The sequence below is a fragment of the Mercenaria mercenaria genome, chromosome 3 (assembly GCF_021730395.1).
Source record: "Mercenaria mercenaria strain notata chromosome 3, MADL_Memer_1, whole genome shotgun sequence".
NCBI lineage: Eukaryota > Metazoa > Mollusca > Bivalvia > Venerida > Veneridae > Mercenaria > Mercenaria mercenaria.
Window position 1 is genome coordinate 88,492,718 of NC_069363.1, and position 72,089 is coordinate 88,564,806.

The following is a 72,089-nucleotide window of genomic DNA, read 5'->3' on the forward strand; positions in this document are numbered from 1 at the left end:
ATATCTATCGCTACCAAAGAGCAGAACTTCAAATAAGCGGATGAAACATGCGGGTATCGCGAAATAAGTTCATTCTCTGAGTTTGAAAACAATTACAGTTGAAGAAGAATTGTTCTGCGTCCTCAGTTTGATGACCACATTCACACATAGGATTAAAACGAGGATGATTACGAAAGTGATCACAATTTAGGTTACTACAGTAATTACGCATGCGTGTAATATATACTGAAATTTGTCTGTCACCTACGCAGTAGTACTTAGGAATGGTATGCGCTTTAAATTTTGTCTTTAATTTAGTTTTGAAAATATTAATTGATTCCGAGTTTCTTATGTCTGGTTCAAGATTATTCCAAAGAGAAGTTGCTGATGGGATAAAAGATGAACTGTATATCTGAGTAAGACGTACTAATGTTTCATAGTCGTTGTTATTACGAAGATTGATTGATTGATTGATTGATTGATTGATTGATTGATTGATTTATTTATTTGGATTTTACAGCGCACCAACACAGTATAGGTTATATGGCGCCAGACAGGTCTACAAATTTTGTTACGAAGAGGATAGGGAGTAGTTTCAGAAACAGTTGCAGGAAATATATCTGCTAGATAATTTGGCAAGTTTCCTTGTTTTGCTTTATAAACAGTTACAAGTTTTTGAATAGTGCGCCTGCCTTTTAATGAAACCCAACCTATTTCCTTTATTAACCGTTCAACTGAGACTGATCTGGTTAAGCCGGTTACAATGCGTGCTGCTTCGTACTGAATCTTTTCTAAAGCTTGTTTCTCGTAGTTGGCACATCCATCCCATACAACAGATGCATATTCTAATAAGGGTCTTAAGTAAGATATGTATATCTGATTCAATGAATTACGATTAATTTTAAATTTCAGTGATCTCATTGATCCAAGGACTTTCGAAGCGGATGACATAATATTATTGATAATTATGATCGTGCCATTTTCCATCAGATCTAAATGTTTCACCTTAATGTTTATGACTTTTGCCAAAGTCAAGACTAACATTGTTGAATATTAATGCAGGTTTATTTTCTGACCCTAATATAAAATATACTACTTCTGTTTTACTCGGATTAAATTCAACGAGCCATTGCAGAGACCAGTCACTAATTATCTGAAGATCAGTATTTAAGATGCATTACATGAAATCTTTATCTGAAGATGAGACAGCTAAAGAACTATCATCAGCAAAGAGACGAACTACACTCAATAGGTTATCAGTAAGTAATGTCATTCATTTATATTAAAAAGAATAGAGGACCAAGGACCGAGCCTTGGGGGACACCGGCCGATACAGATTTTAGATCAGAGAAGGACGATCCGATAAACACTTTTGATTACGATTAGAAAGATAACTTTTGGTTCACTGCAAAAGATTTCCACAGATTCCATTTTGTTAATTTGAAAATTAAACCCTCATGCCAGACTCGATCGAACATCTTTGACGTGTCGCAGAAAACCATACATGTGGGTGTTTAATTATCGTAGGACGAACATATTTGGTGATAACTATCTAACAATTGATATACAGTAGAGTGATCCGGAAAGAAACCCGACAGCTTTGAATATATCAAATCGTTTGAATACAGATGGTTGTAAAAATGTTTGAACATGACTCTTTCCATAACTTTTCCTACACAACTAATCAGAGAAATAGGCCTGTAATTTGAAGGCGTATTTCTATTGCCTTTTTGTATAGAGGCATGACAGTGGCTAATTTCCACGTATCTGGATATTCACATTCAGTCAAATATCTATTAAAAAGTATACACAATGGTTTACAAATTGAATTTTTACATTCTTTTCGCATTCTGTGGCTAATTTCATCTGGGCCCGTGGCCTTATTAATCCGCAAAGACGATAGAATAATATCAGTAATTTCTAGTCCATTAATTAAGAATTCATTCAGGATGTTCATACTCTTCATTACCAGTGGTGGAAGGTTAGATCAGGAGGAGTCAATCGTTGAAATTGAAACAAAGTAATCATTAAGACAGTTTGCTTTTTCTATATCAGAAATAAATGAGAAACATTGCCGTTTTCATTTACTTCAAGTGGATGAATAACTTCGCTACCTTTGCACTGTTTCATTAATAATTTAACCATTTTTCAATAGAATCTCGAGTTGCTAAAACTTGTTTTCAAGAGAGTAAATTCTAATCAGGAAGGTCTACGTATCAGTTCTTCCAGGTTTTATCTAGAACAAAAAAACAGAAAATGGATCTTTTTAATGAGTCTATCAAAAATTCCGAAAACTACTGTCCGGTACTTACATGTAACGGCGGTGGAAATGTGCAAACTTGGTTTTACTTAGTCGCTAAATTAATACATACTCATTATTTTTAGACAAGATCACAACCTCAATTTTGCCAGTACAACAGTAAAGCTTCGATGTTGAAAATACAATTACGCAAGCATGTGCAGCACCTCCGTTAACAAAACAACTGATCTGTTTTTTTGGTATTATGAGCTACAGGAAAACCTCTCTAATGTTGTCATCCGCCACATCCCCCATTGCCTTCAAACACTTTAGATTAAAGAAGTGGCATTACATGGTTTGAGTGTTCCTGACGGATATTCAGTACCAGTAATTGCGATGAAAGGTTAATGCTGTACTCGGTTATTTTATTAGACTCGACTTATTTTGGCCGAACTTACGTATTGCTTGTGTAACAGGTTGCTGTTTTGAAAATTTAATATCTCTTAACCTTACTTGTTCTTACTCTTTGAGTTAGTGTTGTCTTACCATATTGAGACAGTTCTTTCGCTTTGATAAAATATTTCTGTTCTTACCCACTAGAGTTACCTGATTTGAAATAATTCCCGCCTTAGATGGCGGTTTTCAGTCATGTGTTCAGAGGACTTTTTGAAACCATGCAGAGAGGTCACGTAATTTTATGCTTTGTGTTTTCAGTTGAATTCTAAGGTTTTCTTGGAAAATTATCGTTAGTATCATTTGCATTTTTTGGCAATTACTTTTTCTGTGATTCCAGTAAGCTAGTATGCATTTGGCTTCGTAAAACATGCACTTTCTTTACTTTAGAATCTATTATTTTGAGTCACTAGCATTGCTTATTCTAGTGCAATTTATTAATGGCTGCTAGATCTATTTATTGCAATATTTAATGAATATGTTATTAGTTGCCGATAGAAACCAGACTGGAAAATATTGTAAATAAAAGAAAAACAAGGCAGTTAATGAAAGTCTTACATAAAGGAAAATTGCATAAGATTTCTATTATTTCAAAAGATAGCTTTTTAGGAAAATAGGGAAAATGTATAAGGAACTTATCCCTATATGAATATCATTAAGTTTCGTATTTTTTTTACTTTGTTGTCAAACTATGGGCCTTTCATTAGAGATATATAACTTGTCGAAATGTTTCGGTTACAAGAAATCTTTTGAGTTTATTATTTAAAAATGTGAAAATTATATGCCGTCGTAGATTTCCGTTCATTTCCGTTCTTATTCGTGATGATGCTGGCGCGTAGATTTCAGAACGAGGCTTTGCGTGTGTTTTGTAAACAAAGAAAAAGATCAAGATGGTAATTTTTGGGTAACTTTCATCAAGGATGTGACGTTTCTCAACCTTTCAACGACATGCAATGCACCGCAAGAGCAGTTATAGATTAGCCTTTTTCAATCCGGTCTTCAAAATATTAGCCGATGCAATGACAATGTAGAAGAATTTAGGCACGGTCGCGAATTCAGGAATCGGATGAGACTTAGGCAGATTGAGCGGGTGTTATTTGAAGGTACACAGCTGTATCAAAATACCATCGAGTCTACAAATCTTGCTGGATATTTTGGCCATAATCATTTCCCAAGCCTAATATCGTCACACTAGACTTGATGCTCTGCATCAAAATTATACTTGAATTCTGCGCATTATCATGACATTTATGGGGCTTTAGTGTATGTATTTCAGAACGTGATTCTTCTTCACCTTTTACATTTGGTTCTGGGATGTACGTAATGGCCTCGTGACGTCCTACACAAATCTATAGAAACATAGCCAGTATTAAAAACTGTGACACTAGTCCCGTTTTAGTCGTCTATATGTCGTAGGATAAAATAACGGTACATATAAATCTCTATATGGTTATTTTATTTCATTTTTCACTTTTTTCTCCAGTCTGGTGTTCCATACTTTTGCCAAAGTACTCCAATACTTATATATGGTTTAAGGGAAATAAATCATCGCCTCCTTTACTAGCCTTCCTAATATTTTGACATGTGACTTATTTAACCAGTCACGATCTGGTCACTTCAAAGGTCAATCTATTAAAACGTATACAATTTTTATACTCTGCAAAATAAGCCAAATATCATTGGATATATTATATAAAATATATTCAGATTACATCTTGGTAGTAATGCAACATTCTGTTATTATCACCATCAAACCAATTATTGAACTATCTAAATTTCTTTTGTCATCCGACCCCCCTTCAAAGAAATTACCACATCATGTAGCATGAGCTTGTTGAGGCGAACGGGTGACATAAAATTATACAGAACAATATGAACAGTTAATTTACGGTTGACAGAAATTACCAAATATTACGCCAAAATAACCCAAATTACATATGCCCGCATGGTGAAAGAACAAATATATATATATATATATATATATATATATTATATATATTTATTTATTATAGTCTCATCTATGTACGGAACATAAAATAATCATCTTCAATAGTCATGTACAGCCTCACACAGCCATTCTGTAAAAGAATTATAAGAGACTTATCACAGCATACTTGTTCTAGAAACACAGTCATAAAGACAAATAATAGTATTTACATGCTAAACCCGAGGAACAATCGCTAATTTCAAAATTAAAAGCTAATTAAAACTGAAAGTTTGAAAATACTGAATGTAGAAAATGGGCACTAACGCGTATTTAAGAAATGATTTAAAGGATCAGTTATCAACCTCGATCAGATCGAGAGTGAACTAATTAGCAATCTTTTCTCGTATAGAATAAAAAACAAGCACAATAGTTATCTAAAAACATGTGAGACACAAGTTAAAATACCGTCTTTGGAGAATATAAAAACAGGTTTTGGCACAAACTCGCACTAAAGATGGATGAATAAACAGAATTTTCATTTGGTCATCTTTACAAATATTTATAAAATTAATTTCACATGACAATACCTTCTCGAAATGTATTTCTCTGAGGTCACTATACATTACACAGTCTAATAAAACATGACTCTCAACTTCTAATAAACCGCAGAACGGGCATTTACGGTCTTCTAGTCCGAAGTTTTCAAACCTTCCGGTTTCTATTCTTAATGGAGCCACTCCACACCTAAATTTACTAAATGCAGACCTATGTCTTGCAGGCAAAATCATTTTACAATATAGTTCTGTTTCAAATTGTTGTTTAAATGTTCGATATGTTCTAAGTTTGTTATGACCTCGGCCAGAAGGGCCTGTTGTACTGTTCACAGATGCGGACCAGTCTACAATAAACTTATCCATAGTACATTTGGTTAAGCGATCAGTCAATAAACGTTTATATGTAGGGGTTTCTAAGTTACAAAGCTCAGATAAGCTATTATCTCGCAAATATTTCTTAACATAATAAAACCAGTTTTTACAGCTATATGATCTGACATTTGCCCAGAGTGCTATTCGTTTATTCAGCCTAGAGTTGTCTGTGTTAGCTAATCGGGCCCAAAAAGCACCAACAGAAGTACATTGGCGGACTATTGGTGGCTGCCAACCTATTTCACCTGCAATTGCAGCATAAGGCGTATATTTACCAACTCCGAGGTAATAACGCATGGCGCGATTTTGGACAGCATTTATACAACCAAATGTTCTATGGCCCCAAACTGATGCACCATACGAAATAACTGGCCATACTACAGAGTCATATAATTTTGTGTAGACATCAAATGGTAAGCCGCCAGCTATTTTGCACTTTGCAATTAGCAGACCTAATGCACGGCTTGCACTCTGAGAAACATGTTTAGCAGTAGCATTGAAATCAAGATTTTCATGTAAAACAATTCCAAGGTAAGTATATTTGTTAACAGTTTCTATAAATTATCACCACATTTGAGAACAGTACTAAGTCTTGTTCGTGGAAAAGATTTTGGAAGAAAATGTATTGCATTACTTTTACAATAATTTACAGTCAAATCATTTACTTTACATCAGTCATTCAAAGCATTTAGCAGCTTTTGCAAATCGTCTTGATTTTCTGCAATTCACGCTATGTCATCTAGATATAGTAAAATGCATACACAATCATCACCGACATCAACACCAATGTTTAGTGATTTAAAAAAAAGTGTTAAGTCATTGATGTACATATTACAAAGGAGAGGGGACAGGACCCAGCCTTGTCTTAAACCACAATGGACCTCAAACTAATCAGTTTTAAACGAATTAAGTCTTACACATGATGTCACAGACGAGTAAAGGGATTTAAGAGCCCGCATAATATTGCCAAACATACCCGTATCAATGAGTCTATTCCAAAGGTTTTCCCTATTAATCAGGTCATAAGCTTTTCGAAAATCGATGGAAGCACAAAATGTTGATTTTTTCAATGTTTTTCTTGTTTCAATTATGCTAGTTAAAGAAGATAGACGGTCTGTGGTACTGCGCTTTTTCCTAAAACCATTTGCTCATCTGCAATATTACCATTCCTTTCAACCCAAGAACTTAAGCTGCTATTTAAAACATTACAATAAATTTTATACATAGCAGAGGCTAGCTAAATCCTTCTGTAAGACAGTGGATCTGTCGAAGACGAATTCGGTATAGGATTAATTATACATTTACCCCAAATGGAAAGGACGGTTCCAGTGGAAAAACAAATATTGAACAGACAGTGCAAAAATGCAACAGATACATCATTTTGTAACACTTCACTAGGAATTCCGTCAACACCACAGGCCTTACCAATTTTTGCATCAGTAATAGCCTTTTTTACTTCATATATTGAAAAATATTCATTAAAATGGAATTATCATTTTCAGAATCATTCAATACATTAGATTCTTGTGATACGTTGACAGAATTTGTTTTGTTATACAAAGAACTAAAATTTTTCCATTTTAACAAAACATCCGACATACAAACAGGTATAGAACCATCACTTGATTTAACTTCTAACGGTATATTCTTTTTCTTACAATGACCTATACCAATTTTTCCAATAGACTTCCAAAATTTTGGCTGATTTACATTACACTCATTTATCAGCTCATTTTGTAAAGAATATCAATAAAAGCGTCCACCTGTTCTAAATTGGAAATAGTGTCGTTCACCTGATTAACAAGATCTGTATCACATAAGGTTTTAGATGCCTAATAGTAATGTTTACAAAATGAAATGGCTTGGTATATTCTTAAAGGTGACCGTGTGTCGCACTGTTCTGCAATTTTTAAACAACTTTTACCGTGCCGTTTTTTATAAATTTTGTATAAATTATAGTTTCTCCTCAAGCTCAAGTAGAGGCAAATTTCAAAGTGATGGCCACTATCCAAAATGTTTGCAGACAACTCATTTAACCATTAATTTTCATAAAAGAAACATCAAACTATTGGTAAACAATTAAAAAACACAAAATAAAAATGTCAATATCATTTTTTCTAGGGTGCCTCACGTAAACGGATTTAATGAGACAGAATTCTAACTTCAACATTGAAAAAAATAAGGTCGAATCCTGTGTTTCTGTTTTGAATTTTGCTAACTAGTACTGTATTCAAAAACCTTGGGGTAGACGTAAAACCTACCTAAATTTCTTCCACGATATGTAATCTAAAGAGTGAAAGCAAAATAGAGAACTTTTACCGCATGTAACTCAATATTTGTAAAGATGTGTAACTCTACCCTTTCTGTTTAAGTAGTAAATTCACTTTGAACAGCAAGAAATCGCTTATCAAATTATTTTTTTTTCCATTTTTTGTACAATAAATCAATTATAAGTCTTAAAAGAAGTAAAAACTTACTAGAAAAAAGGAAAATATGGAAAGAAAATTTGGTTCCAGTAGGGCTTGAACCTACGCCCCCTGAGAATTGCAGTAAAAATAGGTTTATGGTAGGAATTGAATACTCTTCAAAAAGGAGGTACTCTATTACGCTTCTAATACCTTAAGAAAGTAGGAGGTATACTTTTTACATCAAATATATCATATGTGTTATGAGAATCACAGTAATTCTGTGTAACGGTATTCAAATGCGAAACTGTATTAATATCAATCTTCCATTTGATCAAAGAATGGTCGGGTACACTTTTAGATGCTAGAACTCTAACATCTCCAGACTGGTTGATCAAATTAAATCAAGTGCGCGTGACAGGAAAATCAGAGAAAAATGACATATCTTCATGGCCTATGGTACAGTAGTCTACGACTGATACTCCTTTTACCGATGTATAATCGTTATTAATACAGTTACGCCCATTTAGCATATACATGTTGGTATTTATTGAACAAATCTCAATAAACAATTCGCAATAATGGTCAGTTTTAAAATCAAAGACATTGCGAATGGGTATATTATCGACGCCAGATAAAAGTCATCTAACTCTTCGCATCGACTATTAAAGTCTCCGCATACAAACATAGTGCCATCATTTTGATATTTGTATATATCTGCCAACAAATTATCAAAAAAAGAGTTCACATCAACATATCTAGATGAGATTTCGGGAGGAAGATAGCAAACACAAGGTAATAGGGTAAACTTCTCAACTTTGTGTACAATCTTCAACTACAAAATACCTTCCACTGACTCTAGCAAAATAGAAATGTCAAATTCATGAAAAAGCTCATTTCTTATCAAAAAACCCACTTCTCCTGACCCATTTTTTGCATTGACATGTAAATTTTTTTCTATTAAAACCAAACCACTGAAAAATCTTCAATATGTAAACCATTTTCATTTAATAGATGTGTTTAGGCTACGCCCAAAATGTCACAATTACTGCCTAAAATACAAGATGACCTTAAAATATAATTGTCAGATTCAGGGTTGGGGTTCCAACCGCGGACATTCCAAAACCCGGCATTCAATCAGTTTCTGCCTCGACCTCGACCTTGTTGGTACTGACTACCACGCCTTCCGCCATTGCCATTTCGTCCGCGCTCAACTCGGTTCAAGTTGTCGCCACCGCCTCTGGATGACCCATGAGAAGTACCGAGATCTCTCGACTGGTATCTACTATATCGATTGTTATAAGAGTTATCTACACGTTCTCTTGGACGATCTTTCGACTCTTCATCCCGACCCTTTCGGGCAATTCTGGATCCTCTCAACGTAAGGTCTTGCTGTTTTAATGCAGAGAGTATTGTCCGAAAATTACTACTCATTAACCTATCTGCTTGAGACATATCATGGTTGATGTAGATACTTGAGTTTTGTTTATCAGATTTAAGATCCTTCTTTTTCATCATAACTTTTCTTTTGTCTTCGTGAGATTTAAATCTCGCAATGACTACTACGGGTCTTGCATCGCTGTTTGACGACTTTCGTTCTGCACTTACACATTTGACATCGTTCAGCCTCAAACCATTTTTAATGAGAAAGTTCACCTTGTTTAAAATATTCTCATTACTTGTTTCGGGAAATTCTCTAATGACCACATTCACAGGAATATCCAGCGGATTTGAAGGGTTCGGCGCACTAACATTCTGGATTTTAGCTTTAACATCTTCAATTCTGAGTCTATTTCCGCTTTAAAGGATTCTTTGTAGGCGTCAAGTCGTGTATCCATATCTTTCCGGATACGCACTAACTCTGAATTAACCCTTTTATCTAATATTTGCGTGACCTTATTAGCAATACACTGCTCTAAACCTGACTCAAGTTTATTCATTCTCTCTGTAAAGGCGTAAAACATCATATGCATATCTGCGGAAAGTTTGCCAGGTAGTTGCTCCACTGAAGGGTTTGAACTTACGTGCACGTCTGCCTCCTTTACAACTAATTTCGTGGCTGATCTGGCGATTCATATAAAGACCTTCTAGCTTTAACACTAACACGCGCTTTCTTCACAGACTCGTCAGAATTACAAGGTACAAACAGATGTCTCTTTCTTCTGCTATCTCTAGAAGGCGAATGAACTCTAGTTAGCCGCTGTATCCCCATAACAAAAAGTCCTGAGCATCATCACGCGAGGCGTTATTTTTGTCATATGCAGCGCCGCTTTTACCCGATGCCAGTATCTACTGTTATACGCCGTGGTTAAAAGAGCGGTTTAGTCAAGCGTGACGAAGAAAAGTTGTAGTGGAGATGTAACACTGGTGATTACTGATCAGAAATATCCAATTGTCAATGTATCGATAGTGTTACTATAAACAGCTACACAGGTTTGGCCAGTTAGACAATAGTCAATCAAAATAAATTAATTCACCTTCAAATGCACAAGATATTCCTTATATAAAATCCTACTAAGACCTCCAAGTAGTCATATACAAATTTGTCACAAAAAAATCTTATTAAATCACTGACATCACTGAAATCAATCTCCGCAAAAAGTAAACAACTTTTCAATATCGATAACCGGAAGTTACAAATGAGAAAAATGCGTGGCTATGAAAAAAAAAAAACATTAAAAATGTGTGAAAAACATATTGGATTTGGTAACACAGTATAAGTATAGGATAGACAACGCTCTAGTTTGTTACAGATGTTTACATTTGTAAGGCTGACCCAGAATTCTACGACAGAGATCGCGTTATCTTCAAATTACAATCAATATTTTTACAAAAAGAACTTTAAAAAAATTACAACTGCATCCAAGACCAGGGATGTGCCTAATTATAATTGTAATTTAATTAATTATAATTAATTACAAACTTTGATCTGATTGAAAATAATGAATAATTAAGCACAAACTAAATTAAAGTAATTGAAATTAATTAATTAATGACTAAGATTTGGGTTGTAATTGTCAATTTAATCTTTTTTTTTTTTTAATTTCAGCCCACAAGGGGCCCATTTATTATCCCCGTCCATGATGTGATGGGGTCGAGGACCCATCCCGCATCACATCTTACAGACATAATATAAACATAGATATAAGTTAAAACAAATTTCAGAGCATAGTATATACTTAGTGTAGTAACAATGTTATCAAACTATTCAATACCTAGTTCACAATGTTTTATTAATCAGTTTAACTACAATACCTAGTTCACATAGGTTAATCAATATATTTAATGCCTTGTTCAAAAGGATTAATCTTACAAATTAGTTCTAAAAATTTTCAATCCTAGAAACAGGGGATTTTTTAATAGAGAGAGAGGTATTATCAAGCAGCTTATTTATCTTTCATAAAACAGACCAAAATGTATGTCAATATGTAATTTTAAGCCAGTCTTATTATTTCTCTTAGTCTATAAGCCTCTCATTAGAGAACAAGAGGTCCCAAACAGAGAAAGAAAAGGAAAAAAGGGCCTCTGCCAAGAAAAAAGAAAGAAAAAAGTACAAAAAGGCCTAAGTGTGAACCAAACTATCTTACTTCCTTATTCAGTGTCTACAGGGTTCCAAAAAAGAAAAAAGGTTTAAAAGTGGGTATCCCAAGCAACTATATAGTCATTACATGTAGATTCGAGGATTTTAGGAAATAGTTTAAAAATAAGAGACAAAGTGGAAGTCGGAACCCTGTTTATACTTATACATATATATATAGTATATTGTATTATATTGAGGATTTTCCAAGAAAAGACACTCTGCCTCTGACTCTGTAATTAAATCTAATTACATTCAATTACTTTGGCTTTTTTACTGATCAATGGGCGTGTGAAATTTTCACAGTGACAGTAAATAGCTGACAGGTATTGTTGTATCAACAGTCAGGTGTTAGAGGTGTTAATCCCTATTCAGTTCTGTTAAGTGTGATCACTGGGTGAACATTTTAGTCACTAAACCTAATAATTAGGAATGTACAGAAAAACTGATATTGAAACTTGTCATTCTGTCGTGGTATTACACATAGTGCACATCATGAATTCATCAGCTCTCAAACATTTTATCCTTCCAAAGGATACTAGTGAAAATTTTCAAGCAAAATGCAGACACTGCTCAAGGGAATACAAGGGCAGTCTTCAAGTCACTTCAAATTTTATCACTCATCTGAGGGTGTTTTTAACATTTTATTTGATTAATTTTGTTTTAAGATGTACAAAATAAAAACTTGAGTTTGAAAGTTCAGATTCTATTATGACAAAGATAGCTAGATTTTTGAATTTGTTCTACAAAATGTTGTGGTATAATTACCAATAAATATTGTTATTATAATAAGTAGAAAACATCTTTAAAAGAGGTTTTATGCTTAAAGATCTTAATTTGTTTGGTTAATGGCACTTGTTTATTTCTGGTTTATTTTATTTTCAGAAAAAGCACCGTGAGGTACTAGTTGAATGTACCACACCATTAAGTTCTGGGCAGGCCTCCATAGATGTTTACATGACTGCTAGTATTTTCAGTTTCATCCCTAATACACCAACACGAAAAAGGAACATGTCCGACAAGATCTCAGAAATCGACAGGTATCTGGCAGAGGAATGCGAGAAGTTCGACTCCAACCCCTTGATGTATTGGTCAGTGAACGAGAAGCGACTCCCAAATTTGTCAAAAATGGCTTTGAAATTAATTTAGTTTTAAAATTCAATAGTAATTTAAAGACACTTCTGCGAGAAGGTATTTCTAAACCCGTTGTTTATGGGGATGTGGTTTACAAACTTCGTAAGATCTTGGGTCACGGTAATTTTCCAAATGTATTTGGAAAGATTATCAAACGTTTTATTAAAAGAGGTTACGACCCAACTGTTTTGAGACATACCGCATGTTTAGTGTTCAACCCGTTTACAGTTGGACACTACGCTTCCCTCTTTGATTGCGTCTGACGGAAGAGGGGGAGGACTCTATGATAAGCAGTTTTTAAATCCTACCAGGACTGAACTGTTTTGATATTTGTCTTCTGGCCTGTTTCGTCGGGCCCTTAAGGGTGTTTCTCTTGTTGCTCTGTCTTCTGAAAAGGCATTGAGTACATACGTCTTTGGTTCTTAAGGTTTGTTTTTTATATATTTATACACGAGCATTTTTGTGTTTTACATGCCATGCCTTTTTGTTTCCATTACGTGTGTAAGAGATTCACCTGGAGGGGATTACTTTTATTTACACTGTCCCATGTCTTTGGAACATGGTGGGGGTAAGAGTGAGGTTAGGTGCACCATAAACCGGTTTAAGCTCCCCAGTGGTGTTTTTGCCACTGACCGTTCCAAGGCGGTGCCCCACTGTGTTCCTTTGTTTGTTCGTTTCGTCTTATGTGTTGGCTTTGTGTGCGTGTGTGTTGTTCGTTTTGTCCTTATGTGTTGGCTTTGTGTGTGTGTGTGTGTGTGTGTGTGTGTGTGTGTGTGTGTGTGTGTGCACGCGTCTGCGTGCTGGGGGTTTCGTTTTGAGGAGGCTACGTTTTTGGTGCGTGGCATTCCCTGTTTGATATTTTTCTTTGTTTTTTTTTAAATATTTGACACTCCCAGCTTCATCTGCCCCAGTTGAAAGACTCTTTTCCTATTGCAGGCAAGGTATTCCGCCCAGACAGGTCCAGACAAATATTTTGAGGCACTCATGTTCTTAAAGTGCAATAAACCTTTGTGAGTTGCAGGATACTGTCTCATATGAATGTCAATGTGTACATTTGCTGATACGAACTGAATGACTGAATTTCAATATGTTTTCTTGCTGACATTTGCTGATATTAACATGCATGTATTAAGTAAATGATTTGATTTGCTGCTTTTATGCACATTTTGTCAAAAAAGCTTTGAATTGTAAATAATTATGTTGAATAATAAAAATTGTTTTGCAAATGACTGAATTGTTAGAGATAAAATAATTAATTATAATTAATTACTTTTGGCAAAATAATTGTAATTAATTAATTATTTTTTGAAAATGGCTTGTAATTTAATTTAATTTAATTAGCAATTTTCTCAATGTAATTGGAATTATTTAATTATTTTTGAAAATAATTAGGCACATCCCTGTCCAAGACCAAGTAGGAAACGTTTCATTGAATGTGTACCCCGTTTAGTTGGGTCTATACTTCCTATAAATATATTATTTAATAGATCGATGGATTTTTTAAACCTTCTGTTTAATGTAAATACATGTAGTTATGGGATGGAGTTTCTTGTTATTTATGTTGTTTGGTCTATTTAATTTGTACATGTATAAGTTATTCTAGTTTCATATTTTTATCATGCATGTGACATCCAATAAATTGAGAATAACTTTAGGGCGTTTTTGCAAAATTACTTTAGACGTAGTGATCCCCTTCCCCGATCATTTGTTTGCACTAATCTTAGTCTTAAACCCATTGAAAATAAATAGAAAACGATATACACTGTCTATATTTATACAATCGGAATGGTAGAAACACTGGCACCAGACCAGAAAGAAAAAGCCTCTGTACATATTACATACCCTACCCCTAGGTATTCTATAAGAGCCATGGTCATGAACGGGAAAGTGCACTAACCCAATTCAATCGTACATTTCTCACCTAAAACGCACAGTTTGTTGAATGTGTACCTAGCATATTGTACAAGCGATAACTTATCTTCCATCGTGCACCAGTCACATTGTCTCAATATTCCAAATTGCAGAGATGCTCAACATAGTTTATGCTTTCGTCAACGTTACAGAAATAACTTGCGTGAGCTTCCCTAATGAACATCCGGTCTAGAGGTCACGGCATTGTGCACATGTTAGGCAAAATGAAAAACAAACAGAAACAAAATGCAAAGTATTCACAGTTTTACAATAAATCTCGAAATGATGAATGGAATTCATCTTGAATATGATTTTGAATTTGAAATCATACATTGGTATACATCTGTTCTGTTGTAATTTAATTCATTTTGCACATTTATGCTATATACACATATATTATCATACATGTGTAGTAAAATGACGACTGACATACATTTTCACATCAGCCAATCAGAATGGTTTTGCAATCCAGACCGGAACTTCACCAGGGAAGTTCAAGCAAGTTTTTTGTGTAACGTTGAAAAACTATGAACTACGCGTTGTTTTTCTATGATAAGAAGTATTGAAGAAATGTGACCGGTACACAATGGAAGATAAATCACCAATTGTTTAATATCCATAGTACACATTTACCGAACTGCGTGTTTTACGTATGAAATGCGCGATTGAAATGGGTTAGTACATTTTTCCGTTCATGACCATGGCTCTTATAGAATACCTAGGGGTATGGTATAACATGTACAGAGGTTTTTTTCTGGTCTGGTGCCAGTGGGTAGAAAGCGGTAGTGCGTGGTTTAAATAAAAGAAGACCACGCAATGCCATGTGATTGTTTAAGCATATATCGTTTGCATGACTTAACAAGACAGTGTCAGTTACATCCTTTCCGGTAGAAATTTGAGAGATATTGCTTTCCTATCTATCCGTCCGTCTGATGTTCATCCAAAAACTGTAGATACTGCGTTTGATTGAAAAGTTTGTAGGTATATTAATGAAACTTGATATGTTGAAAAGCACCATAAAGAGGTTATGCATATTATTTCATTGCTATATCAAACCAATATGGTTGCCAGATTTTCTTTTATAAAACGTTTTACATAGATAGAACATGATAGAAGGTATGATTGAAATCATGAATATAAATTTATTTTCTCTGTGCTTCTGGCCGTTCGTCCGTTTAACATTTTCACGTTACGGTATTCATCGATCGAGTTTTTGAGAATATTTACGTTATTTCAATTTTTCTAGGGGGCTATGTCTCTTCGTCCGTCTGTCAGTGTATCTATCAGTCAGTCACAACAGATGGGCTTGGTAATAAAGTTTCCAGGTACAAAATAATTTTCACATATCTAGAGGATTCTTCAGTATGAACCTTATTCCATTGTTTCAGTTGTCCGCCTGTTTGTCCGTATATCTGCATCTATCCTTCCGCCACCAGTTCTGTAACACTTTTAGAAGTGCAAAATATTCATTGATTAACCCCGGCTTATAGTTAGCGAACAAATTGTACCTGAATCACTTTGCAACTTCTAAAGATATAAAGTACGTTTTTAAAGTATGCAGCCCAATATTACAAATTTTGATATCTAACATCTCCTGGCAGTGCACTTGAAAATAAAGCTCCGAAGAATGAATAGCATGTGCTAAATGTGCATATTTTGTTTAGGCGAACTTCATTTTATAAAATGTTGTGTGGACCTCAGTAAACGCATGTGGCATATTGTATTAATTGGGAACCAGTAGCCGGACAAACTTTCATATTTCGGCTCCATTATTTCCTAAAAAATTATTTGACGTAAATGAGGCCCACACTGCACAAACTTCAGCTTCTTCTGCATCCGATGTTGTAATCAGCATCGCATTTTGACGTAAAACATTGGTTACATGGTGCCTCAAATGGGGTCACAAAAAGAAGTTATTTTCCCCGTGGGGTAAAGCAGTAGCCTGACAAATATTTTGACGATGTTTTGTTGTTATTTTGATATCGAAATAAGTAATAAAACTATTTTTACACATTTCTTTAACATTAGTCTCTCCAAAAATGCACATGAAAGATAACCCGACTTTCAATAGCAGCTACGAAAGCAAAGAGAGGCTAACTATAAAAAACCTCAAATTTCGTCTTACACGAATTCTTGACAATTCAAATAGATATAGAATAAAATTAGGGGAAAAATCGACAGCCCTGCATCTTATGTAACTATTACCGTGAAATAAAAAGTAGCACGGGTTATCAGCAGAGAATCAAAACGTAGTTTGATTATTTCTTCCCCACCAGGACAGAAAGTTGTTTTGTAAACAGAGGTTGAGGTATCATCACAAAACCTAATATTACACAGCCTTGTAATATAGTGTGTTTTTTTTTTTGTAGATATGAAAAACAAATATCAAAATGATCCAGATGAAACAATTGCGTGAATAACGCCAAAATAAAGCGGTTATTACATGTGTCCGGAAACTGGTACTGTCCGGATACTGGTTACCAACCAGTAAACTCGCTAGTATTTGAAATCTAGAATGCATTACATTCGTAAAAATACAATGTATGTTTAGAGCATTATGCGCTTATTATAACAGCCTTCTGGTTTTCCGCCTCGTTGTTACGTAGCTTCCATACACCTGTGTGAGCAATGCCATTTATATTCTCTCATTATATTTTTCAGTATGCCATGGTATAAATAAACATTATGCCATAACAATTATAGTGAGTTCACGGCCATATCCCACATAGTCTCGTTTGATTATCTGTTATGTTATTTGGTAATTTAGGGGCGTCTTGAGAAGTGATGCACTCACATCAACCATTTCCAACTCGTAAAACATTGTTGAGTTATCGGATATAAATGGAGCATACTAGTGTGTAGCTCCTTCTCATTAGCAAATACAGTCAAACCTAAGCTGTAGACAACTAACCAGCTTGCTTACAAGAGTCACTATTTTCTCTCCTCTTCTATTACTTTACCTGTCTTTAAGGGTAACCTGTTCACAGAGATCGGCGTTTTCATTTTCCAAGGGAGCTATTTAATACATTCAGCAGTGATGTATCAGTGGCATGCCTGAACCAGTAATAACTGTAGTTACATTTGTATCTTTATTTTAATTCGACTGCAAAAAAACTTGCGTAATACTTGCGTGCGTAATACTTAATAGGCCGGGCTGACGAAATATCAATCCGCGAGGGTTTAGTGCAATTTCTCCCAAACAGTGTGACACGGGTAATTAAATAAAAATTTGAAACAAAAACTTTAGATGGCTTATATGTTATTTCCATTCAAACACGTGCCAGCCACAGATTTGAATAAATTTATTTCAAACGTTATGACCTTACAAACATAAATCTGGATTATTTTTAGGCGCGAAATAGCTTGAAATTTCTTAATGCACTATATCGATGGAGCTGTTAAAGGGTTTTTTAATCTTTTTTCAATATATATAATAGCATGATGTGGAAATATCGACGTATCTGAAAATGTCAATTATGAACACACTGCACAGGTTCATGGCTTTAGAGGGATATGTTAACGGCAAATGCAGTGATTGAGCTTGATTTTTTTCCGTCCCAAATCCTTTTCTTTCTGAATTGATTTATATAAAACTGACCACAAAAACTACGACGTATCATATATCCTTTAATTCTGTTTAATGTTTGACGGTTTTTAAAGGTGTAATATTTTCTTAAGACTTAGACAAGGGGTTTTTTTCTGTCTTATTTGAACAGGAAAAAGTAGTTAATATTGCAACCCGCCTTAGTTAATATTGCAATCTGCCTTATTCGTCTCTTTCAACGTGTGTCTGTACAAGCTGTTACTGGTTACAGCAAATTCAGAAAGGAGTTGTTCAGTAAGACCTTGCACAATTTCCGCCTCCCTTACTCCAGCATGATCATGACAACGAATAACGCGCTTGAGGAAATCAGAGTACTGAGTGTAATGCAATTACATAGCCGGTTGAAGAATGATTTTATGCCAAGTAGATTGTTTGTGTGTGCTGCCCTTTCAACTTCAATGACGTAATTTCTGTACGGCATCTATAATATCGAGTGTTTTTAATTGCGAAAGAAGGATTCTTGTTATTGACGAAGACTCGCTAGTACATTAAATTTAACAAAATCTAGGAAATGCAAGAAGAATTTTCACACTCTACCAACCGAGTTAGTCCCAATCCGTGACTCTAGTTACCTCCCATAAGAAAAGACATTTAAAATCAGCGTAATCGAGGTACTTCAGTCTTTGAGACATGATTGCAAACACAATGGTGATTTAATAACGAAATGAAAACTGTTTCTTGATAGCAAATTTGCTTAAATTGTGCTTGGTTATGTATAAAACACAATACGACGTGCCATGATCACTTCCCAGTATCTGAAGAAAGTACCCCATTCACTATTATCGATCTGTTGTTTTGTTTTGTTTTTTTTTGCCATTCGATTCAGTAATAAGAAAGTTGATATTTTATAAACTTCAGTAATTCATGTTTTTATCCCCAAAACCACTATAACGGGCCTTAAATTGTCCAATTCTAATCCGCGCCAAAGTAGTCAGATTTCCCGGCTATATCGTGATTCCCGTGGAAATGCAAATAGTCAGAGTACACGCCTATGTCGTGAGTCCCATGACATTTAGTATTTGGCGGAACATAACCCTACAAATAGACTGGACTAGATATGCCTAGTGCACACCATTATCGACATTAGACGAAATTATGTCGAATTGATTTTTCTTGGTAGAAATGTTTGCTCGATCGAGGTAAGAAGTTTATTTGTTAGTTTTTTCTATAACTTTTGAATTACGATTTTTATTTAGTAAATTTTTGTTCATTCTACAGAATTTTGTAACGTTTCCTTTTTGGCATGAGATTTTGGCTAGTTTCGGTATGTCAGAATAATTCATTAAATTTTCAGACTTTTGTAAATTATTTCGAAAGAGGAATCTAAAATGTTTCGTTTGTATAAGCTGTAAGATTTGTACTGAAATGCGTGTAACATGATAACTGTAAATTACTCTTTGTAATAAACATACGTCAAACATTTCGTTGTTAATTATGGAACGCCGATACTGTATTGCATTGTAATGTATAAATCTATGTGGCAAGTCTAGTACCGTGTATGTAATGTGTTATTGTAATTATACCCCCACCAAACATGTTTGAGGGGGGGGGGGGGGTATATAGGAGTCAGTTTTGTCGCGTTTTGTCACGTCCCGTCCCGTCCCGTCCCGTCGCGTCCCGAAATCTATTATCTCAGTTATTACCAAATGGATTTGATTCAAACTTAAAATACATGTTCCACCTTATCACCCACATCATGTGACACAAGGTGCATAACTCTTGACACTAAGTTTTCATGAATTATGTCCCCTTTTACTTAGAATTTAAGGTTAATTTTGTTGTATTTTCACTATATCTCAGTTATTACTAAATGGATTTGATTCAAACTTAAAATAGATGTTCCACCTCATCACCCACATCATGTGACATAAGGTGCATAACTCTGATACCATTTTTTATGAATTATGCCCCTTTTTACTTAGAATTTAAGGTTGATTTTGATGTATTTTCACTTTATCTCAGTTACTACTGAATGGATTTGATTCAAACTTAAAATAGATGTTCCACCTCATCACCCACATCATGTGACACAAGGTGCATAACTCTGACACCAAGTTTTCATGAATTATGTCCCCTTTTACTTAGAATTTAAGGTTAATTTTGTTGTATTTTCACTATATCTCAGTTATTACTAAATGGATTTGATTCAAACTTAAAATAGTTGTTCCACCTCATCACCCAGATGATGTGACATAAGGTGCTTAACTCTGACATAAATTTTTTATGAATTATGTCCCCTTTTACTTTAAATTTAAGGTTGATTTTGATGTATTTTCACTATATCTCAATTATTACAAAATGGATTTGATTCAAACTTAAAATAGATGTTCCACCTCATCACCCACATCATGTGACACAAGGTGCATAACTCTGACACCAATTTTTCATGAATTATGCCCCTTTTTACTTAGAATTTAAGGTTAATTTTGATGTATTTTCACTATATCTCAATTACTACTGAATGGATTTGATTCAGACTTAAAATAGATGTTCCACCTCATCACCCACATCATGTGACACAAGGTGCATAACTCTGACACTATTTTTCTTGAATTGTGTCCCCTTTTACCTAGAATTTAAGGTTAATTTTGATGTATTTTCACTATATCTCTTCCTGATTGGCTTAGAGCCAAAGGGAAGTAACCTTTTTTTAACCTTTGTACTGAGTTTCTTCCCCTTAAATTCCAGGAATTAGTCTATTTTTAGAAATCCTATTTTTAGATTTTCAATATTTTAGGTATTTTTCTAACTTTTTTATTATAAGTCCTATGTAAAAAGTAAAAACATTTTTCCGTGGTAACATGGGTCGGTAAGACACTTTTTTGTATTCACTTTTAATGTATCTCTAATATTAGAGATTTAATATATTTACTAGTATTACTATACTAGTATTATACTAGTATTACTTATATGATGAAGTACTCCAAAGTATTTTTAAGATTCCTTATGGTTGCCATTCTTCTGTGACAAGACCGTATGGTGGGGGTATGAGTCACTTCTGTGACAGTTCTAGTTTGAAATGTTGTGCCAGTCTATAGCATATACATACAATGTCCTTTTTGTGGAATGGAAATTGATATTATATTCATGCTAGCTTTTGTATAAGGTTTAATTTGCATTGCATTTCGTTAATGTTTTGTTGTAAATAAAAGCTGCAATTTATCATTTCCTTATCTATAAATTTTCATCATAAACTTTTCATATTTTTTCATACTTTAACTTTAGACTTGTAAGTAATTAATTTTAGAAATAATGGAAGTGATAAGTGACGTATTTTAATCACGTGACGTATGAACTTAGTAGCACTCGTATTTTGTATAAGTAGCACGTATTATTTATGGGAGACTACGGAGTTATGGTGTACCCAAAGGAGCAGTTTTATGCCATAACTTGTTTTTTGCTATGGTGATTACCATATGTTATATATTTTAGTTTCTTCCACCAGACGACTTTTACCTGGTGATGATGTCAAGATCCGGAAGTACAATACCCGAGGTTAACTTGTCTTCACTCGCCTGGATGTGATTTTCCCAGCGCAGAGCTTTCGTCCTATGGTTGTGCCGTAACCCGCAAAGGCGATGACTTTTGCAATCAACTGAAACAGCTCAGGGATGCAAACACCTACCATCATAGGGAGCCAAAACGGAGTCAACGTTTTCACGGTTTAGAGGGACTTGACTTGAAGATATGTTGTTTATTTTGGTGCTACTTAAAGTTCGAAGTTAACAGAAACGCCTGTGTCACGGAACTGTTAGTGTTAGGACGTTTTACCTGTTAAAAAGAGATACTGAGCTCAGATTTTTTGTTCATTCTTTTTTACAAGAAGATTTTTTTCACTTTTCATTTATTCATTGTAAAAAATCATTTTCTGTAAATAAAGTTGTAAATATTGTAATGGGTGTTGATTTGTTCTGGTAGTTATTGTCCACGGTACGTCCATCCTGTCACTACATTTATTTAGATCTTCTCACAACATTTCATAAGTACCTATTCAAAACAAAACAAACAAAAACAACAACAACAAAAACAACAACTAGAGTTCAGAAATCCACAAACAATAGAAATGGCTGCCAGTCTTTACATAAAGTAAAAACAATAAAATACAAAAAAGTTGATTGTAAAACAAACATAAATATCAGTCAAACTTCCTGACAGTTCATATGCTTCCCTACTGTTCGTGCTTATGCAAATTAATATGAAATGATTCTAAGGGAGGCTCAATAGAGGGAAAATATTTTCAAATATTTTAAATTTAGGATATTTAAAAAATGTGTTTAGTTTATTGTTTTTAATCATGCGATAAATCAGTAAGACAATACACACGCGTAGAATGGAAGTGATAATTACGCCACGAGCTGTACTACGTCAGAGTATGTTTCGGTATGCACTCTTTGTATTGATTATAAATGACTGAAATTTGCCACAAGCGGCTCTAACTCGCCGCGGAGCCCAGCAACAGAACGTAAATGTTTACTGAGCGGATACATATTATTGATACCGTAGTGGAATACTCAGACAAGTATTTGACAATCCTGTTTATATCATTAGCTGTAATTATACAAGTACGAATGACATTTAGACATCACGTTCTAGGAAATAGAAAACATTATACGATGACTATCTAGCTAGTTAAAATAATGAGTGAATGTAATTTGAAGTTTGCTTAACGCAATCAAGTTTGATCATTGACCTTTGTGCAATGTCAATTTGCTTGAAAATACTGATAACTGCAATGTTAACACGAAAAAGACACACCTTTAAGCAATATGAGCCTCAACATGAGAAAGCCTGCGCAGTCTGCTCAGGATCCATGCTGTTCGCTCATGGCTTCTCTAATTGCAATAGGCATTGAAAGGGAGCAGCATAGTTCCTGACCTCACTGCTCTGATGCGCAGGCTGGTCTTGATCCATGCTGGTCGCAAACGCACTAAGTTGGTTTTCTCATGGTGCGGCTCACATGACATGACAACCTAACTATAAAAGCGTAATAGTGAAATTTCCTACAGGGCTTGGCATGACTAGCCGATTGAGCGTACCGGGCCAATACGACCTGCGAAAACGTCAACATATTTGAGGCAAAAAAAAAAAATCTTATAGGAATCCGTGTCGTGGTCGACAAGGGGCTGCACAAATGCAGACAAGCGTGCACCATCTAAAAAGTAACTATAGAGTATCTCAACATCCAGGACCATCAACCCTGGCCTAAGACAAACGGCCGGCTCAGATTTTGGGGGAGTGCTACCCCTCTGTATGGAGATACATGTACATATATTATCCATCCACTGGCAAATGATTTGTAATTGTTTTAAAGCTTACAAAAAAAAAGAATTTAAGTGGTTATTTGGCATAAACATACAGATGAATATTCATTATTCATGATTGTCTGTTGTAAATAGATAACAATTAGCGATATTTTCAGTAAACTAATTAACTGATCTGTCCTTCAGGTAAAACACATTCCACAATACGATAGTTACAAAACCATTACAAATAAGGCTAATGAATGAATAGATTTGCGAATGGAGAGACGTCTATGATACAACAAATAAAATAACCAGTTGTTCGAATATGAACGTCCTCGACGATTTTGTATTCCCAGAGCGCAGTCGGTTGTAAAAAGTATCATAATCTGCTAGACAAACAGAGAAAGTCGTTTTATTTGGGTCAGGTATATAAAGTCCGTTTTCGTTCTTTGTCGAAACGCGGTTAACTGCGAATTCGTTATCTCCCAAGGTGACATTCTTCGATAGTATCAGAATTTCTCCGAATAACACTTCAACTGCATTCATTGGTAGAATTATCTGAAAGAGTAATCATTATTAATTTAAAAAGATTTAATTTTAATACTGAAAGGCAACAATGGTGTATACGTAAATGAATATGCTGAGTTTCTAAATAAGATATAGCATTTTTGAGAATGCTTTACGAAAAAAAATTATCGGTATGTGCCAATACACATGTATCTATTGCACTTATCTATGTGTCATTCACAATTGCAGCTATTTTCACATAATTCATTGAGTTAATACTGTTCAATATCTAGTTGATAAAGCCTTGTATTAAGGTTAACTAGGCAACCACAACAGGCGTTCTTTATTTCGTTTTAGTAAGACAAATATTTATTCTGGTAATGAATATTTTATGCACAGATCTGCAAAATATTTCCACTGAAACAGCTGAGACAAGCGGACTTTACGATGTTAAATCCACAAAGGTAGTAAAATATCTTAAAACTCTTCACTGAGAATTATTTCCTATCTTTATATGAAATATCCAAGTAAAAGAACTCTCAATTTCAGCTAACAAATTATGCATCCTGATATACTATATTTTACATTTTTATTGCATATATTTTGTACAACTGGAAAAGTACACACCTGGTCGCAGAAAAACGTTTTTATGATTGAAAATGAAGGTATTGGTAAGCTTTTTGGATTTGTAATGCGCTCGTATAATTTGGGTTTTACGACATTCTCCCTCTCGATTGTAAACCTGTTGATACGGGCAGTCTGTCCGTCTTGGATATAACTCTTGTACTTGTCTAAGGTAGGGCGGAATGAATACATTTTCCCTAAAATTTTAACGTACCAATGGTAATTCAGACATTTACTAAGAGTATGAATGATTACTGATGGATCTATTCCGTCTGGAGTACGTTTTCTTAAAGCAACTACGAATGAATCCACAATCTCTTGATCGTCTTCTATTATTTCATAAGCCACTTCAACACTATCTGCCTTTATTTGATAACAAGGTATTTTCATCCATAGTAATGGATTATTGCGTTGATCGGGAGTCAGCGCATTCAAAATTGAAAATGGCAATTCATTTCCTGCTGTCTTCCACAACTTAACCTGTAATTTGATAGCTGGTGTGTACCAGCGGCGTATAAAGTATTTGCAACCAGTTGGTGTCATCAACATACCATCAGGGCAGTATATTGGGAGACATGACTCCTGAAACAAATATTAAGTGATAAATATTTTTCAATGTATTAATCACATGTTTTGATAGTACCAAAATGGCTGTGATAAATGTGTCAAAATCATCCTACTGTCTAATAGTTTTGATATCTAGTACTTCAAATTAAAATAGCTAATCTTTCTCCTGACTTTCAATGGTATAGTCATCATACCAGTCTAGAATTATTACTGAAAATTTAACAAGACATGAGCAGAAAAATATTCCGATGATCTATATGCTTATTTTTGTAATTTTGTACGTAAGCGTAGGACATTTTATGACAGGTTATTAAAACGAAGGAATGATGTTCTGCCAAATATTATCATGAATATCTGAAGAAATAATTTCAATAAAAATAACCTTGAAACTGTAATATTTTTATTTTCAAACCTTTCATGCATGCAAACGAAGTAATAACTAATGTCTTACGTCACGTTTTCCAATTAGCGATCAAGTTGGTGTTATTAGGTGTTAATCGCAAATGCACTACGTTGGTTTTCTCATGGCGCGGCTCATAGAGATATATTTACCACACTAATAAGGTATTTTGAAGATCCAGGTTATATCTATAAGTGGCTTTCTGTAGATCACCCATTATTATTCAAGACTCAATGTGTAAATTCGGTTACATATTTCAATATAGTTATAATTTTACTCACTTTTCAGCAAAGTGTTTATAAAATAAACACAAATATATGCTGTTACAATCAAAAACTCATCAAATAGGTTTTTGGAAATATACTAAAAGTCGTCTATTAATACACATTACCTTATTAGTATATCAGCCAAAGTTGTAACTTAACAGTCTGACTTACTTGTTGTCATAATACAATTTAAGGACACGACTCAGCAGGCTTTATACAAAAATTTGAAGTTATTAGAATCTTATATGTTTAAATACTTTTTTGTATTGACCATTTTTTCCTAAAGGTCATTGATTTTCTAACAAAACATTTTTATTATTTTATCAAATTGAATTTGCAGTATTGTCTCAATATCAATAAAACAAGACTAACACAGAGACAATGACACAATATTCGATACGATTATAACGCAAAAAATGTAAACTCCTTAGGTCGCTCAACACAACAAAACGATATTTAATATAATGAAAGGAAATTGTGAAACCGAAACCTTACTTCATTTTCACTGACTCGAGAGAACTTTGGTTTAAACAGTATTTATTTCGAACATGTACATGTATATGACAATATACATAATTTTTATACATGAATAGATAAGAAAACAAGAACTAGAAACTGTGTAAATTCTTCTCCTTTTAATGTTTTGAAAAGGTTATAAAGGATACATGTTATAATTATGTCATGAGAAACCAGCCGGCATATCAACAGTTATGAAAATGCCTCAATACCACATGCACTGTACTTCACGACTTTCGCATTGTATCGTCTTTAGATAAAACTTTTAATACATTTTACAAATATCTTATAAAAATAAGGACTATGTTTAATTTTCCGATTTCATAAATTTCATTTAAGTGTTTAAGGTTAGAATTATATTTCTTTAACAGGTCAAACGATATGAAGTAAAATGTAAAATCTAGTGAAAGCTTTCCGTAGCTTATGATAATGGTAACCTAGTTGTAATGATTTTTTGGTGATATGAAGAGTTCTACATGTATCATTAAAATCATTTAACTTCTTGTTGTGAAATATAAACACCGTAAGATGTTGTTCGAGGGACATCTCCATCAAGTTGCGGGAAGCTGACAGTTTTAAACTTATAATAGTCTCTGTATCATATATCTTCGTTTCTAGATTACTGTTCCAAATTGTTAAATTTAAGTTAAAAATGACGCTTCTAAATCTAAAGTATTAGCCTTGTTGAGCTCTAACTCTACTGGGTAAATGTGTTTCACTATTTCTGGAAACAAAAGGTTGTTCATATTTAAAATATCATCAAGATACATCGAGGTTCCATTAAAAGCTTATATAATTTCACAATTGATGATGTGCATTTTACATTTCGAGCAAAAGATAAGTCATATGGTGATGTGCATTTAACAACTGCTGATGTGCATTTTACATTTCCTGCAGTAGATTAGTCAGGTGGTGATGTGCATTTCACAGCTGGTGGTGTGCATTTTACATTTCGTGCAGCAGATAAGTCAGTTGTTGATGTGCATTTCACATTTCGTAAAGTAAAAAGTCAGTCGATAATACGCATTTCACAATGGGCGGGGTGCATTTTACATTTCCTGTAGTAAATTAGCCAGTCCGTTATGTACATTTCACATTCCGTGATGTGCATTTGCTTTTTCGTGCAGTAGATAAGTCAGTTAGTAATGTGCATTTTACATTTCCTGCAGTAGATAAGTCAGTTGGCGATGCACTTTTCATATTTTGTGATTCGCACTTTATATTTCGTGCAGTACATAAGACAGTTGGTAATATGCGTTTCACAATTATTCATGATGTACGTTTTTCATTTCGATTAGTATATAAGACAGCTGGTGATGTGCATTTCACATTTCGTGCATTAGATAAGTCAGATGGTTATTTGCATTTCACATTTTATGAAAAATTGGTCAGAATGTTTGTCTCAATAATATCTTGAACAAGTTTGAAACTTTGTCTCCTGGATTAAAAAAACAAGGTCGCGGGGCCAAACCTTTGAAAAACGCCGTGAACGCCCTGGAGGCTATGTGTTTGATCGGATATGGTTGAAATATTTGCATGTTTGTCTTATGTGGAGTCAACAACTAGGTCACTAGGCTATATCTTTGGAAAACACTTGTGTTTCAGATTTCACATTTTGATCGAAACTTCATGAAATTTAGTTGGAATATTTGTATCAATAAATACGTGAACAAGTTAGAAAGTCGGTCATATGGGTAAAACCCTAGGTCATTTGGCCAAATCTTAGATAAAACCTTGTGAAAAACCACGTTTTTCATATCTTCATGCAATTTAGTCAGATGATTTGTCTTCATGAAATCTTTTACAATATGAAAGTGGGTCATGAGGGGTTAAAAAGCTACGTAACCGGGTCAGATCTAAGAAAAAAACTGTGAATATTTAGAGGCTTAATTTTTATTTATTCTTCATGTAACATTGTAAAAATGTTTGTCTCCATAAATTTTTCCTTTAGCAGGTTTCTCAGGAGAGCAGTATAGGTACATTATGGTCCTCTTGTTATAAAAATTTATGTTAATAATCACGAACCAGCTGGCTAATCTACTGCGTGAAATATGAATGCACATCACGAACTGACTTATCTACTGCACGACATAGCAGATCACATCACGAAATGTGAAATTCACATCATGAACTGACTTATATACTACACGTCAAAGCAAATGCACATCACGAAATATGAATAGCACATCACAAAATTGATAATCTACTGCAAGAAATGTGAAATGCACAGCACGATTGACTTATCTCCAGCACGACATAGCAAAGGCACATCACAAAATGTGAAATGCACATCACGAACTGACCTATCTACTGCATGACATAGCAAACGCACATCATGAAATGTGAAATGCACATCACGAACAGGCTAATGTACTGCACAAAATGTGAAATACACATTACGAACTGAATTATCTACTGCGCGAAGTAGCAAATGCACATCACGAGCTGGCTAATCCACTGCATGAAGTTTATAATGCACATCGCGAACTGGCGTAACTACTGCACGACATTGTAAATGCATATCACGAAATGTGAAACTTATTTAACTACTGTACGACATTGTAAATGCACATCACCAATTGCCTTATCTATTACACGAAATATATCATACAACCACGAACTGGCGAAACAACCGCACGACATTGTAAATGTACATCACGAAATGTGAAATGCACATCACCAACTGACTTATCTACTGAACGACATAGCAAATGTACATCATGAAATGTGAAATACACATCACGAACTGGCTAATTTGCTGCACGAAATGTGAATTGCACATTACGCACTGACTTATCTACTGCGCGACATAGCAAATGCACATCACGAGCTGGCTAATCTACTGCATGAAATGTATAATGCACATCGCGAACTGGCGTAACTACTGCACGTCATTGTAAATGCATATCACGAAATGCAAATCACCCACTGACTAAACTTCTACACAAAATGTTAAATGCACAACACCAGTTATGAAATGCGCATTATCAACTGACTTATCTACTGCACGGAATGTAAAATGCACATCACCCACTGTGAAATGCACATCGCAAAATGACTTATCTACTGCACGAAATAGCAAATGTCCATCACGAAATGTGAAATGCTCATGACGGACTGGCTAATTTACTGCACAAAATGTAAAATGCATATCACGAACTGACCTATATACTGCGCGACGTAGCAAATGCACACCACGAAATATGAAATGAAAATCACGAGCTGGCTAAGTTACTTTGCGAAATTTACAATGCACATCGCGAACTGGCGTAATACTGCACGCATTTAAATCCTTCACGAAATGAAACTGAATAACCCACTGACTAACTTACACAAAAGTTAAATGCACAACACCAGTTATGAAATGCGCATATCAAATGACTATGACATAGAAATCATTAATCACACACTGGAAATGAAGCAAATACTAACAGATACAATTCCACAGAATGCGCGTAACTACTGCACGACATTGTAAATGCACTTCACGAAATGTGAAACTGATTTAACTACTGCTCGACATCGTAAATGCACATCATCAACTGTCTTATCTGCAAGAAATATAAAATGCACATCATGACATAAGAAATACACATCTACATCTGACTAATCTACTGGACATAATGTTAAATGCACATCAACAACTGACTTACATATCTTACAGAATGTCAAATGCACATCATGAAATGTGAAATGCACATCACCAACCGACTTATCTACGGCACGAAATGTAAAATGCACACCACCAGTTGTGAAATGCACATCACCAACTGACTTATCTACTGCACGAAATGAAAAATGCACATCACGAAATGCGAAATGCACATCACCAACCGACTTATCTACTGCACGAAATGTAAAATGCACATCACCTATCGTGAAATGCACATCACCGAATGACTTATCTATTACACGAATGTAAAATGCACATCACCATTTGTGAAATGCACAACTCCAACTGACATGTTGACCGCACGTTATGTAAAATGCACACTATCAACTGACTTACAAATGTATCTACTGCACGAAATGTTAAATGCACATCACGAACTTACGTATCTTCTGCACGGCATAGTAAATGCATATCACGAAATATGAAACGCATGTGACCAACTGACACGACTGCATCACCATTTAAGAAGTTTAAGCAGAAGGCAGCTATGGCGTTCCATAGTCGAATATTTGAAGTGTTTGTTTACTAGCTTTTTGGTAACAACTCCAGAGTTTTGACGGACCAAACAGATGAACCCCCGAGTTCTCATATACCTTTGAGCTACCCATCTGCACGTTGCCTTTAATTGCAGTAACACAAGAAGTCAAACGGAGAGAAATATTTTTTGTAGTTCACAAGATTGAAATGAATCGAGTTTTTTTTTTATAGAGTTTTGTGTAGTTTAGGGAGAGAGCTTCATCTGATTGTCATCAAGTGCAACATTAAAAATTATATATTGATCTACATGACTCTTTACAATTATTCTCATCTTGTAGCGATAACTGATTTGTTTTAAGTATGTTTCAGTTCATTTTGTAATATTTCTGTGTAGTAAATGCGTCATATATTAATGATTTTATTTAAAAGTTTGTCTGCAGGTGTTAAAACAAAGTCGTGTGTAACTTAGATAAAGCTTGTTTTAAATGTCACACATATTCATTTTAAAAGTCCAAGTAGTTTCAATGGAACATGAAACGTTAATATTTAAGAAACGTTTATAATAAAACCGTGTTTTAACACTGAAATATACACGATTCGCGGATATAAATCGGACGTAGCCCGAGTGAAATTATTTGAACGACGTATAACCTCCTAAGTATATAAATATATTTTTATTTAATAGTTTATTCAAGACTTCATAAAAATAATTCAATATACATTTCTAATTTGAATCTAACCCTATGTAATGCGTCTTTTTGTTCATTATAGAGAGTCCTTAGGCTAACAGAATACTCCATAAAATGAAAATTTCATGAAATGTTGTTTTAATGTGAGTGACCTCCTTTAATGTACGAGGGTTAATGCAAAAGTAATGTCACTGTAATTGTAAAATCGTGTATAATAAAAAGAAATATACAAAATTACAGAAGTTCCTTTATCTATTTGCTATACTGTTTAAGATATCGATAAGATATGATGCGTAGTTTTAACGATATCGACATATACGGAAGGCATATTTGTAGCGACCGCCGCACGCCACTGACGTTCTTGGTTTCCGAGACAACATTTCGTACTGACTGCTATTAATATTCATTCCTTTTCAAAGTATCGTCATTTATTTTCTCTACAACGCTTGTCCATTTTCGGAAAGTAGCAACATACAAGCCATTTAAAAAAGATGAAAATAGATTTTTACAAAAACATTCAAATGATCAAGGTTCTGGAAATGGACCCCTCGGAGTTTATCTTTCAGTTGAGGAAAAAGCGCAAAATCACACGGCGCCAAAATCAAAAGCCTTCCTGTTTTCTGGCGATCATCTAGTAACTCATCGGTGCCCCTGAAACGCTCATACCACCTGTATACTAGTCTCGTGTTCACTGTTTTAGGTCCATATGTGTTATTTATCGTATGCATGGCCTCTAACGTTGATTTTTCTAACTTAAAACAGAAACGCAGAGCAGCAAATTCCCATATTTTGTCAGAGATAAACATATTTTGTTTCAGCATAAACAAGCGTTAACACTGCATAGATATTTTCAGCGAGCAATGACGTCAATAAAATTTCAACTGCAAACGGCATAGATACGCAGTGTCACATTTCATAGGATTCATTGTGTTATTTTGATAAAGATAAGTGGCTGCATTTGACAGATTTGTTAAAGAAATATTAATAATTTAGCATGCGGCGACGTAGCGTCAGTGGTATTTTTTGAATTCATATACGTTTTAAACGCAAAAACGCCGGAAATAAATATTTTGCCATATTATCAGAATTGAATGTTTGTACATTTTGATATATTTTTATTATCATACATGCACTCAGATGAATAAGCGTACCATGGACGCAGTGCCATTACTTTTGGATCAACCCTCGTATATGACGGATTGCATAATAAATTAAAAATACGTTCAATTTATAGTTTATACTAGTGCCGACAATTGCAGGATATTAAACAAATTAACCATTTCGCTGCCAACAAGACGGGTATACCCGCCCCACTTCTATGTCAGCGTATTTGCCAAAAAGACGGGTTTACCCGTCTTGGAATTTCCCTACATTCCAACCTTTAAACAATGCAAATATGAATTTATCCCAGAGCAACCAATCATATTAAAAAAAATGTTTTCCATCAGTGTTTGCTGTTCATTTTTTAGAAAAAAATATACAGGAAAAGCCCTTATTGACCTAAGTGACCTGGTAAATTTCCACATTTCAAAATGGTGGACGGCAATTCAACTGCTGAGCAAAGTAGACCAAACAAATGCATTATTCCCTCTAAATTTCAAGGATTCGATAAGGAAATTAGGTCCTTCATATTGCATTGTTTTCGAAATATAGATTTACAAGCCAAGCTGGTTCTTCAAATATTTATAGCTGTTTACGGTGAATCTTCCCCACCTAGCACCTTTGCTGTCTACATGTATGACGGGTATACCCGACTCACATCTACGGCAAAATATTTCAAACTGATACAACATTTTTGAGAATAAATCTGTTCATCTGTATGCATTTTTCTTTCTAAAAGCTATAGGTTTGTACACTTTCTGTGAACAATAAAGCTTCTGTACTATTCTGTCATAACTAACATTATTTCCAGGAAAGTACCATGGCAAATATAGTGAAAAATAACGTAATCGGTTGTTCAGCAGGGAAAGGGTTAAGAGCTACAATGATTTTGACATTTAGCACAAAATTGTATTAAAACATTGATTCATTAAAACATATACATATTTTTAATATGTGATAAGTTATACATACCAGTTTTGACAGTGCTGAAAATTCCTTTGGGCAATCTTGGTTCAAATCTGTGTTGATCATTTCATTTTTGCGTATTTTTGAAGATGCTTTGACAGAATAATCTATGAGAATACTATACCGGCCATGATTTGTCCGTCCCATTTCATCTTTGCATACCTTTGCAATACGATCTTCTTTCCCTTCACAGATTAAACAAAACGGATTCCTGTGATGAGCATTCCAATCTGTAGTATATGGCAAATTGAAGGTTTGACAGAGTATCCCGAACGTTGAATTTGAATTGCATTTATTCGATTTCGAGGGTTTGAAACAGCGCTTAACAGACCAATTCTCTCCCTCAGGAGGACTGTACACACTTGGATCACTATGATTTCCATTAATTTTATTTTCCCAAACGTACGGTCCCACTTGCAGGTGTGGTGTCAGGATCAAGTGGTAACTGTTCCATTTTGTAAAATTATATACATTGTTACATATGGCACATTTTTCGTTAACGTAGATATTATCTGTTTCTATTGAAGACACTGGTTCAACAAGGCTGTTGCCTTCTTTATCATACAGATCGCATGGAATAATTCCGTCGGTTGTAAAACCATCTTCCGTTTCGAATTTACATGCTTGGATCATTAAATATTCTTCATGATAAAAACGGTCAGTTTTATTAGTAACATAGGGAATAATACATGCAACAATACCATTATCTTTAAGGCGATATTTGTCCAAGTCATCAAAGCAACAATCCAGTCGTAATCCGCATTTTTCATCGCATTTGCAGGAGGAACAGCATGGTATTAAACCCTTAGCGTTTAAAGATTTCGATGCAGTTCTATTGCAGATATCCGAATATGGACATGCTTTATAAATAATCTCTGGTATGTCGAAACTGGATGACACAACTGTCAAAGTCACCCAAAATGTTATCAAAATATATTGAAAATTCATTTCGAATAATACAAGGACTCTTAAGTATGTTGGAAAAAAAATTTCAAGTACCAAAGTTTATTCAGCTATATTTGCAATGTTAGCATTTTTACACAGTTAGAAGTATCGATATATTTAGGAGTATTTTTATATAACTTAGAATGTATGTAGTTCCTGAAACAAGTGAAAAAAGACTACAGTCATATCATAAATGTTTTAACGATCACGTAAATATCATAAATGTTTTAACGATCACGTAAATACTATGAAGTCTTGTTAATATGTAAATGCATACAAAATGAAAGGAATTAATTAATGCAGATAGATACTGCTAAATACTATAAAACAATTAAGAAAATGCAAATAAATGACCATGAGCGGAAAATGCTAATAATGCCTTGCTTTATAATGTGGTTGCCACGTGTTTTGTTATGAACATGAACTTCATTATCATTATAATTATTTGTTAGATCCTATTCCTGATATTATCTCTTTTATTTTTCAAGGGTTTGAACATTGATTACCATAGAAGAAAATATCATAATATCCACTACCTCCCTTTATAGCTTTAATTGTTTTAGTTCATGTGTAGTATTGAAAGTAGTGTTTGATTTTTTCACATCATGTTATGATACATAACATCTATATAGGCATCTTTTTCATCTGCTTTTAGTATAAAATTTAAAGCGTTACTGATGTTAACAACAGTTTCGGAAATTCATTGAACAAATCTAATGATGTCGATGGACAAAAACAAATTACCTGAAGCTTACTGTTCGTTGGCTTTTTCTGTTGATTTTCCTATTAATTCGTCATTTATATACCAGTTTGTGCAATGCAAATTCAACATGCTGATTAATTACTTTCAAAGATAAAAAAATGTTGTCATATTTTTTAAAATTTTATCCGATGAGGTTTTGCCAACGTTATATTACTGTATTTTTTACTACCGAATTTGTAAGAAAATGAAACGATTAGCACAGCCTAAAACTTTTAGTACAATGTTACTCAAAATGGCAATAATAAATAATTGAGAATAATTCATTTTATTTATAGAAGTGCGACTTGAAATTAACATGATTTAAGCATGTAATACAATTAACTTTATCAAAAACATCATAAAAAATAAACAACTTAATGAAAATATCGTTATTAACAAAAACTACACAATTTATCAACTAGGATAAATTTAATCATCGTAAAAATTAAGCTAGAAAAGATAAATGCAGTTATTCTAGCAGAGAATAAATTATGAGGAAGTGTTCGTTATTATCGGTTTAATTAAAACATTTTAGAAATTGCAGTCATAAATTCAGATCGCACCTTTCTAGATAGGTATATGTAGATATTATTATTTACGGAACTGATAAATTATATTTTACACCTGGGATCCTTTTCGAGAAGCATACATATAACAAAGCTTGAACTTTTATATGCCGCACCATGAGAATACCAACATAGTGCGTTTGCGACCAGCATGGATCCAAACCAGCCTGCACATCCGCGTAGTCTTTTCAGGATCCATGCTGTTCGCTTTCAAAGCCTATTGCAAGATGCGCAGGGTGGTCTGGATAATGTATGATCGAAGCTTTCTTAGTTTTATAATTTGATGACACCACAAACGCAATCTGAAAATTGAATACATCATTTTATTTTGAATAACGAAAAGCGAAAACTTTTAAACACAAATATTGTAAATGCAATATAACAATATAAACAAAAGTGTACATAAACTGAATATAGTAAAATAGAATGTAGTAAACTTTTGCACATGGCTCTCGCTGCTTCTGCTAACTGCTGGGGATATTCACATGAATCCAGGTCAGACAAGTTCCTCTAATTCATCTGTGTCTTCATCATCAACAGAACCAGTAAGCATTCCTAATCAATCATCCCTCTTTTATTCACTTAAATGTTCAGAGTACTTGTATACGGCATAAGCTTGATATCCTACACACAGAACTGTGTGACTTTGATATTCTCGCATTCTCTGAAACTTGGCTTAATAACTCTATTCCTACAGATGACCTGTTATTGTCCTCCTTTCACACGCCCGAACGCAGAGTTCGAGTAGATGATACTCACGGTAGAGTAATCCAGTATGTTAAAGACAATCTTCACTATCGGAGGAGGTCGGATCTAGAACTAAATCGTTTGGAATGTATATGGGTTGAATTAACGCTGTATAGTAACAAATTCTTTTTGGAGTGTCCTCCAAACTCTGATACTTTTCAAAATAACCTTAATGAAGATTCTATCGGTCTTGCAATTGATACAAATATTTCTGATGTCATAATAACCGGTGATTTCAATTACAATGTATTCAATCCGGTTACAAATCAAAAAATCATATCAATCACACAACAATTCAATCTTGAGCAACTAATAGATCAACCTACTCATTTTACCGAACATTCCGAATCTCTACTTGATCTTATTTTCGTTTCCAATAAGAATAACATTCTCTGTTCTGGTGTCGGTGAACATTTTCTTGACCAAGAACAAAGATATCACATTCCTATATTTGGACTTCTTAAATTTCAAAAACCAAAACGTCACTGCTTTGAAAGACTTATCTGGGAATACAACCGCGGCGACTATGATAGCTTGCGAGATTCTGTTAAAAACATCCATGGGATAACTGCATTGATGAAGATATCAACAGATATGCCAATAATGTCATTTCAAATATTTTTGAACTAGCAAAACAAAACATTCCTCACAAGACTATTAAAGTAAGGCCCCTTGATGTACCGTGGATGACAACTGACATAAGGAGAAACATTCGAAAGCGCAAACGACTATATAGAAAGCCAGAAGAACACCAACTCAATATCATTGGCGAAAATTTAGAACAATTCGAAACGAAACAATTTTAATGATACGTGAGGCCAAAACGAATTACTTCCTCAAACATTCTAACAAACTAAAACGTGGTTCTCTATCTTCAAAGGACTGGTGGAAAACACTTAAATCATTTATTGCTAAACAAGATAAAAATACCATTTCCCAACTTCAGGATTCTTACACAAATCAAACAACATACTCTGACCTTGATAAGGCAAATCTTCTTAACGATTACTTCGTACAGCAGACGAACATTGACGACGACAATAGAGAGGCATCTGACCTTGGCCCTCCCAGCTCCTTGATCTTTATATTCGACCTAATTCTACACCCAGTTGAAATTGAAGATGTCCTCAATTCATTACAAGTTGACAAGGCAGCAGGACCTGATGGCATCCGTAACAGACTTCTACGTGAAATTTCTCATGGGCATTCCTTCCCTCTTTGCAAATTATATAATACATCTATACAAACTCGTACAATGCCTTCTAATTGGAAAGAGGCCCATGTAACTGCTATTCACAAGAAAGTTGATGCATCACTTCCAAGTAACTATCGGCCAATTTCTCTTTTAAATACAACTGAAAAGGTGTTCGAACGCTTGGTATTTAAGCATGTCTTTAACCATCTTCAAGATGTTAACTTTCTAACTACAGCTCAGTCTGGTTTTATTCCAGGTGACTCAACTGTCAATCAACTGGTCCTTATTTACGATACACTTTGCAAAGCTCTTGACCATGGGCTTGAAGTTCGTGTTGTTTTCTTTGACATAAGTAAAGCCTGGCACAAAGGTCATCTATCTAAACTGGAACATGCAGGTATTACTGGCTCTTTACTCTCTTGGTTTCGAAGTTATCTTTCTGACAGACGTCAAAGGGTATACTTCGAGGCACCCAGTCACTATGGGCTTATGTCAAAGCAGGTGTTCCACAATCTTAGGACCTCTGCTATTTCTCATCTTTATTTTTGACATTGTACATGAAATACGATCTTGTAGAAATCTTTTTGGTCGGTGGTTCTACCCAGGTGCCCGCTCGTGATGAAATAATGCACGGAGGGGCACCTGGGGTCTTCATCCACCATTAAAGCTGGAAAGTCGCCATATGACCTATCATGTGCCGGTGCGACGTTAAATCCAAAAAAAAAAAATATTTTTGCAGATGACACTAGCCTTTATGTAATAGTAGAACAACCCGACTCAGCCGCAACTCTTCTCCAGTCTGATATCAAGACAATCTCGTCCTGGGCCGATAAATGGTTAGTGACATTTAATCCATCGAAATCTGAATCTCTTCTTGTAACTAGAAAACGTAATCGTGTACAATATCCACCTCTACAAATGTTCAACCAACACATATCAGAGGTACTTGAACATAAGCACCTCGGTATTCTTCTATCCAGTGAGTGCACATGGCACAAACATATCGATTATATCACAAACAAGGCTTGGAAACGGGTTAATATCATGCGTAAGTTAAAGTACTCTTTAGACCGTAAATCACTAGAAATTATATACGCGTCATTCATTCGACCGATATTAGAGTATGTTGACGTTGTTTGGAGTAATTGTGCTCAGTACGAATTCGAACAACTTGATTAAATACAAAACGAGTGTGCACGCATTGCTTCTGGAGCAACAAAGCTCGTTTCATTAAAACATCTACACCAGGAAATCAACTGGGAACCTCTATCGGTCAGAAGATATAAGCATAAACTTGTTTTATTTTATAAAATGCAGGCAAATCAAACACCTGATTATCTTCCGTCTTTGATTCCTGAAGCTCGCAATCCACGATACCCATTGCGAAATTCTAACGAAATACAAAGTATATACTCTAAATCTGCTTTATATTACAACTCCTTTCTACCTTCAGTCATTCGTGACTTGAATCAACTACCAGAGGAAGTCCGAAATTGCTCAACTTTGTCTGCCTTTAAAAGTCAAATTAATACAAACAAAACAAAAACACCATTGTATTATAACGTTGGTAGCAGAAAACTCCAAATTCTACACACATGACTTCGCACCATAAACCGGTTTAAGCTCCCCAGTGGTGTTTTTGCCACTGACCGTTCCAAGGCGGTGCCCCACTGTGTTCCTTTGTTTGTTCGTCTTGTCCTCTTGTGTAGGCGTTGTGTGTGTGCGCGTGTATGTGTGTGTGTTCCTTTGTTTGTTCGTTTTGTCTTCGTGTATTGGCTTTGTGTGTGTGCGCGTGTACGTCTTCGTGCTGTAGGTTTCGTTTTGGGGAGGCTGCGATTTTGGTACGTGGCATTCCCTGTTTGATATTTGTCTTCGTTTTTTTCGCACTAAATGCAGTTCTCTCAATCAACACCTGTTTTTGAAAAATATTTCTCCCTCTCCCTTATGCATATGTGACACACTGAATCAAACTTCAATTTGTTTTTCGAGTGTAGATTATACACTGCCTGTCGCTATATCTTTCTAAATAATCTACAAAATTATGAGATTGATCTTAACACAGTGCTCTTTGGAAACCAATCTCTTTCCGATCAGGATAATACTCATGCACGTTCAGAATTACATATCGGAGAGTAAAAGATTTTCATGATACCTTCCTTTTTCTTACGAGACAGTATTCCTCTCTACCTTTCTCTGTTCTTCCACTTTCTAATTACCTTACTCTTTATGACTAAACGCTTTTTCTATATTCTTTATAGCTCTTTCTTAATTGTCACTATTATTCTATAATATACAGACACGTATTTCTACTTCGAGTATAACATACCGCTCTCTAATACTTACATACAAACTGTATAGGCCGCTTAAGGAGAAGAATTCTATAAGACACTGTCTTTCATTCTTATCCTTTTCTTATACAATGTTAATTTGTTGTTATATTTGTACAAATCTGCAATATACTCTTGGGAATAAACATGTTTAAACTAAGGATGAATATTCAAAAGGGAAAGCCACGTTCCTTAAACGCAGTATTCCTACAACATCGCAGACATGCATGGACAAAATACAAACACCCACTCACGGCTAACATACACAGAAAAAAAAACAGACAAGAGAAAACAAACCTGTGGGACACAGCCCTTGACAAACTCTTATACACACTCACACACATCAGAAGGAATTAACAACAGTCGTGCACCAGCGGACAAAATTATTCCGGACACGTTAACTTACTCATGATAAAAGAAGAGGCAGTAAATGCAAGGAAGCGTTAATGCCAGGGAAAAGGATTGGCGATGGGTTAAAGAGGAAAGAAACGCTAACAACAAACATGAAAACATACACAGCGCAAATTACAAGACGGAAAGAAAACAAGTTGAAAAAGGGGGCACCTCCATGGAACTATGAGTAACCAATAAAAAGAAAACTAATTTTAAAGGCACGACTAAGCAAGCTTCAATACGAAATTCCAAACCCTCCGGTTTTTTCAGAATTTAGGAGTAAAGCATCAAGGAGTGTTACACTTTATTAGTAATCGCACCATCAAATAGGAAAGCGTAGCGATTAACTGTTAGACTATGAGCCAGAAGGGGTTTTGCTCTCCCCCACTCCCCGCCCCCAGGGGGAATTTTGTGGACCATATTTTTTTGAAACTCCAATATGTGGTGAACATTTTGGCATAAAGTTTGCAACTGGCGAGTGGGGCTTTTCTCCGTAACAACGCCTTAAAATACGTTACCCTCAAAACCAATAATTTTTTCATCAATTTTTACAGACAAATGGTACCATAATGTTAGTAATCATTTCAAGTTTGCATATTTTATTTCAAGGTGTATACTAGATGCTGCAATTTGATTAAATTTCAATGTCTAAAATGTGATGTTAAAGAAGAAAAATATCGGAAAAACCAAACATTTTTGGCATAAAGTTTTTACTGCAAATTTAGATGACCAGGTAATTAAAAATTTAAGTTACTATTAAAAAGTTCAAAGATCAGCAAAAATAATGATATATAGATTACTAGTATAAGTTAAGGGAAAGCATACTTTTAGCGATTCTTAAAATGTAACGTCATTCTTCCAAAATATGCTATTTTTCAATCATACCTAATTCAAACATGTTTTTCATAAAAATGTTCTATCAATTTTATATTGACATTCTTTAGTTACATGTAATACAACTATATACTTATTTATCAACAAACCTCTAACTTGTAAGATGTGTTACATTGAATTCTACATTACATTTTACGTTACCGAACATACAAATTATATTGTATGTCTTCAGTTTCTTTAAAACATACTTTATCATTTAAAAAATTATAAAAAAAACAATATAATTCTGTTCTCAACAGTATAGTTTTGCATTTCAAACTGATGGTTTAACTTAAAACACATGTATTAATATATATCAAATTAAGTTACAATTTACGTTACTGAACGCACTAACTATATCTCTTGTGTTGTGTTACCTTAAATATACTGTAGCACTTAGAAAAAACATATTTACAATTCATTCAAAATATGTTTTAACATAGCTTTGCATTTTAACTTTAAACCCATGTATTTAAAAAACAATCTACGTTACAATTTACGTTACCCAACATATAAGTTATACATTTTCATGTATTCTGTATTGTGAACATACTTTATCTTTGAAAAATAGCAAACTTACAATGATTTTTTTTTTGTTTTAAATATTTTGCTTTCAATTCTAAACACATACATTTAACAATCAAACTGTGAAACTAGAACCTAATTTACATGGTCCATGATTACACCTTCACGAGAACACTACACACCCAAACATTTTGTAAACAATTAAAATATATATATTTAGCTATCTAAGCACATTGTAGTGGCATACTTTTAATATATACAGACAGACATTGCCCGAAACAGTGCTCTATAATGATGCTAAGATATTTATAAATCTTGTACATGTTTATGCACACAAATGTTACATTTCATTAACTGCTGTATGTTGTAACAGTGATTGTTTTGAATGTACAGTAGGTTCATTCATCAACATAGACTTCATCCAACATGTCAATTTCAACTGTATCCTTAAGAGGATATACCATGTACATATATTCTGTGGAGCCGGTATCCAGTAATGGTCATGACTGGAATACTGTGACTTTCTTTAATACTGTCTGTATATATTGATGGTAGTTCAATAAGACAATTATAGGAACTTCCTCAAAATAGGTTATTCTGTAAGTGAAATTAATGTAACTCTAGTATGTAAAGTGCAAAATGGGACATTAGACTGCCCAGTCTGAAGGCAAGTTCTTACAAAACTAACTCTTTTGATGGCAAATATGGGACTTTAAACTTTTATGGGTGAAGGCCGTTACCCCTTGATTATGCCAGACAAAGGTCCTATTTGATTTCCAGTCATTTGAACCTCAGCTGGTTTCTAAAGAACCTAAGGTCGGAGACAAATAATATTGGGGAACATTGTTACTAAAAGTCGAGTCACTTGTGTGAAATTCGGAGGCCACTTCCTTCCAAAAGTTTGTGGACCTCATGCTAGCAACCCCATTCAACATCAAAAGCTCGCTAGAGTATTGCCCTTTAATCACACTGGGCAGTTGCCTTTTAATAATGTTGGGTACCAAAGTTAATCTATCATTGGATTGTCTAGGTCATTAGGGCGTACAGGCCTGGTGGTTGCCACCACTAGAAAACGTGTCATTGTATTTGGTACCACCTTCTCTAACAGGGTTCCAACTTCCTGAATTTAACCTATGTGCATGTACATCAAGTCCATCTCCATGACAGCAACTATGGAACAAATATATGTTGAGCAACACTTGTCCTGCGTTGCAAACTGCAGTGTCGTTGTTTGGGGGTCTGTGTCCTTTACGTTCATTTTACTAATTCTTTATTTCAAGATTAGTAGTTTACACTACCCTTACTGTGCACATTTCGGGGGAAAGGGTTGGGTTATGACAACAATTACCGTATGGACCTTGCTCCTGACACTATGGCTTTACACAATTATGGAACATCAACTTGGAGGGGCTGGGTCTATATAGAATGTGTTCAGGTCTCGTGTTCTGAGTAGGGGCACGTTGTGCCAGAGTCTCAATTATGGGTCTGGTTTCGGCTTACTAACCCTTACTCAGTAAGTGTACGTGTGGATTTGGTTAAGTGGCGGCAAGATCAACTTATCTCCAGTGTGAGACTGCAGTCTCTAAAACTGATGGTAGATATGGCTGTGCAGCCTTTATTTAACCAAAACATCCTTTGTACTTGAGTTAAAACACATGTCCCTTCCAGATGGGAATTCGTATTTCGGGTCCTGTCGCGGGACCTGTCTGGTTTAAGCAATAGAGATTCTTGGCTAGAGGCCTTAGGAAAGGGACTACGGGTCTTGGATCATTTACTTTGAATCCTCTTTTAGATATGTGTCAGCAGAGGCAAAGCCAAATCCGGCAATAGACCCAGAAACTGTGTCCATCTGTTTGAAGTCTTCCCAGCTTCCTGGGCATTTCAGGTTTGTCCTTGTGAAAGATGCAGAAACTATGTCCATCCGTCCTCCAAACTTTCAAGAAAACCCAAGCTTCTCAGATTTGTACGTTTTGCTAGGTATCTTGACAGTGTTTTAGAAATTTAGGTCAGAATGGGTATCCCGTAATACACATTAGTATGGTATGATAGTCCCATTCCTCGGTATTCCAGCACGATAATAATTTGGTACATTTCTCTGTGCAACCCAGGAGTTTATGAACTGATGCAATATGTGTATCACCTGGCATACATTAGTATTAGTATTATGGTCCTTGCTCTGGGTATCTCAGGGCCTTAATAATTTGGTGTTTTTCTAGGCATCTGGAAGTTTATGAACATGGGTCAGGGTATCCCATGACCTTATTTTTTGTAATTATAAGATTTGTGTGGAATAACTGCAGCTTCAATATAGTAATTAACCGTCCATGGGGAATCTCGTCTGTTTTAAGGTCACACTTATTCTTCAGAGGTCATACCTTAGGACTAATATTGCTTCGCATTGTGGAGTTCATGTTATTTATTTATACTAATGATAATTATAATATGCAGTCATACTTGTACATTCAAAGAGCTATATATTCTTAATATACAGATCAGCTCACGCGGAAAACCCATTCTACTCGATCCTCGGAGGATGGCCAAAACGAGTACCAAGGCTCCGTCTCGAAGTTTCTTCGAGTCAGCCATTTTCCGTCAAGGAATTTCGCTTTCTGACTCCGAGGATTTATGCGAAGTCACTCGAAGGAAATCCTCGAAGTGACTCGAGATGAAATCCAATTATGGGAATACACACCTACATTTGTATATTGGTTTCTTTTGTTTCCGAGTCACTTGACGGAATTCCTTCGAGTGACACCGAGACGAATAATTAATTACCTATACAAATTTAAATGCGCCTTCGAGTAACTTCGAGGATAGATTTCAGATTACTCGGAGCAGGGTGATTATATTTTACATAGTGATACACGAAATAACACAGTATTTGTAAATAAAAATAATACTGAATTGTAAATAAAAATAATACTGAAGTATTTTTATCTTCCTTTAAAATAAACCAAATTTTTCTGTTTACTTATGATGTTTTATTACTTTTTGAGTGGATACGGCAGTAGTATTTTTATCCTATTTATCATTCCTTCCAAATGAATAAAAGAAAGACCATTTTCATGATGAATATTAATCATTTCTTCTTATTTTCATCAATTAATAAAAGTCACTTTTCTTTCATGGCCATTATCTTAGCGTTTATCTAGTATCATGTAGTTTCTAATTTAGTCCATTTTACATCAATTTATTTCTAAATTCAATTTGCACTGTCAGAAACTATTTCAATATTATATTTAACAAATCACTATTCTTTAACGGCAGTCTGAAAGTCTGTTTAGTTTTATATATTTCTTAATACTTAACAATTTACTTTTCTAGCGGGCGTAATTTTAAAGTTTATCTAATTATAAAGTATTCATAATTTAGTGCATTTTTATGACTTTATTTCTAAATTATATTCGCAAAGTCAGATATTATTTCTATATCATCATTCAACAAAGCAGTTTCCTTTAACGGCGCTCATTTGGAAATTTGTTTAATTATATATGATTGATAATTTATTCCGTTCTACATAAATTTACTTCTAAATCTAATTCGCATGTATTTCAATGTCATACTAAACAATTTACTTTTAGCTGGTGTTATTTTAAAGTTTATCTAGTTATAAATTATTTTTAATTTAGTGCATAAATTATAAATAATTACACGATTTTTTCCTAAATTTAATTCGCAAAGTCAGAAATTATTTAAATATCAAAATTTAACGGCGGTGATTTCACAGTTTGTTTCATTTCGTATGATTAATAATTTAGTTTATTATACATAAATATACTTCTTAATCTAATAGCATGGTCATAAACTATTTCAATATCAAAAATCACAACAGTTTCATACATTCAAATAAAAAAAAATCAAGCTAATTATGTAAAAACAATCCGTCCAAGTAAGGAAATACTGCCTCGAAGTTTCGTCAAATCATCTCGCGGCACTCGAAATGACCGATTTATTGTTTATTACTGACTCGGAGTCGCGCGGAGTGGCCATAAAATACCGGAAATCAATAAAGTGTAACCTGTATAATTTCGACTCTAGTTCCGTCAAGTAATTTCTCGGAGTGACTCGACGAAATTCCGCTAAAGTAATAAAACTATAACAGTCGGTACCCCGAGTCAGAATTAGGCAGTACTCGCAGAAATTCCTCGCTATGCAAGATTTTTCCTTCGAGGAAAAACGGAAAGTGGGTTTTCCGCGTGAGCTGATCTGTGCATTTAAATAGTATTGTCTAATGAATTTTAAAATCTATATACATTTATTTGATAATGTTGTTCATGTCTGTTGATGTTTATTTATAGTCCAATGTATACATTTTTATGCTCCCGAAGGGAGGCATATTAGTTAACAACTGTCCGTCCGTTCGTTAGTTCGTTCGTTACAACGTTAACTTTTTGCATGAAGGCACTTTACTCGCGAACCACTGCACCCAGGACCTTCAAACTTCACATGCTGGTAGTACTTATTGAGTACACGGCCCCTACTGACTTTGATGTCACCAGGTCAAAGGTCAAGGTCACCAGGTCAAAGGTCAAGGCGCTGCAGGGGCATTTGTCACCATTAGTGACAGCTCCTGTTTTAAAATCCTAACCATATAGGTAATACCAAAATTTTAAATATGTTTTCTTTAACATATATAGTCATATTTCGGAAAGGTAACGTATTATACGTGACGTATTGAATAAGTTAACTCATGGGGCAGTTTTATTATTATATAAATCTAATTATTGAACTGTGTATTGGCCATTATCATTATTTTACAACTTAAAAAATCATCATATTTGTTGATATATTTTTATGTTCTAGTAATTTCAAAAAGAGTAACGTAAGTTAAGGATAATACATAAAAGGTATGAACATAATATGATAATTTCAATTTTAAATACATAAACATATGTAAATGTCTTGTTTATTATGATTAATTGTACAACTAGCATGTTTATAATAATAAATTAACATAAATGGTGAATTAAATGAAAATTGGCATGGTAACGTATTTTAAATCTCCGTAACTCGTTAAAGCCCCAACGGAAACTTGCAAACTTTTGTCTGTGAATGCCAACTACCATAAGGTTTAAGGAAATCATAGTGTTGAAAATTCCCCCTGGGGTGGGTGGGGGGTGGGGCTGGGGGGGAAGCAGGGTCAATTGTCAGCTCAAGGTCTATGTAGAGGGGTCGACCAATCTGACTAAAGTACATCTCCAAGTAACTTGAAGCTTTGTAACTGAAGATATGCTATTGATTGGCTCGTTCTGACGACCCTTCCGCCAACCAATCAGAGCTTTGCTTTCAATATTTTGAAAGTGAAAGTGAAGTTTAAAATATCTATATTTAGCCTGGGGTTTTCATGTTTATAAGCACAGTTCAGTTCGCATGCATGCATGTCTAATGTTTTATCTTCACTTCTGTAATATTAATACCTGTTGAAACCATGATACATTGAAAACCCGACGATAGGCAAAACCGGTGAATAGGACCCCTGATGTTAGGAGGATTGATATTAGAACCCCGTTGCTAGGCATTACAACCCCGGTAATAGGCATTAGAACCCCGGTCATAGTCATAAAGACCTCTTTAACAGTAGTAAGAAGCCGGTGATAAACATATGGACACCGTTTATAGTCGTTAGAACCTCGGTGGTAGTTGAAATAACTGATAGCAGTAAGAACCCCGGAGATAATACTAGTAAGAACCCTGGTAACAACGCTAGTGATATTTTAGAAAACCATGCATGGTCTTCAGCTATCACTGGGGTTGTCATGTCTATCACCGGGGTTTCTTACTACTATCACTAGGCCCAAATTTCATTTTAATACTTAAGTTTGTTAATTGACTTAAGTAAGTTAATGTGCTTACGTTTTTACTTTTCTTAAACAAATTAACGTACTTAAGTATATTAACAAACTTAAGTGTCTTATTAAAATCCAGACCAGGCCTCTATTACCTATCACCAATGATGTTGTGCCTATCACCGGGGTTGTAAGCATATCACTTCGATTCTTACTGCTATCACTGGGGTTGTTATGGCTATCGCCGGGGTTTTAATATCTATCCCCGGGGTTCCTTTGTCTATCGCCAGAGATCTAGTGTCTATCAACAAGGTTCTAATGCATATCTCCAGGGTTGTAATGTCTATAATCGGGGACCTTTTTGCTATTAATGGTTTTCTAATACCTGGTAATCATCGGAGTTCTTACTGCTACCACCTTGGTTCTAACGCCTTAAGACTATCAGCAGAGTTATAATTACTATAAGAATCAAGGGGGTACTGTTGTCTATTATGAGCACTTTTTTACAGCTACGACAGTTTTCTTTTTACTTCACTAAAGCTCTTTTGTCTATCACCTGTTTTTTTTAGTTATATTTCGAATTTAGATTAATAGATTATTATCTCACAGAAGTGTAGATAAAACGCTAGACCTTTTTCCCGGTGCATGCATACTGAACGGTGCTTTTCCCAGCGAGAAGATAGAAAACTATTCACTATATATACCTCATTGACGCCATTTTGATGGTTTAGCCAAATACTTGTTGAAACGAGTCGTCTGATTGTTTCAAATAAAACTACACTTGCGAAAAGGAAAATAACACTTTCTGAAATCCAAATATACAGAAAGATGAATGTAAATAGGTCATTCTCAAATCTTGTTTTAGAAGATCAAGTACTTTAGTAAGATTGAGGGGGTCAATCACCAAACATGCACAGTGCTTAATGATTTTCGTATTGTATCCTGTTAAGATAATTTTTTGGCACAAATTACAAATATTTGGTTATAGTAAGCATTATGTTTAATTTTTCGAATTTTATAAACTACTTCTCCATAGTATACCGAGTGTGTAAGGCCAGGTTTATAAAAGTTTTAAGGTTTTGTTATATTTCTTTAAAAACACAGACGATCTGTAGTAAAATGTAGTGAAAGCCTTCTATAGTTTATGATTTTGGTAACCCTGCTGTAATAATTTTTTAGTGATACGTAAATTTCTATCATTAAAATCCTCTTACCTTGTGCAAAGCAAATACGTTGGGAAATATAGACACCATATGATGTCGCTTGAGGGACATCTCCATCATGGTGGGGGAATTTAATAGCCATTTAAAAACACTGCGAGAAGGTATTTTAAAACCCGTATTTTATGGGGATGCGGTTTTCAAACTTCGTAAGATTTTGGGTCTTGGCAATTATCCAGATGTATTTAGTAACGTCATTAAACATTATATTAAAAGAAGTTATGATCCAACTGTTTTGAGACACACAGTGTATTTGGTGTTCTGCCCTTTAACAGTTGGGCTCTACACTTTCCTTTGTAGGACAAGCCTGTAATTTCTGTCACCAGGTCAGTTTTATACATAAATGCCTTTAAAATGGATTCAGGTAAGCATCTTACGTCAATTCCGATTTTATTCATCACTAATAACGCTTGCCTTTTAACAGTCACACCATAAAGAGGCTTCTACGACTTGATTAATAATATACTTCTCTATTGATCGAGTTGAGTGCGCACGCGCAGAGTAAAACGTGTCTTCTCTATGGCTTCGATGTGTAAAATTGTAAAATGTGTGAAATTTACTATATTATATTATTGCAATTGAATACCCAAGTGCGTACACTAAGAAACGAATTCAATCTTCAGGAGCAGGAATTTCTCTATATTTCATCCTTTGAAAACACAAACCAGTTTAATGTTTTCCATCGTTCCTCTGCTAACATTCCAAATATATCTAAACCTATCAAGCCGTGCACCCGCAAATAGTAGATAACAGTACGAACATTTCGAACGTATCATCTCACGCGGGCAGTATATTTGGTGATCCTGTTCTATCTTCTTCCTTATCGTTTCGTGGTCCAACTAATATCACACCACATGCCTCGGACAAAATAATGCATAATACTGGACATGTAAACAAACCCAACCCGTCCTCTTTCAATATATTGACGATCAATTTCCAAAATATACGCAACAAAAATGGAACTTCATCATATTTTCTAGTCTTGAACCGGACATCATTCTATGAAATGATCGAAACCCATCTGAATCCTTCTTTCAATGATGTGGAATTATTCCCAAATAATAAATAAGAAGAACATATTAACAATGTACTTCGTAAAGGTCGTATCTCAACTTCAAAAAATGGAGGTAGCGGAGTTCTTGTTTTAGTAAAACCTAATGATATATATACGGTTGCGAGGAATGTCTTGATCTTTCGTTCTATTGTAAACCGAAATCATCCTTATACGCATTTGATTAACTGAAGAATTATTTACTTGGAACTGGAAATGGTACTAAATATAAAATCTGTATCATAAAACTAGGCGGAGACTTTAATCTCGGCGACATAGATCGGGCCAGCATATCGGTTATGCTCTTGCTCACAACAAGGCTCATTGCGAAAGTCTTTGTTCTGTCGTACGTAACTATCTTATACAACAAACTAACAGTACTCCAACGATAGGTATGAGCGATCACTATATGTTTTTGTAAGACTTTAGTACAGTACTTCTTTGCCATCCGCCTCACGTAAACGCTAACGTCTCACAGTGTTCAGCTACAAGAAGGCGAAGTGCGTTCTTTTTTGTCATAAACTGTTATCCTCGAACCGACATTCTAATGTTAAATCCATATGGGAGGATTTCAAAGCAACTGTACATTTTTACTATGCTAACATATCCCAACAAAGTCATTTCGCAAAAAAAACGGTTCTACCGTGGATGGCAACAGAAATAAGAAAACTCATAGAAAAGAAATAAAGTATATTCTAGACTACGTGCATCAGTTTCAACAACTCTGAACGAATCATATCACAACAAATATATTAGGAGTACGAAACAGGACTGCCGTAATAAGTACCTTGAAATCGAACGGTTTTATTGTAGGTGACACTGCCCAGGCGAAAGCTGACACGTTGAATGATCTGGTCACCTCCGTCTCATCTAAAGAAAATACATAAAACATTCCAGACAAGAGAACTGCTACTTTTGTTTCAATTTTTAAGAACGTGGATCGTTCCGAACCAACCAATTACCGTCCAGTTTCTTTGACTGCAGTCGCTTCCAAAATGCTCGATTATGAGTCAGCTGGACTCCCAAAATATATTACATGAATTCCGTCAAAAGCATTCATGTGAGTCGCAGCTGTTGACCACATTTGGTATCTCCAAACATGTTAATGCCGGAAATCAAGTTGATATGTCCATCATGGACAAGCTTTAGGTAAGGTCTCCCACCAACGTTTTTCTTCATAATTAAACTTCTACGGCATACGTAACAACAACAGACGGTGAAATGATACATTCCTAACAGCTAGAAGCCCGAAAGTCAGTGTCAAGGGTGCGATATCTTCTTCATCATAAGTCACATCCGGGGTACCCCTAGGAGCTCTCCTGACCCTCTTTATTTCTTCTATAAATACATGATTTTGCAGACGGCATATCCTCAGAATTCCAACTTTTCGCGGATGATTGTGCCTTATATTTCCCAATCATAACAGACGAAGATCATAATTCACTGCAAGACGACCTGAACCATTTGGTACAGCGGAATGACTCATTGTAAATGGAGTTTAACGTGAAAAAATGTGCTATCATGAACATTTCCAACTTTCTTGATAAGAAAACATTTAATTATTGTATGAATTATGAACTACTTTAAACCGTAAAACATATCCATATCTGGAGGTAGAATTGAGTGTTATCTCGCCTCCTACAAGATTCTTGCATTTCTATTGGTCAACAGACGTCACGTGGAGACAGGATATATTCCATATCCTGCTAGTACATTACAGATATGAATTTTGATTAAAAACAAAATGGCTGCCGCATCGCTAGGGAAATGAAAACAAGTCAGAATATGAGCCCAAGCTATAGATATCATTTCAGAGATTAAAGAATTTAGTGTTTTCTTGTCGCTCTCATTTTCCTATCTAATTTAGGTTCGTAAAGATAGTGGAAATTATATAGAAGAACAGTAACTCTGTATGGCACGGCCGTGATTGACAGGTTGAAATGTTGTTTTAGTTAAATCATCGAAAAGCAAAGGAATTAACACATTTGTAAGACGTCAGTTTGTTGTAGGATCATTTAATCTACCTGCAAGATAAAGGAATTAACAGGAAATTTTAGGATATTTCTGACATGGTGTAATCTGATGATTTTTCGAAAGGATAGAACATAATTTTTTTCAAAACCAGTTCATGAACTGTATAAATGAGGTTCTGATTTTTGTGATTCTGTCAAAATACAGTTCATTTTGCATTTTATGGCTGGTGTTAATCAACTACAATCAAAGCATGAAAAGATTTCAGGATTCCAGTTTGCACTGTAACTTGTAAGTAGCTTTATTAATATAAACATTGTGTCAATCAGTACAGCGAGGATGTAAAAGGGTAGTCGGCAAGATAAAATCGTTACACTGCTTGTTGGTGACAGGATACGCCTGATATGGATATTCGAGACAGCGTATATCCCGTATCCTGTCACCAACAAGCAGTGTAACTGATAATAACCTCAAGCATAATACACACATAGATCAGATAACAGGTAAAGCGTCCAAAACGCTTGGATTCATCAAGAAGAACATGTCTATCAATCGTTAAAGAAAGAGCTTATCATATCCTCGTACGACCGAAATTGGAATATTCATCTCCAATATATAACCACCAACAACAAACCCAAATAATAGATTGACAACGTAACGCAGCGAGATTAGTTACCAACAAGCTATTTATTCCTAAGATACCAGATAGCGTCTCTTCAGTCATCACAAACCTTAATTGGCCAGCCATCTTTACAACAACGCCGCCAGCGCTTTGACGTCATCCTTGTATTCCGTGTGGTTCATGGACTTATTGTAGTGCCTGCTTCATAATTACCAACTAAAGCAATTATTCGAACCACAAGACAAAGTAATGACCGCAAGTTCTGGCAGCCTCACTGCCGAGTTAATGTATACCAACATTCCTTTTTCCCAGGCACCATACCAGTTTGGAATGCTGTACGCACCGCTGTTGTATCTGCGTCGAGTCTGGACGCGTTCAAGTTTTCCGTTCAGTCGATCCCCGGATTGTCTGCTTATGTGAAGAATAAACTGTACAGAGTATATATTCGTTTGGATAAGTCACTGTAACAACACACAAGATTCGTTCCTCACTCTACCATGTGCACTGGGTGAAAAAAATGCCTTATTATGTCTCCCACCACACAGTGGTGTGGGAGACATATTGATTTACTCCAGTCTGTGTGTGTGTGTGTGTGTGTGTGTGTGTGTCACAAAGCTTGTCCGCACTCTAAGTCGAACATTTCTCATCCAATTTCTATCAAACTTAAACAAAATGTGTGTTAACCATAAGGCCTCGGCCAAGTTCGATAACTAGCCAAATAGGTCTAGGCATATTGGAGATATGGCCCTTGAATTACCAAGAATCGGGCTTTTTACTCTTGTCCGCACTCTGAGTCGAACATTTCTCATCCGATATTCACCAAACTTGAACAAATGCGCTTGACCATGAGACCTCGGCTAAGTTCGATAACTAGCTAAGTCGGTCTAGGCATTTTGGAGTTGTGGCCCTTGAAGTACCCACAAATCGGCCTTTTTACTCTTGTCCGCACTCTAAGTCGAACATTTGTCATCCGATCTTCACCAATCTTGAACAAAATGTGTTTGACCATGAGACCTCAGCTAAGTTCGATAACAAGCCAAATCGGTCCAGGCATTTTGGAGTTCTGGCCCTTGAATTACCCGAAAATCGGCCCTTTTACTCTTGTCCGCACTCTAAGTCGAACATTTCTCATCCGATCTTCACCAATCTTGAACAAAATGTGTTTGACCAAAAGACCTCAGCCAAGTTCGATAACTAGCCAAATTCGCCCAGGTACTTTTGAATTATGGCCTTTGAATTATAGATTAGATCCACTCGTCCAGACCATCTGATTGAATCCACTCGTCTAAACAATCTAGAGAAACCAGACATTTTTCATAGGGGCAGTTGTGGGAGACATGCGCTTTTCTCAAAAGCATCTCTAGTAAATTAAAAACGAGTTCGGTGACCTATATTTTTTCTTCCCTTGTTTGTCTTGGAAACTAATATTCTTCAAGCTCAAAGAGTCTGAAAAATATCTTGTCTTTAGAAACAATTCGTTTCTACATCCTTAAGAAAGTGTCATCGTTTGGCATTTAAATCGCATTGGCCTTCTTTTGGTGTCAGTACCTTAAAATACAATATTAGTGTCATCGAGATTTCTACATCCGAAGATTCAAAGGAGGGGAGGTATGTCGGGATGTAATAAAGAAGTTTGAGAGATGAGTTTGACAATTTGTAAGATTATATGCAGTTTTACTTCTCACATATTTTCGAATGAGTGTATTTGAATAAGTAAGCAAGTATATGTTGTTATCTGACACTGAGGATGGAGGAATATAGGTTTGGCGTTGTCCTTCCTGCTGTTCGTTGTCAGGATACGAGTTATAAGACCCAGGGAAGTGCCTACGCCATTAGTATCTTGAACAATAAAATGGGTCCAATCGCTAAGGTGACTATGTCTTAGACTAGCTGACAAACAAAATAGCATGTCCTTTGTTAAAACGTATAGCTGGTGAGACCAAATATCTCATATATAGAATTTCACTCTGGCTACCTTGCCTAAATGATTCGTGTACCAATGATTTGTGAATGATTTCTATCATGAGCTAAATAATTTCAGGGATCAGGCAAATCACTAAATTTTCAAGCTAACAATCTCCAACTAGAGCTATCACTAAAGGTGATAAATGTACCCCCACCCCCCACATGCACTGACACAGTACATTGCAATTTGACGCACACAAGATTGCATAATTATGTGGACTGTTTGTATATAGACTGTATGTGTACAGTATAGTAACAAAAAACAAAGTCCCATAACTATGCAGAATATTTATCTAAAAGAACGTAACATACACCGTGCACAACTAGGGTTGATACTGATCACTTGTGTGAAGTTTCATTAAATTGTGTGCAAGGGTTCGGAAGATTAGGCGCGCACATGATTGCATATGCAGACTGTATGTACATAGTATGTGAACAAGAAACAAAGTCCCGTAACTCTGCAATTTTTGTCGTTGAAACAACCTAACATGCCCCGTGCACAAGTACTGTTGTTACTGATCACTTGTGTGAAGTTTCATTATATTGTGTCAAGAGGATGAGGAGAGATGGTGCGCACAAGATTGTGTCTATGTATATAGTATAGTAACAAAAAACAAAGTCCCGTTACTCTGCAATTTATTTTTCTGAAAGAACCTTACATGCCCCAAGCACAACTACTGTTGTTACTGATCACTTGTGTGAAGTTTATTAAATTGTGTCAATGGGATGAGGAGAGATGGTGCGCACAAGATTCTGTCTATGTATATAGTATAGTAACAAAAAACAAAGTCCCGTAACTCAGCAATTTTTTATCTGAAAGAACCTAACATGCCCCATGCACAATTACTGTTGTTACTGATCATTTGTGTGAAGTTTCATTAAATTGTGTCAAGGGGATGAGGAGAGATGGTGCGCACACGATTGTGTCTATGTATATAGTCTAGTAACAAAAAACAAAGTCCCGTAACTCTACATTTTTTTTTCTGAAAGAACCTTACATACTCCATGCACAACTACTGTTATTACTGATCACCTGTGTGAAGTTTTATTAAATTGTGTCAAGGGGATGAGGAGAGATGGTGCGCACAAGATTGTGTCTACGGACAGACAGACGGACGGACGGACAGACAGACAACCTGAAACCAGTATACCCCTCTTACAACTTTGTTGTCGGGAGGGTACAATTAACAATAGCTCAAACTCTATACTTGACTGGTCTTTTTGTTGAAGTTCCCATAAGACAATGTCTTTGAATCAACAACATACGAGTCCTCTCGCATAGATGCTCGGCCTCTGTCCTCTTACTTGAAGTTACAACTCTATATGATTGCCCTGACTCCTGGATGCTCAGCGCCTATATGCTATCACATGAAGCATTCAACTACCATATATATATATATATATATCCCAAATGCCTTGGCTATACTTCGCCAATAACGCTGAACCGTCTTTAAGCTGGAACTCTCATACTCTCAGTAGATTACCAAACTCTGGGTCTCTGTCTCAGCTTTCCGATGCTTAGCCTATATTTGCTATAGTCTAGCATTCAACTACCATAAAGGTAAAACTCCTATGCGCTGGCCCTATAGCTCGAAACCTTATTGAAATTCTGCAACTCTTCTTTGGTCTATGAACTTCCAAAGTCTTCTTTCCAAAAATTTATCCGCCCTGACAGGGTAACTGCAATAGTCTCCTTATCAAGGTACTGGGATAAATTATTTGTTGAATCCTCGATATGTCTTCTTCAGCCGCTGGATACCGAATACCCTCTCTGCTATCCATCTATCTATTTATACCTCAGCAGATGCTGCTATTTTTAGAACTTGTTTCTGATTGGTCCAAATTTAAACATAGTGTTGTACAATGAGTACTTGCTCTATCAAATATCTGGTTCCCTGTAACTTTTGTATATGACATAATGTGTGATGCTGGGATCCAGCTATCCACATAATGAACCCAAATCAGCCGCAAATGACCTCAATTCTATTATTTACAGCAATTCAACAATAATTATAGCAATGATATCCTGAAAAGGAAGTCAAGCACTATCTGTGCTTATGTGTTACATTATCAATATGTTAAATATACAAATTATTCTGACATTCGTCCGTCCATCCGTCTGTGTGTATAAGTGCATACATAAGTGCGTTCGTCCGAAATTCAAAATGCTTATAAGTATTTGAGCTAGAATCAAAAACCCTAATTTGATTATTAATTAGCACATGGCTTTTATTTACATATAAATCTATTCCCCCTGACCGAGAATAAGCAGAGTTTTCCCTTGTCTATACTTTTTACGCTAATATATTTTCGATCGTGATTTTTTATTCTCATTTTGCTATTGGTTGTTACAATGGGTGGTTTTCTAACGTTGGAATGATGAAAGATGACCGAAAAGAGACTACAAACTACAAACAAACAAATGCTTTGATCAACAAATCATAGAAATTATCTATCCAATATACTTAAATTATACATGTTTTTCTTTCGATGCTAGACTTATATGAGATAAAATAATGTCGCTGCCCTGCGTTACAGTAATTGCATACAACGTATTTTGTGTAAATGTGTTCTTTTGTAGGAGGTTCTGGGAAAATCTTCTGTCACAAATGGACTCGCATAGTTTTATTCAATATATTTTTTAAAATGCATAATTGCATGAAAATGGTGTGTCTGTGTGTCCAAACAGGTAACGATATCCGTTTATTTCGTGCAAATCGCTTTTACAATGACCGAGTTAGTCAAGAAATAATAAACGTGGTTTATCGTAGAATAGCACGAGTTTTGAGCTCTTATGCGTAAGAATATATCACGAAGGCCATAGTATCAACAGCGTTAGAAAAAAAAATGATAACTACTTTTCACGACCGTGCTAAGCACCTTGATCGGATAATGTCGTTGCACGCGAGTGGAATGGTTTATTGCAGAATAACACGAGATAGATTTTGCTCTGCATGTAAGTTATTTGCTGGTCGTGTAAGAATTTGAATTAAAATACATACAGCCATATACATTTACCATTTTACTTCACGAAATGGAGGACAAGACATCCTTAACTATATCAAATGCCGCATTAGGCTCAAGCCATTTCAATGCGTACAGTTTGAAGGTTAAAGCTTTTCAAACTGGAAAGCTATCTCTCGAAGATGATACGCGTTTTGGTAGGCCTAAAACATCTGTTACCAAAGGCAAACATCGCTGCTGTAAAAGCTGTGGTCGATCAGGATGCGCGATTGGCGATGAAAGATATAGCCAGTTGTACTGACATACTGTTATCAGAGTTTCCATTTTTATTTAGTTCGCTACACTGTAGTTAAAATAGGTGTTTAAAGAGAAACCTTACAGAAGAAATTGGCAGCAGCTAAGTAGCAGTTATGAAGCCCTTCCAAGCTGCTACATTGTACGAGTAGCCGCTAGCTGCTATTGGTAGTTTTTCGCATGCAAATTAGTTTTCTTACTACTGGTATCGGCTAGCTGCTACTTTTTCCTTCTACCTTGATGCTACTTGTTACCTGCTACAGTCTATACTAGACGCTACTCTTCCTGCCACCTAGCTGCTAATGGTAGTTTTTCGTATGCAATATTTTTTTCTTTCTTTTTTTTTTTTTTTTGCTACTGGTAGCCGCTACTTAGCTAGCTGCTACCTTTGAAATTATTGTAGCTTATTTGGTGGTTGACATCTAATCCACCTAGATGTCATCAGGATAAATAAGATTCGACCACAAACACAAATGTACCCCCTACTCTATACCCCCGCCCCCACCCCTCCCCCCGTGCTCAAAACTGAAAAGGTTGACCTAGATATCATGACGAAGTATCATGAAGATTGAAAATAATAGCCTCTAGAGTGTCCACAAGGAAATTGTCTACGCCTATGATCAGACGACGGGCTAGCAGATTGCGGGACAAATGTGGTCACAAAAGCTCTTCTGATCACTCTGAGATAGGTAAGCTAAAATGTGAAAGTTCCAGAGACTGGCTAAGAATACATACCCAAATTCAGCAGAAGTCAAATTTAACAAAATGTAAATCATTGGCATATTTGGAGATTTGATTTCATAGGGCTGTCATTTATAGAAAATTTTGTATTGGTATATCAAAAGGCAAGTACAGATGATATATCGAGATATAGAAAAGTAACCGGCTACTGTCGTTTGATATCAATGTTATCAGGTCGAAATTTATATGTGCTGGAAGGGGTGAACCCGCCAATATCTGCCTGGACCTGATAACATTGGTATCCAAAGACAGTTGTATGTCTTTCTATTTATCATGAAACTCATACAACCTACCTAGAACAACAAATGCCCTCATCTCTTATTTTGTAAAATTGACTTCCGAAGCGAAAGATACTGCAAAGTGGGTTTAATTTTCGCTATATTCACGGTCAACATTGACCGCGCGAAATCTAAACGTCGCGATTTTTTGTTACCGTGAATATACACATTTCACCAAGGATGACCACTCGATTACAAACTTTACTGACTTTGTATTTTTGATACTTTACATTTTGTGCGTCAAATTGCAATGTACTGTGTCAGTGCGTGCGGGGGCGGGGGGTACATTCACTACCTAGTTTTATACAAATTTGATAGTATTTTGAAGAAATAAATATAGAAAATCCTAGATTTTATGATATTAATGAAAGATCGACAATACGAATTTTTAACCAAGAAAAACTATGAACAACAAACTGACAAGAGGCGTCATGCTAATTGCCGATAATTACTAGCCATTTCATCTTTAAAGTTTAACAGATTTAACAAAGGACGGCCACACCACGTGTTATCGGTTTGAATTGAGTAGTTGGTGACATTTTGAAAAATGCCATTCCGATATATTGGACATTGCTTTCTATTCATTCATAAAAAATAATTTGAAATTTAAAAAGGAAACATCAAATAGAACAATATCTTATTGGGTTTATTTTAAAGAAAACAAAAATCAATAGTTCAGTGACACCGTTTCCGCTCTCCGCAAAGGACGTAATTTATTATGGGTGTCGATGTAAATCCTACTTTCGTTTTCAATCTACTTCAAAATTTGGCTATTTATAATAATTTGATTGTCTAGGAAGAGTGGCCACCCTTTCTGTTGTTTATAACCAAGGTCTATAATTCACGGAAACTACGAAATTAAGACACCGTGAATTCAAAACTCTTCAGAAAACGTGTACATTTGGCACCGTGAAAATAACCCGCTATACAGTAAATAAATTTATATTTTACGGGTTTGAAAATTCATCTACTCCTGGAACATATAAACGAAACAACACGACAGCGTCATCTTGAATTCACATAGGACAATGATTTTTAACTTTCTGATATTCTTGTAGAAACTAACAACAAGATAGACTGTTATCTGCGTAAAAATAAAAAATCACCCTCTTGAGTAAATCAGAACATGTTTTATTTCCACATTTTATACTTTTGAATCGGGCAACTCAATCACATGTCCCAAGCACTGAACATTTCACCTCAAACCGCCAGACATTGTAATATCATGATGAACGTTACATAATGACATCATTAATAGCGGGAGGTCACAACTAATAGATCTAGCGGGTAGGTAGCAGGTAAATAGCAGATACTCGCTATCACCTGCTTCCTTCCTGCTACTAGTTCTTGCTATCAAAAATAGAAGTGACTAGGTAGAAGCTTGCTAGTCGCAAGCTAGCTGCTACCCTTCTGTTTCTATAAGGGAAGAAACAACTGTTCAATTACTATATTACATATAACATTTAATCTAACTGTTTCATAATCGTTTTAGCTAATAAACTTTTTTCTTTACATTTAAGCCTGAGTATTTATATTACAATTTTACTGTCAATAAGCTATGATTAGCAAAGACAACGTGAAATAATGGAAAACCATGGCATTCATGGAATATAAGTGATTACAAATTAGGAGCTAACACTTAGCAACACCTTAAGCTACAGTCACACATACGGATATGTCCGTGCGTTGGGGTACGGTGCGGGTGAAATTCGTCTGTGGGGATGCGGACACGGATAGGTACGGAGCAGTTCGTCTTAGAACGGGAAAAATAGTGAGAAACGGGGAACAAAAAAATACAGGGCGCGAATATGTACTACGTAGAACTACGTGTTACTGCGCCTGGCAACTTACCTAGCGCGTGGACGGGTCTACGGTGAACTACGTTGAACTAAGGTTAAGTACGAGCAGCCTATTTATACACGACAACGCCTCCTCCCACTTTTTTCTTGTTTTTTTCGGGGGGAAGGTGGGGTGGGGGTGCGGGTCGGGCTCCTTATTCACCTAACCTGAGTTCCTGTAATCTTTTGTATCTCCAAGGCTTAAGAAATGCTTTCTGGACAGAAGTTCTTTTTGTAGCGACTTTAATCAGTGTCTCAAACAGATACCATAGGAAGACTAATTATTTGCTTTTTGCGTTTGGGTAAAATGGCTGTTTCGGCATAGGAGGGTTGGGGGCGTATTTGTAAGGTTTATAATTAAAATAAGTTTTATGAAACGTAGCATTTAGAAAATTTTTACCCAATGACATAACTTTTTTGCAGGGCCCTCGTTTGAAAATAGTGATGGCCACGATAGTGCACAGTTATCAAAGATGTATATAGTCATACCAGTTCGGTTGTATATCAATCTTAAGTTGATGATCAAAACAAATCTTCTAATTGTTACAGCAAAGTTTACAGCCAGCACATCTCGTTTTAATACTGATGTCCTGTACCTTGGTATATTTCCCACCATCCGGAAATTCGTTCTCAAACTGAGGCGGCTACAAATAATTACAAGCGTCGGAATAAAAATTATAATTGATAACTATATAGTTAATGAGGTAAACCTAATAAATAGCGCAAACTTTAGTTGCTTCCTCGCTTGGTGTTCGGCAGTAATGACATACTAAGGACATGAAGGAGTGAATTGGCATCTTTTTGGACATTTTTGTGTTAATTTTATTTAAATTTGCCTTACTTTCCTCTATCCTGCCAAACAAATGCATTTAAAAGTTCAAATATAAAACTTTTTTTTGACAAAATTCCAGGGTAAACAGAAAATATTTGACACGTGCTTACATCAACACCTTTCTGAAAAGAATAGACAAGCCATAACTTTTGTCAAGTTATTTCTGGACCATCAGTTTATCATTTGATTTTCTGAATCTCTATAACCATCTTGCTGTCATTCAAGGCTCTGAATGGAGCATTAATACGAGTTATCTTTGATCTAAAAGAAATTATACATTATATTATATATTTCGCCAGGTAAATATAAAAGCTCTTGGTTGAGTGGCCTCATTATTTGTGAATATTAAGTTGGCAGACAAATAACGGAAAAACAGTCTTTGACGAAAGAGGAGAGTAGTTTATAATATGATGGGGCGGAGCCACTTTGACCCCATTTAACCTATGACCCTTGGTCAGGACTGGTCAACGCCGGACAATTTAAAAACCACAGGTTTTAAACCCAATAAAAAGTTTTAAATACATTTGATATAGATGAGTTTACAGGATAAAATATATTGTTTGAAAGAAAGAAAATTTACTGATAATATAAACCCTCATTATGCTACAGCAAAAAACGGGAGAAAAATGATAATGGCTACCTGTTCATCTTGTGGAAAAATGAAATCAAAGTTTGTTCAAAGTACTATCACAGCAGGTAATTTAGATATTCATAAAGCAATGTTACCTTTTTTACCTAAGAAAGGTTTAACACTTCCAGGATATAATTATTGTGGACCAGGAAATCCTTTAGATAACGGACCCCCTGTTAACGAACTAGACGCAGTATGTATGGACCATGACTTTTGCTACAGCAACAGTGTAAAAAAAAGTACATGTGACAAACAAATGCTTTCCAACTTAAATAACACTAAATCAAAAACATTTGGAGAAAAGATTGCAAAATATTTAGTTGTAAAACCAGTAATTAAAACGAAATATAAACTTGGGTTGGGACGAAAGTCAAAAAAACGGGAAAAGGGGGTAGAGTATACCCCCGAAATAACTACACCAAGCTACCGCTGGAGCGGCGAATTAGCAGAAGAATTACACAAACCAATTAAAAGAAAATTTAGGAAAAGACGGGTGATTGTCCATGACATTGATGATACTTGGTCTGCTGATTTAGTTGACATGCAAGTTTTTTCAAAATATAAAAAAGGTGTAAAGTACCTGTTAACCGTTATTGATATATTCAGTAAATATGCTTGGGTTATTCCATTAAAGAATAAAACTGGAGAATCTGTTACTGAAGCATTTGAAAAAAATAATTTCTGAAGACAGAACACCAACAAATTTATGGGTAGATGAAGGAAAAGAATTTTATAATAAAAAGTTTGAATCATTTTTGAATAAAAATAAGATTAATATGTATCATACATTTAATGAAGGAAAGGCTGTAGTTATAGAAAGATTTAATAGAAGTTTAAAAAGAATAATGTGGAAATATTTTACATCAAATAATACTTATACTTATTTAGATAATTTGCAGGAAATGGTTGATAAATATAACAAAACAAAACATTCTAGTATAAAAATGACACCAACTGAATCTGTAAAAACTTAAATAAAGGTACTGTTTACTTTAATTTATACGGTAATTTAAAGATACCAAAGAGTAAATCAAAATTTAAAATTGGTGATCGAGTTCGCTTAAGCAAGCTTAAAAGACATTTTGAAAAAGGATATACACCAAACTGGACAGAGGAGATATTTATAATTTATAAAATTAATAATACAAATCCCAGAACATACACTATTAAAGATTTAAATGATGAAATAATTCAAGGTTCATTTTATGAGCAAGAATTTTTACCTACTAAACAAGAGGTTTTTAGAATAGAAAAAGTTATTAGACGAGACTATAAGAAAAAACAAGCTTTAGTAAAATGGAAAGGTTACAATGAAAAATTTAATAGCTGGCTACCATTTAGTGAATTGGAAGAAATTTAAATTGAAAATATATTACATAAATGAGTGATAAAAATCTAATCTCTAATAATGGAATAGAAACAATAGATCAATTAATTATCCGCTTAACTAAACTAGCTGCTGCTTACAGAAAAAGTTATAAGTTTTGCGGAAGAGTAAATACAGGATTACAGATTACAGCAGGTATCTTTGGTTGCTCGGCTGCATTAGCACTTGTTCCAGCTATTCCTATATTTGTAGCAGTTGCTGGCGCTGTTCCATCAATAATTACTATATTTATTAATAGACTAAAAGTTGAAGACAAAAAAGCTATTTTAAAATTGCATCACCAGAAAATAAAACAACTAATAACAAAAGCACGGATCGGAAACGTAAATAAAGAAGATCCAAATAAAGTTATTCAGGATATTTTTACAATACTGTTAGAAATGCAGAAAGAAAAAAAACTATTCAATGCCTTTTGAAACGTATATGAAGGAATTTAAACTTAACGGATATAAAAGTAAAAAAGAAGAAGAATAGTATTAAATTTTACGTGCGTTTTTTAGAGATTTTTTTCTATAAGTATATTATATATAGATGGTTAATAGAAAAGTAGATAGAATGATTATACCAAAATTATCTAGTATTTTAGGAGAAACAATGAATCCAGACAATAATTCATATAAAAAAGTTCTTAAAAGAAGAAACGTTATTAAATCAAAACTTAATCAAATAGTTAGCGATGAATATAAAAATCATGTCATTGATAAATTACAAAATGATATAGATCCTTATCTATTAGAAAGGAATTTATTTGAATGGGACTGTGGTTGTTTAATGTTAGAAGAGGAAAGTAATGTAAGATTATGTGATTGTCCCAGACCAAATAATCATCGAAACAACCCTAAAAGTGTTATTGCAACCGATTGTGACACTAATGAAGAAAAAATATATAGAAGCACTTACGCAGCATTTAAAGACCTTGATATTAATTCTGGATTAATAAAAATGTGCTGCGAAGGGAAAAACAGAGTAAAAAGTGGAATATCAAAAACTAACGGAAAAAGATATAAATTTAAATATTTTATTTCTTCTTAAACTTTATTTATTTTACTATTTTTTTAACCCATTTTTGCTTAACGAATTTTTTTTCTAAATATAATATATAGATGGAAATTGAGAGATCAAAAAATCAATATATTAGGAAATTTGAAATTAAATTTGAATATAGACAAGATCCAAAATATCAATTATATTTAACTATAAACGACTCATTTGATATACTTAAATCTGAACTTAAAGCTTTAAAAGGTATAAAAAATAAACGTTGTTTTAAAAATAACTTTTGTAAAAATGAGTGCAACAGATACAATATATAAATCAGCTTATTTTCAATCAAAGGCTTTAGAAATTATTAACACAAATGACCATATCAAAATCATATAGATTGTGGTTACGGCTATAAGGTTGTTTGTTGTTATGTTAGGGCCTCTATAAATCTGGGTTGGTTTAGTATATTTATCGTCATAACAACAAACAACTTATAGCCGTAACCACAATCTATATGATTTTGATATGGTTTAGTAAATGAAGATTCAGGTGATGGTAAAGCAGTTAAAACTTTCTTAGTTATTGATTCAAAATCAGCATAAATTACAAAAGGTACTGCTAAATCTTTATGATAATTTTTAAATTGTACTTTACTTCCCTCTTTTGGCATTTCTACACCTTGGGTACCATTACTAGCTAAATAGTTTGGTATGTGTTCGTTTAATATTCTTTCTTGTGAAAAATGCTGCAGGCAGCATTTACAGAAATGTTTTTTATTTGCATGTTTTGTTTTTTGAAACATTAATCTATTAAAGTCTTTTATCCAAACATAATGGTTTATCTTATCTTTATTGATTAATAACATGTCACAGTGTTCTTCATATTGATATTTTGATACGTACAATGGATAAATACCCGCAGGTTCTTCATAACCAAATATATTAAATGACATTTCATTTAAAACTTCTATTTTAGGTATTTGATTTAATGTAACAGGAAACTTTATTCCTTTATAATTAAGTTTATCTATATGTTTTTTATAATTTGAAACTCTTTCAGAATGTTTTGTTACAGGAAATTTGTAAGCTAAATGACACCATCTAAAACATTCGTTATCATCATTCTTTATATTTATTAATCCTTTCATTGAATTTTGTAATGGTTTTGGTAATTCTAAATAACTTGAAGCAGTCAATGGACTATACTTATATCTATTTATATAATGAGCATCAACTGATTCTATTCTCCAGCCGCTTCCTTCTGAAATCCAGTTGCCAATTCTATTTATTATTTCATCAAAAGCTTGACGTAAAGTGTTTTTTTCTTTCTGCATTTCTAACAGTATTGTAAAAATATCCTGAATAACTTTATTTGGATCTTCTTTATTTACTTTTCCGATCCGTGCTTTTGTTATTAGTTGTTTTATTTTCTGGTGATGCAATTTTAAAATAGCTTTTTTGTCTTCAACTTTTAGTCTATTAATAAATATAGTAATTATTGATGGAACAGCGCCAGCAACTGCTACAAATATAGGAATAGCTGGAACAAGTGCTAATGCAGCCGAGCAACCAAAGATACCTGCTGTAATCTGTAATCCTGTATTTACTTTTCCGCAAAACTTATAACTTTTTCTGTAAGCAGCAGCTAGTTTAGTTAAGCGGATAATTAATTGATCTATTGTTTCTATTCCATTATTAGAGATTAGATTTTTATAAATGAACATATCAACAAACAACCTTATAGCCGTAACCACAATCTATATGATTTTGATATGGTCATTTGTGTTAATAATTTCTAAAGCCTTTGATTGAAAATAAGCTGATTTATATATTGTATCTGTTGCACTCATTTTTACAAAAGTTATTTTTAAAACAACGTTTATTTTTATACCTTTTAAAGCTTTAAGTTCAGATTTAAGTATATCAAATGAGTCGTTTATAGTTAAATATAATTGATTTTTTGGATCTTGTCTATATTCAAATTTAATTTCAAATTTCCTAATATATTGATTTTTTGATCTCTCAATTTCCATCTATATATTATATTTAGAAAAAAAAATCGTTAAGCAAAAAAGGGTTAAAAAAATAGTAAAATAAATAAAGTTTAAGAAGAAATAAAATATTTAAATTTATATCTTTTTCCGTTAGTTTTTGATATTCCACTTTTTACTCTGTTTTTCCCTTCGCAGCACATTTTTATTAATCCAGAATTAATATCAAGGTCTTTAAATGCTGCGTAAGTGCTTCTATATATTTTTTCTTCATTAGTGTCACAATCGGTTGCAATAACTCTTTTAGGGTTGTTTCGATGATTATTTGGTCTGGGACAATCACATAATCTTACATTACTTTCCTCTTCTAACATTAAACAACCACAGTCCCATTCAAATAAATTCCTTTCTAATAGATAAGGATCTATATCATTTTGTAATTTATCAATGACATGATTTTTATATTCATCGCTAACTATTTGATTAAGTTTTGATTTAATAACGCTTCTTCTTTTAAGAACATTTTTATATGAATTATTGTCTGGATTCATTATTTCTCCTAAAATACTAGATAATTTTGGTATAATCATTCTATCTACTTTTCTATTAACCATCTATATATAATATACTTATAGAAAAAAATCTCTAAAAAACGCACGTAAAATTTAATACTATTCTTCTTCTTTTTTACTTTTATATCCGTTAAGTTTAAATTCCTTCATATACGTTTCAAAAGACATTGAATAGTTTTTTCTTTCTGCATTTCTAACAGTATTGTAAAAATATCCTGAATAACTTTATTTGGATCTTCTTTATTTACTTTTCCGATCCGTGCTTTTGTTATTAGTTGTTTTTTTTTTCTGGTGATGCAATTTTAAAATAGCTTTTTTGTCTTCAACTTTTAGTCTATTAATAAATATAGTAATTATTGATGGAACAGCGCCAGCAACTGCTACAAATATAGGAATAGCTGGAACAAGTGCTAATGCAGCCGAGCAACCAATGATACCTGCTGTAATCTGTAATCCTGTACTTACTTTTCCGCAAAACTTATAACTTTTTCTGTAAGCAGCAGCTAGTTTAGTTAAGTGGATAATTAATTGATCTATTGTTTCTATTCCATTATTAGAGATTAGATTTTTATCACTCATTTGTATAATATATTTTCAATTTAAATTTCTTCCAATTCACTAAATGGTAGCCAGCTATTAAATTTTTCATTGTAACCTTTCCATTTTACTAAAGCTTGTTTTTTCTTATAGTCTCGTCTAATAATTTTTTCGCCCGCTCGTGATGAAATAATGCACGAAGGGGCACCTGGGGTCTTCTTCCACCATCAAAAGCTGGAACGTCGCCATATGACCTTAAACTGTGTCGGTGCGACGTTAAACTCAACAAAAAAAAAAAATAATAAAATGAACCTTGAATTATTTCATCATTTAAATCTTTAATAGTGTATGTTCTGGGATTTGTATTATTAATTTTATAAATTATAAATATCTCCTCTGTCCAGTTTGGTGTATATCCTTTTTCAAAATGTCTTTTAAGTTTGCTTAAGCGAACTCGATTACCAATTTTAAATTTTGGTTTACTCTTTGGTATATTTAAATTACCGTATAAATTAAAGTAAACAGTACCTTTATTTAAGTTTTTACTGGTTTCGGTTGGTGTCATTTTTATACTAAAATGTTTTGTTTTGTTATATTTATCAACCATTTCCTGCAAATTATCTAAATAAGTATAAGTATTATTTGCCTTTCCTTCATTAAATGTATGATACATATTAATCTTATTTTTATTCAAAAATGATTCAAACTTTTTATTATAAAATTCTTTTCCTTCATCTACCCATAAATTTGTTGGTGTTCTGTCTTCAGAAATTATTTTTTCAAATGCTTCAGTAACAGATTCTCCAGTTTTATTCTTTAATGGAATAACCCAAGCATATTTACTGAATATATCAATAACGGTTAACAAGTACTTTACACCTTTATTATATTTTAAAAAAGCTTGCATGTCAACTTAATCAGCAGACCAAGTATCATCAATGTCATGGACAATCACCCGTCGTTTCATAAATTTTCTTTTAATTGGTTTGTGTAATTCTTCTGCTAATTCATCGCTCCAGCGGTAGCTTGGTGTAGTTATTTCGGGGGTATACTCTACCCCCTTTTCCCGTTTTTTTGACTTTCGTCCCAACCCAAGTTTATATTTCGTTTTAATTGCTGGTTTTACAACTAAATGTTTTGCAATCTTTTCTCCAAATGTTTTTGATTTAGTGTTATTTAAGTTGGAAAGCATTTGTTTGTCACATGTACTTTTTTTTTACACCATTGCTGTAGCAAAAGTCATGGTCCATACATACTGCGTCTAGTTCGTTAACAGGGGGTCCGTTATCTAAAGGATTTCCTGGTCCACAATAATTATATCCTGAAAGTGTTAAACCTTTCTTAGGTAAAAAAGGTAACATTGCTTTATGAATATCTAAATTACCTGCTGTGATAGTACTTTTAACAAACTTTGATTTCATTTTTCCACAAGATGAACAGGTAGCCATTATCATTTTTCTCCCGTTTTTTGCTGTAGCATAATGAGGGTTTATATTATCAGTAAATTTTCTTTCTTTCAAACAATATATTTTATTCTGTAAACTCATCTATATCAAATGTATTTAAAACTTTTTATTGGGTTTAAAACCTGTGGTTTTTAAATTGTCCGGCATTGACCAGTCCTGACCAAAGGTCATAGGTTAAATGGGGTCAAAGTGGCTCCGCCCCATCATATTATAAACTACTGAGGAGCCTAAGAGTGAAGTTCATATAAGGCGTTTTCGTCTTTTTCTCAAAACAGAAATTCACAGATTAGTGATTCAATTTCTTTATTTATGAGAGAAATAGCAGAAAAATTGCCATATTGATTCTTTTAAGAGTGATTAATACAAGCGTTTCACAGTTTTGTAATGTATTAACTCGTTCTTGAAATATACCTCTTTAAATTCAACGAGGAAGGCATTGGATAACCAAGAATAATTGATTTCTGTATTAAACCTTTTTTGACAAGTAACTTCAGAGTGGGTTAAATGTGGGTGGGTTATTTTACAGATAAATGTTTTCAAGAAATGTCTCTGAACTCTGTACTGCGAACCTGACTCTATTTTCCACTGTCCAACCACAATATTAATCAATCATCATTAAACTCGGAACTTCAGAGAATATTTGTGATAAATTTGGTAGATTATGGGACTGCCTTACAGCACACATGATTATAGCTCATTTAAAGTACTGAGTAGAGAGTTGAATCTGTTTAGAGATAACAATAGTGTTTTACAAATAAAGGTTGTTATCTTAAAATCTTATTACAAATTTCACCATGGCATAGCTAAATCTTTCCTCTTCATTTGGTAAGCCACATATAATGATTTTTCTTTGGAAAAGTGGAAAAGAATCATCTTAAAGCATGGCACCCCATAACTGCTAAGTGTATCCTTAAGTGGATAGCTTTAGGTCTGGTCAGCATGGTGCCAGTATAATCTGATTTGATGGGGTATCACGTCATGTGTCTACAGTGTGACATCCCATTGAAATAGCACTATAAAAGTTGGCTTTGTACCCGATCGTACAAGTAGTCACCGTCGATAATAACTAAAAACTTATTAAAATGGACGCTTGAAACATACACAAGCACTCATGCATGCACGCACGCACGCATTCACGCACTTATTTATCTAAGAGATGGTTAAGTGTGAAATACATATTTGAATAACACATTTTGTACCTCCAATGTGGATATCAGTAATCAGCGCTTTGCGGCAATACTCCTCACTCTAAAATGCAATTTGGTTGAATAACTGTATACAAACTGGATAAGTCGAACCCAAGAAAATTTATCATTTCAGGCAGACGCAAAGATTACAAGTAATACAACTTTTAATGAAACAGTGCTAAACCAAGTTTCACCGCTAGATAATACATGCGGCCAGTACAAATTGCATGTAAAGTAAATGTAAATAAACAGTCGAGTTACATAGTGTGTATATGTTTTCTCTTAAGATATACACAAATGTTTAATCAACAATATGTATTTTTTAAATGAAACTCTATCAAAATAATAAAGGTATGATAATCAAATTTAATGTTTTCTCATTTGTTTTATTCTAACGTTGAATTATTTTGTGACGTATTAATCCGACATAAACAGCGGCACTAAATTGTATACTTTAGCATTAATGAATGTAAGGTCAGCTTTTTTTGTTTAAAGAACCTAATAACACATGCAAGTCAGATATTTCAAAAAAATATAATAGTTATTAAAAGTTTGTATTTACGTACGTACTCAGTTAATTATTTCACTAACACGTTTTAACAAATACAAATCTAGACAATTCAATTGATAGCGTATTGTCAACGCGAGATTTGAATACAGATATACAAAAACATGATTTATATTCCTCTGTTTAATAATTCACTTGATTCTTGAGCAGTACCTCTTGCCGCAGTACCGTATTTCACGGACAATAGGCCGCGGCATATACGTTAAAAAAGTGAAATTTTCAGGGGTGCGGCCTATTCGTCATATTATATTTTCTAAACGGGCTTTTCATGCGGCCTATACAACTAGAAATTGTATAAGTTACGAAATGAATTGTGATAGAGTATAGAATATAATCATTTGTTTGAGTACAAGTGTTATTGAAAACTTTGAACTCCCAGCGCGCAGTTGGTAGTAAGGAGCATAGTCTTCCAGACAAACAGAGAAAGTTGTTTTATTAAGCTGTTTTATGTTGACACCGTTTTCATTCTGCGTCGTAAAGAAGTTAACGGCAAATTCGTTATCTCCCAAGGTGACATTCTTCGAAACTATCAGAATTTCTCCAAATAGAGCTACAATTTCATCCAATGGTAGGGTTATCTGAAAGATGAATAATTAATATATCAGGCAAATAAATTTTAAATGTAAATTCAACAATGAGGTATACTTTGTTAAATAAATAATGCCAGCTTGAAAAAAAAAACACATAGATATAACATTCTGTACATTCACACAATAAAAAAAAATATGTGCATAACGTCCCAGCAGGTTTGATTAAGGCAACGTGGCAGATGCGTTTATTACCAAAAAATAAAAAAAAAGCGGTTACTGATGCTTCTCGTTTGTTGCCCTTATTTTCGGATTATTGTTTTAAAGTGCTGTCTATATCGTATTTATCATAAGGTAGAGTAAGCTGCTGATTTACGCCACATCCCCAAACCCATCTCTCTCCCTCCCTCTCCCTCCCCCACTCCCCCCCCCCCTCTCTCTCTCTCTCTCTCTCTCTCTCTCTCTCTCTCTCTCTCTCTCTCTCTCTCTCTCTCTGGTAGCTTTGCTTTGCTAATGCTTCAAGAAACATTTCTCTAACGTTTTATGACGATTTTTAATCGTTAAAACTAATAGTAGTTCTTACACCGCGCCAGTGAGAATTCGTTCCATCTTATAATAGATTTTATAATATCTTTCAAAAGGAACGTTAACTTTAAATTTACATTTACTAATACATATTAGTGACATGATATAATTATTGCATAATAAGTAGTTTAAAATACTGGAAAATCACTGTTTTTCTTATGTTCATGAAAAATCTAGAAACAACTTTATTGTAATAACGTTATCCAAGGCAAATAAAATTTTACCATATTTTACAAATATATGTTATTTGTGTTGCCATGGCAACGATAATTTCAAAGCATGTATACATCATGAAAACAGGGAGGTGTATAGATAAATGGTCCGTCATGAAACCAAAAACATACGGACAAGTTACTTTTCAGAAAAACCATCTTAAACTGTTCCTTAATATTCAAATGTATGATGTTTAATATGTGATACATATAATATGTTGCATTAATGACTTTAAAAAACACACCATGCATTGCGGCGTCATACTGCTTCCATGACGTTCATAACGTCACGTCTTAAAATGCCTTTGGTGTCTCACTTAAAAGCATTGTAACTCTTGTGAAATATTGAAGATAATTACTTCAAATTTTTAGATTTGAAAGGCC